This window comes from Zalophus californianus, chromosome 6 (assembly GCF_009762305.2).
Source record: "Zalophus californianus isolate mZalCal1 chromosome 6, mZalCal1.pri.v2, whole genome shotgun sequence".
Classification (NCBI taxonomy): Eukaryota; Metazoa; Chordata; class Mammalia; order Carnivora; family Otariidae; genus Zalophus; species Zalophus californianus.
Window position 1 is genome coordinate 145,438,568 of NC_045600.1, and position 70,717 is coordinate 145,509,284.

Consider the following 70,717-nt stretch of genomic DNA (forward strand, 5'->3'; position numbering starts at 1 on the left):
TGAGTTAGTCCCTTGAATTAAGGTCTTTTCTTCCCAATCCAGGTACATGCTCTGCAAGACAAAGAAAACTTGGTGTCTCCATGTCCTCATCGTTTATTCCTGAAGGAACAGTGCTTTCCTAGGAGGCCCAAGTTCCAGGCACTGCACAGTGAAAACACTGCTGGACCTTGAACCTGTCATAAACTGGGCAACTTACTCTGAGTCCTAAATTCTCCAAAAAGGCACCTGCTACATCAACGGTCTTTCCTGTCCCTCTGTAATAAACCGGCTCCCTCCCACCCACGGGAAAAGAAAAAGGAGTGTTTTTGTGAAAAAACGAAATCATTTTCCCTTTAACCAGTAGGTCTGTGTATCCTGGGTACTTCTCATCGGCCTGCCCCTGCACTCTTGTCAGGCCCCACACAGCTCCTAAGGACTGCAAGGCTCACTCACAGGAATCTAGGCCAGCGCTGGGGCCCCCAGGGCGCCCCCTCCCCGAGCCCAGGCCGGGCCACAGCCGGGTTGGCGGGTCGGGAAGTCGGGGCCAGGCGGTCACTCGACCCCCGGGGCCGCGCCGAGCCCGGACAACATACCCCTCCACCAACCCTCCCCCGGGATCACCGGGTCCCCCAACGACCTTTGACCCTCCCCCGGGCCGCCCCTCCCCCGGACCCTCCCCCCGGGAACCCACCTACCTCGGGCCCTCCCCTCCGCCCCTCCCCACCTCGGACCCTCCCCCCAGGAACCCGCCTACCCCGGACCCTCCCCCTCCCTCGGGCCCGCCCCTCCCCCGGACCCTCCCCCCGGGAACCCGCCTACCTCGGGCCCTCCCCTCCGCCCCTCCCCACCTCGGACCCTCCCCCCAGGAACCCGCCTACCCCGGACCCTCCCCCTCCCTCGGGCCCGCCCCTCCCCCGGACCCTCCCCCCGGGAACCCACCTACCTCGGGCCCTCCCCTCCGCCCCTCCCCACCTCGGACCCTCCCCCCAGGAACCCGCCTACCCCGGACCCTCCCCCTCCCTCGGGCCCGCCCCTCCCCCGGACCCTCCCCCCGGGAACCCGCCTACCTCGGGCCCTCCCCCATCCCCCGGGGCCGCCCAGAGCCCGGGCCCTCCCCTCCGCCCCTCTCCACCTCGGACCCTCCCCCGGGGCCTCACTGGGCCCGGACCCTCCCCCCAGGAACCCGCCTATCTCGGACCCTCCCCGCCTCTCTCTCGGGACCGCCCCGAGCCCAGACTCTCCCCCTCCCCAGGGGCCGCCCGGAGCCCGGAGCCTCCCCCTGGCCGCGAGGAACCCGGTCCCAGGCGGGAGGTGTGCTGGGGGCGGGGCGCCCGAGACCCGGAAGCGGGGACGAACCCAGGGGAGTCCGAGAGATGGCGGCGGTGGCCGTGAGCAGCGCCAAGCGGAGCCTGCGGGCCGAGCTCAAGCAGCGTCTGCGCGCGATGAGCGCCGAGGAGCGGCTGCGCCAGTCCCACCTCTTGGCCCAGAAGGTGCGAGACCGCGAGGCCCGCCACGGCACCGGCCCGCCACGCTCGCGTAACGGCCAGGCGGCTCTGGTTTGGCGGCCTGCGCAGGCGCAGCCCCCGGCGTGCGCACGTCGCTCCCGGGCGCGCGCACGTCTCAGCAGGAGCCGGGAGGACGCCTCCGGGCACGCTTCTCCGCGGGCGGCCTCCGGGGGCGCGCACGTCCTTCTGTCGGGGGAGCGTGCGGCGAAGGGGTCCCGGGCTAAGGAGGGCGAGGGTGGAGGTGGATGGATGACAGCTGGCCGAGGTGAGAGCAGGGTGGGGGCAGGAAGCTCTGGCGGGCTGAGCGGCGGGCACTGAGTCCGAGGGGCCCCGTGAGACCCCGGGAACGTGGACGCGCAGCGAGAATCCAGTCGCCTCGGGGACGCGAGCAGAGAAGCGCGCGCCCGTGCACCTGTCCCCTCGCGCGGGGCCCGGGAGTGTGGGACGCCCACGGGAGGCGGGGGCGGGTCGCCGGTTCCGACGGGCGTCCGAGCCCTTTCCGCAGAGCGGCGCGCAGTTCCGTGAGGTCCCTGCAGTGAGCGGTGCAGCCAGAATCCCTCCCTCACCCTTCCCTGCTCTGTCGTCCACCCATTTCCCAAGTGCAAGGTCCCTATGGGTTACGGCGGCCAAGCAAGCCCACCTCTCCCTCTCCTTCCACGCAGGTGTGCAGGGTTGGTGTGCACGTTCGCACCGAGTTATTGGAGCTGCAGTGAGAGGCATTGCCGGGTGCACGGGTCGTGCAGAGGACTGGCCTCGCTGGCGGGTGCTTAGATCTTAGCGCGTCATCTCACGCATAGGGAGCACTCACCGTGGTCCACTCTGGCTATGTGCGGGTGGCAGGGACGAAAAAGATTGGTCGTTGCTCTAAAGGAGAGTCTGCACTGAATAGAGAATCGCAGTGCTGTCAGATATGTGATGAACACCAAAGCTGTAGAAAGCGCCATAGGAAGATGTTCAAGATGCACCTTGTAGTTGAAGATGGATTTTGTCAGGTGAAGGGAAGGTGATGTGGCACGTGCAAGAATATTCTGGCAAGAGATAGAAGCACACTAGTGAACACGGCCTTTGGAGCTACACGGATCTGCATCTAATCTGGCTCCACTGCATTTTAGCCGTGTATGGCCATGGCCGAGTCTCCTAATCTTTCCGAGTGTCTGATTCCTCATCCATTAAAGGGATAATGTCATCCTTGTAGGCCTATTGTGAGGGTTTAAACAGGTGGGTAAGGGGGATGAGTTTGGTGCTTCACATTTTTTTTTTTTTTTTTTGCCGATTTTATTTTTAAGGAATCTCTACACCCAAGGTGGGGCTTGAATTCACAACCCCAAGATCAAGAGTTGGCGTGCTTCACTGAGCGGGTCAGGCATCCCTACACATGTTTTTGATCTATCCTTTAGGAAAAGCATATTGGCAGCATTTTGGAAAATGGGAGTCTGTGCAGTTGAGAATCAGCCAAACCTGGGAACTGGTTGGATAGAGCTCAGACAGTAGTGGAAAGCAGAGGAGTCTTCTGTGATTTCAAAATTCAGAGCTGGGGGTTTAAGGTCACTAGACAGGAGGCACGTAGGAGCTGGAGCAGATTTTGGAATGGTGTGGGGAAAATAAAGATGAGTTCAGTTTGTCTGTCTGTAGAAGATAGGAGTTCATAAATACCAGGTGGGAACAGTAGCTGCGCAGATGCAGAACCAGTGACAAAATAGGGTGACAACTCAGAGCTGGCAACAGAGGAGAGAGAAAAGTTGAAAAGCAGACCCATGACCCTCCGTACTCCATACATTTTACCCCCTACAAATACACACATACAAGAAATGTTTCACAGCCCAGTGTTTCGCAATTCTTACTACATACAGTGAACTTTACTATATTCTGTTTTATTTAAAAATGCTGATTGTAACCTGCTATTGATTTCATGGTCAGCCAATGGATCATGGTCAGAAACATCCACGTGCTGTGATTAGAGCAGTGTTTTGCCATAGTGCACGTTCAATAAAGGTGCTAAGTGATGCCTTTCTCTCAATAACGTTTTTTAAAAGGCACATTTATTCTTAATGACACAGTATTTTTTTTATAATTTAGAAATTTATCGGAAAAGTGATGTACGGTGAAGAAATTCAACTTTATGCCATATCTTGACTCCCCAGCTAAATACGGAAATTAGTGCCCTGTACTCTGTCTTCTGTTGCATCTGCCAATTTCTGACCCCTGTATCAACGTACTTAAATTGCCAAGTTTTATAATATTTGTATTCTGTTTTATAATTAGAATGAGTCTACTGAGCATTTTCTGTGACTGATTTCCAAATTTGGAATTTAAGTAAATAGTATTTACAATATATTGGTTATATAGGTATTATTCACTGTAAAACCAAGTTGTATGATTATAAGATAAGGATGTATGTTTCCTGTGCCGCTAGATGTATGTGTCTAGGCGGAGAATGTTTCAAGTGTCATTACTGAGAACTCTCGTTATGCTCTAAAACTGCTCAAAATCATGACGTGTTTTAGTCTGTTCCTATTTGGAATCTACATTTCTAATTCAGCTCTGTGTTTTTCAAGGAGCTTCTGATCGCCTTTATTTTTCCTTTTTGGCAAAACAAGAATATGCGTTTATCTTATCAGTAGATTCTTTTTCATTTTGTTTGTTTAAATAAATCCATTTTCTTCCCGAGAGCACTCCAGCCCCCTCCTCCCTCTGCTCAAGCCCAGTGCACAGCCTGGGCTTCCTCCCACCCTGCTTCTGAGTTAGGGCTGCTACTCGAACCCAGTATCTTCCTGGTTGGGTTTCTTTTTTTCCATCTTACTAGAGTGTATTCTCAAGTAATTTTTTTCTTTTTAGAAATATCTATGGGGTAAACTTTTTAAGACTTTATACATTAGAAAATGTCTTTACCCTCATATTTGGCTGATAGTTTGAATTTCAAATTCAAAAATATTTTTCCTTGTTCTGCTCAGCACCCATGACCTCCATCCAGTCTGAAGACTGGTCTCTTTATCTGTTACATCTTTGATTACTTCTTTGCCTTTGTGCCTCTCTGCAATTCCTGTGAACCAAATAGTGATAATCCTATACTGACTTTGTGTCTCTTAAGATTTTTTTTTTTTTTTTTTTTACTTTCCCCATTTCTTTGTCTTTTTCTCCTACTTGAAGGCTTTCTCCTGAACTTTTAAATTTTGGTATTCTTAATTTTAATCTTCAAGTATCATTTCTTGATTTTCTGATTGCTTTCTTTCCATAGCAGCCTGTTGTTATTTTATAGATGCAACTATCTTGAATTTGTCTGAGAAAACTAATTAGAATTTAAAAATTTCCCATTCTCTGAATTAGCTCAGTTTCCCACTGGATCACCGCCGCCCCCCCCCCCCCCCCCCATAGTCCTTCTCTTTTGTGTTTTGGCTTTCTAGAATGTTTGCAGAACCTTTATTGTATTTATTTATTGTATTTATGAATGAAGGTGTGACAGCTCCTGGGGATCTCTGCCTTTTGCAGTCGCTCGGGGAGGGAGGGATGTGTTCTGCCTGCCCCACAGCCATGTCCTCGGAGTATTACGTCAGCTGCTGTTTGTCTGGAAATACTGTCCCATCTCCTCTCCGTCTCACAGAAAGTAGTCACGTGTCTGTTCTCCTGTTCTCAGTGCTATAATGGTTTTCTCTTTTCATGCTTCTTTACTGTCGTATAAATGAGATTTCAGGAAGCAAGAAAGATAAATGCGTATGCACAGCCTCGTGCTGAATTTTAACTGATGTCTATTGCTGCGTATTCAGCTCTTGATGTTTCATGTTCTCTTTAAAGAGAACAAACACGACAGACACTTAACTTTCTCAGAAAGTACTTGGGTACCAGAAGCCTCAGGTCTGCGCAGGGTCTGGGTGTCGCATTTCTTTTCGTTTCGCCTTATTTCAGGCCTCGTAACAGTGCTGTAACTTCCCAAGGAGATGGAGCTCACTTCCTTCCTTGGCCCCCGTCTGGCGTGTTCCGTCTACTGAATTTCTGTGCGCTCCTTTCTATTAGGAGTCACTTGACTTTCTGTACCTGTCTCTTTCTGCCAGTCCTATTTATAAGCCAGTGTTACGGTAGCTGTGTCTTCTTAGCTCAGAAGAAAAGAAAAGGAAGGGGAGCTAAGAGCTAAATTGTGAGCCTGGGGCAGTTCTGAGGTTAACTGCTCTGTAGCCGGCAAAGCTTAGCCCCTCTCCTGCCTGATGAATGAACAAACTGAGCATGATGGCGTTCTCTCATCCCGGGGCCACGTTCTCGCAACCGGGCATTTGTTTCTAGAAGGGCTGTGCCTCTCCAGGATCCCCACCTCCCATCTCTGCAAACACTTTAACATCTGTTTGGACAGAAGAGTTGTAAGAGGTGGGGACAGAGGTGCACAGAGCTGAAGAAGGACAGGCATGTCCCCTGCGTCCAGGAACTTACAACCTGGTTAGAATACTGCAGTTAGGACTTGTGAAACAGTTAGTAATCAGCCCGAGGATACATAAGTCAGTGTTAAGTGCACTCTTAAGTGTTGTAAGTGTTCTGCCGAAATCACCAGAAGCGAGCCCGAGTTGGCTTAAATGGGTGGGATTTAGGGGGAGATAAGCCTGACAATCCAGGGAGTGAAGAAGCTCGTGGGAGCTGAGGTTCAGAGTTAAAGCAAGGCAGAGATGCTCAGGGCAGTGTGCGGGGTGACCAAAGGCGGCTGGCACGTGTGGGCTGGAGGGCAGGCCTGGGATTCTGCGCGCACACAGCGACTTTCTAACGAGTTCTCGCTCCTGCTAGATGACAAGGGGTCAGAGAGGTGGTTGCTGGGTTCAGAACCAAGGCCTGGGCTTCAGGATGCAGCCCTGTCCGGTCCCCTCTGCCACTCTGCTCTCCGTTGGTGACTTGTGTTTGGATAGTTCAAGGAGCTGGAGAAGGTGGAGAAAGAAGGGAGAAAGCATGGACACCGTGAAGGGGGGGCTACTGGTGTTTGCAAGTGTAACCTTGGGGGATCAATGTGACTGCCGTTTCCCATTTAGGTGATGGCCCACAGTCGGTATCAAGAGTCCAAAAGGATTTCCATCTTCCTGAGCATGCAAGACGAAGTCGAGACAGAGGAGATCATCAAGGACATTTTCCGACGAGGCAAAACGTGCTTCATCCCAAGGTACCAGTTCCAGAGCAATCACATGGATATGGTGAAGCTGGCATCGCCCGAGGAAGTCTCCTCGCTTCCCAAAACATCCTGGAACATTCATCAGCCCGAAGAGGACGAGGTTCGGGAGGAAGCTTTGTCGACAGGTGAGCGCTAACGTACTGAAACTGACATGCCAGGGTGCTGGCAGATGGTGACATTCGGGTCGTGGGGGCCGCTTTTCTTATAGGGACGAACGCTGTGGCGCTTCTGTTCCAAGACACCCTCATTACCCGGCTTAGGGCGAGATGCCCCCGGTAAGCTGTGACAGTAAGGTAATTCAGGTGTGGCCGCCTTTGTACAGACTCTTGCCCTTACCCATGGGTCGGATTAGACGTTTTCCCTGGAGAATTTCATCATTTCCCATGGTCCCCCTTATGCTCCATATATTAATGAGCACATTATTATTAATGCTAATAAGCTTTTCTGTCTCCGCTTCCGATCAGGCGCCTGCCTCCTGGACATCTCCTCTTGGATGTCACGTGGGCATCAGCCTGCTCCAGGCTGAATCCCGTCCCCCTCAGCCCTTCTGGCCGCATGTCCCTCTTAGCGCGTGGTGCCGTCCACCACGCGGCTGGCCGTGCCAGGAATCTCAGGATCATCCTTGACTTCCCTCCTTCTCTCTCTCTCTCTCACCCCTCGTGTGGTCCACGGCCAAGTCCTTAGGATGTTACTGCCGGACGTTTCTTGTGCATGTCCGTTGCTCTCCTCTGCGGCCCCGCAGCCCTGTCTGCAGTCCGCGCTGCCAGCGTTGCCCCCACGGCCTCCTCACTGCTGCTCCTTGCCACCTCTCGCACCTGTCCGCCCTGTCGGTCCGCTGCGCACACAGTCCGTGCGACGAGATTCCCGAGACACACATCTGACCATGTCTCTGCTCTATTTCAGGTGTCTCAGCGACCTCCTGCTGCCCTGGGGGGGGAACCAGACACTCCTTACGAGGCTCTTCCCAACTTGGCACTGTGTGTCTGTCCGTTTTCACCTCTCTCCGGTCCCCCACTGTGTAACCCAGGTTCCAGCCACTCTTGAGTAGCTCTGTCTCCCAGCCCTGCTGGCTTTCTTTACTGCTGGGCCTTTGCACACGCTCTTCCCTGGCCAACAGCCAACAGCCGCTTGGGAGATTTAATCGTTAATAAGTAGTCAAAGAGCTGAAAGCAAAACAAGACAGGGCTACTAGTTTGTCAAATGATGACTCAGACCTTCTTAAAGGTGTATGTTTGACTAAGACTTGAACGGTTGCAGGGAACCCCAAAGCAGCTTTGTGAAGTCATTTTTCTATTTCTGCTTCCTTCCAACCTAACACTGTAACCCACATAATCAGCATGATGGGGCGGGAGAGGATAGAGCAGGGCTTATCGTGGTGGGGGGGTCATCTGGCGACGTTGGTGACCTTAACTCCCCCTCTATTATCCAGTCCTGCACTCTGCTAGAAGTGAGGCACCAAAGGTATACTCAGATCTACCTCCTTCCTGTCCTGCATCGGTAGACCGGAGGAATGCCAACATTATGGGATGGTGGCGTGTCTTCAAGGGGAGAGGTTGCAGATATTTGAAGACAGTGAGACAATAAGGGGGTGCGGTGTATCTCAGGGAGTAGCCCAGGCTTGTACGATGAGGCTGGGACATTGCTCAGTATGAATGCAGCTACTTCTGCGGACTTGCAGGCTTACGGGTGGGACCCAGAACTGTCCAGCTCTGTCTGACTCTGTGTTAGCTGCCCCTTTGGTGCTCACACCACCTCGTGATGTCCCTGCTGAAATCCCCATCGCCAGTTCTTCCCGGGGTACAGTCTCTGTAACAGCTCAGCCCATTCTGGAGTGTATTCCTTAGGTTGAGCCAAAGTGTACATCCTGAACCTTTATGCCTTTGTTCTATCTCTATTTAAGTACAGCAGTGGGAAGGGTAAGGAGGAGACATGATCTTTCCTCTTAATCTAGTTGCATTTCCCGCTTACGATAAATTCAGTCCAAGTCAGTGAGCTAAATCATTTATGTGTGGTTTTTAGAGCTGTTTGATAAATAGTTAACTATGTTTTTTTTTTTTTTTTTGAGTGAGAGAGAGAGTGCACATCAGTCGGGGTGGGGAGCGGCAGAGGGAGAGAGAATCTACAGACTCCCCACTGAGCGAAGAGCCTGATACAGGGTTTGATCCTAGGACCCCGGGATCATGACCCAAGCCAAAGGCAGATGCTTCACCGACTGAACCACTTGGGCATTCCAAATAGTAACTTCTTAATTTTGAGCAAGGAAGACAGAATTACTCATTTTACTATCAACTCATTGCTAGCCAAGGGTGTAATATTTTGATAATTTCCAAGAAACGTTTCCTGAGCATCTTCATTGTGTTAGACACTGTTAGGTCTGGAAAGATGAGGTCCTCGACTTCAGGGAGTCACACTCTTAACTGGGGAGACAGCAAACATATGTAAATAGAAAACTATCCCAGCCTGCAGGGCATGTCAGATACAGGCACCAAATGAAAAGGTAGAGAATATTAAGAATATAGATGTTCAGGGCTTGGCCCTGAATAGAAAGAAGTCCACTCAAGAAACTTCATTTCCTGCCTCCAGCGCATTTATCCACGCTATAGTTGTGGGTCCAGTTGCTTTCCCCCTGTGTGTTCTTGGCAGACACTTGTGATCTGGGTTGCAAAGGGAGGAGGGGGTCATATCTGGTTTCTTGCCACTGCAGTCTGGGGGTGAGGCTCTTCAACAGGCTGCCGTTGGTAGAAATGTTTGAGCAGGCACGTCTGTTATGGGCACCATGGGTTCCCACGGCATCAACAGCCTTGGGGCTGAGGTGCAAATCGAGCTTCACGTTGTCTGGGATGAGCTGGTTAGACCTCAGATCGTCCCTCCTGGCGTGGCTTATGCAGCCTGTTTACCTTTCTAGTTTGCCCATGTTACCACGGCTTAGAAAAGAGTGAGCTTTGGTGTCTGCAGTTACAATTGTAAGTTCTTAAAAATTTCACATGGGGTTTGCTTGCACTGTGTATACAGCGAAGCAAGAGATTGCTAAGTGGAAGAGAGGGGCTGCCTCTTTCCTGAACTTGTCCTCGGAGTGAGGGCTGCCTGGGCAATGAGATGAACCAGGAGTCTTTCCACGGAAAGCACATGATCTGATTCAACATGGCTTAATCGAAAATGGGATCTTACTGGCTCACAGACTGAAAAATCCACAGAAGGGCTAGTTTTCGATACGGCTAGATCAGAGTTCTCAGGATCAACTTTGACTCCACCTTCATCTGGGTTGGCTTCAGTTCCAGGTGCCCCAGGGTGGCCCGTGTGGTGGCCCGTGGTGGCCCGTGGTGGCCCGTGGTGGCCCGTGGTGGCCCGTGTGGTGGCCCGTGGTGGCCCGTGGTGGCCCGTGGTGGCCCGTGGCAGCTCCACATTCCGCAGCAGCCTTGCCGTTCGCATTCCTGGCAGAAAGAAGCAAGTCTGCGAGTAAAATCCAGCTCTTATTCTCACTGACCCAAATTGGGTCAAGTGGCCATCCCCCAAATCAGTCACTATGGCCAGGGACATGGACAAGACCAGCTCCTGGGCCATTTACTGGGAGCAGGGAGGAGGATGTGCCCACTGCCCAGTGGGTCCTGTGTCCACCCCTGCAGCGCTGCTCCAGCCACTGAGCTGGGAGTCAGGCAGGTGACTCGCCACGGGAAAAACAGGCACTAGGTCGGAGCAAGGGGGATGGACACTGGACAGTCCCAAGGTCAGACTCACCTGTACTGTCAATCATTTCTGAAATTCCTTTTTTTTTTTTTAGATTTATTTATTTGTTTTGGGGGGGAGGGGCAGAAGGAGAGGGAGAGAATCCTCAAGCAGACTCCCCACTGCACACGGAGCCCGGATGTGGGGCTGGATCCCATGACCCTAAGCCGAAACCAAGAGTCGGCCGCTCAACCGAATGTGCCCTCAGGCGCCCCCCCCCCCCCCCCCCGGAATTCTGTAGAACATAGCAAGTTGTTTGCCGTCACTTTGTCTGTGCTGCCGTTTTATTTCTCCTCTTTCTGGAGGCTCTTTCGGAATTCATACCTATGTGTGGGCCCCTGAAACGTGACTCGAGTGAATGATCGTAATGGAGACTTTCTCGTCGTCAACCAAAACACTTCAAAGTAATTGAATGGGACGTTGTCAAGGACAGAGTCTTTGAGTGTAACACGTGCGACTTCTTCCTCGGTGTTCGTGATCAGTGCTCTTGGGAGGGGGAGGCTTGGTTCACTGAAAGTAATTCCCATTAAATTGACCTCATTTCTTTCTCTAATAGGATTGCGTGGCCTCGGAAAGAATATAATAAAGAGAGTGGGTGTGAATTTCATCAAGGTATTTGACAGAGTCATGGTATCCTTGAGGATAAGCTGAATAAATTTAGATCGGATCATAATACTTCATTCACAAAGTATCGCACGCCAGGTCTGTGTGAGCTGTGATGGGGGCAGAGCAGGGAGCAGGGTGGGCCAGTCCCCATCGCCACAGAGCTGACAAGCCTGTGGTCCTCGCCGGGACAGGTTTGTGCGAGCCTGTCGCAGGGCTCTGTGCTGTCCCGTTCAGCGCTTAGCTGCCACTTAGATGTCCCACTGTCCCCAAGGATGTCTGAGTTCATCCTTACCATTCTCTTGGTGTTTCCCCCATTCCTGTCTGGTTTTCAAACATCACCAGATTTTTCTTTGCCATGTTTTTATCACCTGTCTCGAATTCCAGCTTTAGGGGGAATCTTTTGTATACAGTTTTGATTCTTCAGATCAGTTCCATTGGAATAAACTTTAGATTGGTTTCCCGGACATACTAACTTTCCTAAAGTACCTTTTGGGGCAGGTCACCTCCCTTGTTGAAACCTTTCCCTGGGCTCTGGATAGATCTGTATACCTGAGCAGACCCTGGTTCCTGCTAGCTCATTCTTGCCGGAAGAAGGGACACTGGATAACCCTGAAACACTGAGGTCACCCTCTGGGCCTTCCCCGTCCTTCCGCCTTGACTCCTGCTTCAGCCAGAGGGGTCTGCTGGACAGCGGTTTCCCAGCAATCCAGAACATAGATGGGAATCACATAAACCTCACTTTGCCCCTTTCTCCTGTGGGACTTAGAGCATTCGGGCCTCAGACTTCTCCCCTGCGTTCGGTGTCATGCACCGCCTCCCAGCCGTTGGGAAGCTCGCGGGAGGCCGTGTCTGCAGCGTGCTCAGAACATGATCGCTGCTCTGTGCGGGCGCTCATTGTCGCCGTGCTGGCCGCGCTGCCATGGAGCTGTCCCGTGTGTGTCACCGTGGACTCTGCCCCCACCGTTTCCCCAGGCTGGGGTGTCTCATGTGTCCCTTCCAGGCAGCATCTTTTATTTAGTCCAGTGCCTGAGAGCATTGCCTTCTGAGTCAGACTGACCTGAGTTCGAATCTAGACTCTAAAATTCGGGCAAGTACCTTACCGTCTCAGAGTACACGTTTTTTCCATGTGAAAATTGCGGCTGAGCTCGGTACCCACTCCCTGTGTTGAGAGGATGGACTAGGATGTGTGTGAAGGGCCTAGTGCGCTCCCTCACGGAGTCAGGGCTTGGTAATGCCAGTTGCTATTCCTGAGCTCAGCTGCCTTTTCCAGACCTTTCTTGACTGCCCCCAAAACCTCACTCCTTCCTTTTCTAATTCCCACTCACCTGGCTTCTCACATATACCCCCTGTTTTATTTCTCCTTGGGGGTACATTTCTTTTACTGCTGATAGACTTCATGAAATTGTGATTTATAATATGAAATATATATATATATATATATATATATATATATATATATATATATATTTGGTCTTTGGTGCTGGTTTCTGGCACAGAGCTCCTAAAACCCTTGTAATTTCCTTAGCGATAAGAGTGATAAAGGTGGGGGGGCGGAGCAAGATGGCGGAGGAGTAGGAGACCTGGATTTTGTCTGGTCTCAGGAATTCAGCTGAATAGGGATCAGACCATTCTGAACACCTACGAACTCAACAAGAGACCGAAGAAGAGAGTAGCAACAACTCTCTGAACAGAGAAGCGAGCACTTACTGGAAGGTAGGACGTGCGGAGAAGTGAATCCGAGGCGATATTCGGGAGGATAGACGGCGGGGGAGGGGGCCTCCGTCGGCCGCTTCTGGCAAGTGCTAGAGCTGCGGAGCACAAAATCGGACCTTTTAGAAGTCGGCTCCGCGGAGGGACGTCGCTGCAGTGGCTAAGCGGGGGGTGGAACCCTCGCGGGACAGTGTGGTCTCAGGACCCTTGGGGTCACAGAAAGACCGGGGGTGCCTGCGTGCGGCAGAGCTCCCAGGGATCGGAGCGGGGAAGCCGGCTGCAGAGACGGAGCCGAGGCGCGGGCTCTCAGCTCGGGGTGACCATAAACTGTGATCTGCGGCCCAGTCGGACCACTGCTCCTCCAGCAGGGACCCAACAGGTGGCAGAGCCAGGGAGACTCCCCTCCCTCCCCCGGGAGGAGCGGCGCGGGAGCGCACCACAGGGATCTGCTGGGTTTGGAGACTCCACACGGGGTCGGGTGCCGGAGATAGAAATGCTCCGTCACAGGCCGGGTGAGCACGGAGTGTGCTGGAGACCGGGGACACGGGAGTGACTGCTTTTCTCTGGGGGCACACTGAGGAGCGGGGCCCCAAGTTCTCAGCACCTCCGGGTGGAGATTGGGAGGCCACCATTTTCACCCTGGTCCTCCAAAGCTGTACCAGAGCTTGCAGGGAACAAAAGCTCCCGAGAGCAAACCCGAGCAGCTTGCTTAGCCCGGACTCACAAGGGCGGGGCAATTCCGCCTCCGGCAGAGACATTTGGGAACCACGGCAACAGGCCCCTCCCCCAGAAGATCAGCCTGAACAGCCAGCAAGCCAAGACCAAGTTTACCGATCAAGGAGAACGGGAGAACTCCAGCGCTAGGGGAATACTGCACATAGAATTCATGGCTTTTTTACCATAATTCATTAGTTTTTCAAAGTTAATTTTTTTAACTGTTTTTTTTTGAGTTTTTCTTTTTCCCTTTTTCAACCAACATCTTATCAATCCCTTTTTTAAATTTTTTTTATTTTTCATTTTTAGAGTCGTATTTTTATCCCTTCATAGTAGTTACCCTTATTTTTGGCATGTATATATAAGTTGTTCTCTCTTTAAAATTTTGAGATACAATTTCTTCTAACAGATCAAAATATACCCTAAATCACTAGTGTATGGCTTTGTTCCATTCTCCTGCCTGATCACATTCTCTCCCTTTTTTTTCTTTTTTTCTTTTTTCTTTTTCTTTTTAAATCTTCTTTCTTTATAAACACAACTTCTTATCTTATCAATTCCTTTTATAAAATCTTATAATTTTCATCTTTACAGTCATCTTCCATCCCTTCATTGTATCAACCCTTATTTTGTACATATATAAGTCATTCTTCCTTTAAAATTTTAGCAGGCACTTTCTTCTACCAGACCAAAATATGCCCAAAAGCTAGTGTGTGGCACTGATCTATGCACTAGCCTGATCATATCTGATCATATTCTGTTTTTTTTTTTTGTTCTGTTTTTGTTTGTTTTTATCTTTTTCCTTTTTTTTCCTCTTCTTTCTTTCCCTTTCTTTTCCCCTGGTTTCAGGTCTTTTCTGATTTGTATAGAGTATATTTGCTATAGACATTGTTAACCTGTTAGCATTTTGTTCTCTCATTCATCTGTTCTCCTCTGGACAAAATGACAAGATGAAAAAAATCACCTCAGCAAAAAGAACAAGAGGTAGTACCATCTGCCAGGGACATACTCAATACGGACATTAGTACGATGTCAGACCTAGAGTTCAGAATCATGACTTTAAAGATACTAGCTGGGCTTGAACAAAGCGTGGAAGTGATTAGAGAAACCCTTTCTGGAGAAATAAAAGAACTAAAATCTAACCAAGTCGAAATCAAAAAGGCTATTAATGAGGTGCAATCAAAAATGGGGGCACTAACTGCTAGGATAAATGGGGCAGAAGAGAGAATCAGTGATATAGAAGACCAAATGATGGAAAATAAAGAGGCTGAGAAAAAGAGAGATAAACAACTACAGGATCACAAGGGCAGAATTCGAGAGATAAGCGATAACGATAAGATGAAACAACATTAGAATAATTGGGATCCCAGAAGAAGAAGAAAGAGAGAGAGGGGCAGAAGGTATATTGGAGCAAATTATAGCAGAGAACTTCCCTAATGTGGGGAAGGAAACAGGCATCAAAATCCAGGAGGCACAGAGAACCCCCATCAAAATCAATAAAAATAGGTCAACACCCTGACATCCAATAGTAAAACTTACGAGTCTCAGAGACAGAAAAATCCTGAAAGCAGCTCGGGAGAAGAGATATGTAACCTACAGTGGTAGAAACATTAGATTGGCAACAGACCTATCCACAGAGACCTGGCAGGCCAGAAAGGACTGGCATGATATCTTCAGAGCACTAAACGAGAAAAATATGCAGCCAAGAATACTATATCCAGCTAGGCTGTCATTGAAAATAGAAGGAGAGATAAAAAGCTTCCAGGACAAACAAAAACTAAAGGAATTTGCAAACACAAAACCAGCCCTACCAGAAATATTGAAAGGGGTCCTCTAAGCAAAGAGAGAGCCTAAAAGCAGCATAAATCAGAAAGGAACACAGACAATATACAGTCACAGTCACCTTACAGGCAATACAATGGCACTAAATTCATACCTTTCAATAGTTACCCTGAATGTAAATGGGCTAAATGCCCCAATCAAAAGACACAGGCTATCAGATTGGATTAAAAAACAAGACCCATCGATATGCTCTCTGCAAGAGACTCATTTTAGACCCAAAGACACCCCCAGATTGAAAGTGAGGGGGTGGAAAACCATTTACCATGCTAATGGACACCAAAAGAAAGCTGGGGTGGCAATCCTTATATCAGACAAATTAGATTTTAAAACAAAGACTGTAAGAAGAGATGAGGAAGGACACTATATCCTACTTAAAGGGTCTATCCAACAAGAAGATCTAACAATTGTAAATATCTATGCCCCGAACATGGGAGCAGCCAATTATATAAGGCAATTAATAACAAAAGCAAAGAAAGACATTGACAACAATACAATAATAGTGGGGGACTTTAACATGCCCCTCACTGAAATGGACAGATCATCTAAGCAAAGATCAACAAGGAAATAAAGACTTTAAATGACACACTGGACCAAATGGACTTCACAGACATATTCAGAACATTCCATCCCAAAGCAACGGAATACACATTCTTCTCTAGTGCCCATGGAACATTCTCCAGAATTGATCACATCCTAGGTCACAAACCAGGTCTCAACCAGTACCAAAAGATTGGGATCATTCCCTGCTTATTTTCAGACTACAGTGCTTTGAAACTAGAACTCAATCATAAGAGGAAAGTCGGAAAGAACTCAAATACATGGAGGCTAAAGAGCATCCTACTAAAGAATGAATGGGTCAACCAGGAAATTAAAGAAGAATTAAAAAAATTCATGGAAACCAATGAAAATGAAAACACAACTGTCCAAAATCTTTGGGATACAGCAAAGGCAGTCCTGAGAGGAAAGTATATAGCAATACAAGCCTTTCTCAAGAAACAAGAAAGGTCTCAAATACACAACCTAACCCTACACCTAAAGGAGCTAGAGAAAGAACAGCAAATAAAGCCTAAACCCAGCAGGAGAAGAGAAATCATAAAGATCAGAGCAGAAATCAATGAACTAGAAACCAAAAGAACAGTAGAACAGATCAACGAAACTAGGAGCTGGTTCTTTGAAAGAATTAACAAGATTGAGAAACTCCTGGCCAGACTTATCAAAGAGAAAAGAGAAATGACCCAAATCAACAAAATCATGAATGAAAGAGGAGAGATCACAACCAACACCAAAGAAATACAAACAATTATAAGAACATATTATGAGCAACTCTATGCCAGCAAATTAGATAACCTGGAAGAAATGGGTGCATTCCTAGAGATGTATCAACTACCAAAATTGAACCAGGAAGAAATAGAAAACCTGAATAGACCTATAACCAGTAAGGAAATTGAAGCAGTCATCAAAAAATCTCCCAACAAACAAAAGCCCAGGGCCAGATGGCTTCCCGGGGGAATTCTATCAGACATTTTAAGAAGAATTAATCCCTATTCTCCTGAAACTGTTCCAAAAAATAGAAATGGAAGGAAAACTTCCAAACTCATTTTATGAGGCCACCATTACCTTGATCCCAAAACCAAAGACCCTATCAAAAAGGAGAATTACAGACCAATATCCTTGATGAACATGGATGCAAAAATTCTCACCAAAATACTAGCCAATAGGATCCAACAGTACATTAAAAGGATTATTCACCACGACCAAGTGGGATTTATCCCTGGGCTGCAAGGCTGGTTCAACATCCGCAAATCAATCAATGTGATACAATACATTAACAAAAGAAAGAACAAGAATCATATGATCCTCTCCATAGATGCAGAAAAAGCATTTGACAAAGTACAGCATCCTTTCTTGATCAAAACTCTTCAGAGTATAGGGATAGAGGGTACGTACCTCAATATCATAAAAGCCATCTATGAAAAACCTACAGCCAATATCATTCTCAATGGGGAAAAGCTGAGAGCTTTCCCACTAAGGTCAGGAATGCGGCAGGGATGTCCACTCTCATCACTGCTATTCAACATAGTATTAGAAGTCCTAGCCACAGCAATCAGACAACAAAAAGAAATCAAAGGCATCCAAATCGGCAAAGAGGAAGTCAAACTCTCACTCTTTGCAGATGATATGATACTGTATGTGGAAAACCCAAAAGACTCCACCCCAAAACTGCTAGAACTCATACAGGAATTCAGTAAAGTAGCAGGCTATAAAATCAATGCACAGAAATCAGTGGCATTCCTATACACCAACAACAAGACAGAAGAGAGACAATTAAGGAGTTGAGCCCATTTACAATTGCACCCAAAACCATAAGATACCTAGGAATAAATTTAACCAAAGAGGCAAAGGATCTGTACTCAGAAAACTATAAAATACTCATGAAAGAAATCGAAGAATACACAAATAAATGGAAAAATGTTCCATGCTCATGGATTGGAAGAACAAACATTGTGAAGATGTCAATGCTACCTAGAGCAATCTACACATTCATTGCAATCCCCATCAAAATACCATCCACCTTTTTCAAAGAAATGGAACAAATAACCCTAAAATTTGTAGGGAAGCAGAAGAGACCCCGAATAGCCAGAGGAATATTGAAAATGAAAAGCAAAGCTGGCGGCATCACTATTCCGGAATTCCAGCTCTATTACAAAGCTGTCATCATCAAGACAGTATGGTACTGGCACAAAAACGGACACATAGATGAATGGAACAGAATCGAGAGCCCAGAAATGGACCCTCAACTCTATGGTCAACTCATCTTTGACAAAGCAGGAAAGAATGTCCAATGGCAAAAAGACAGTCTCTTCAACAAATGGTGTTGGGAAAACTGGACCATTTCCTTACACCACACACAAAAATAGACTCCAAATGGTTGAAAGACCTAAACTGAGACAGGAGTCCATCCAAATCCTAAAGGAGAACACAGTCAGCAACTTCTTCGACCTCCGCCACAGCAACTTCTTCCTAGACACATCGTCAAAGGCAAGGGAAGCAAGGGCAAAAATGAGCTATTGGGATTTCATCAAGATAAAAAGCTTTTGCACAGCAAAAGAAACAGTCCACAAAACCAAAAGACAGCCGACAGAATGGGAGAAAATATTTGCAAATGACTTATCAGATAAAGGGCTAGTATCCAAAATCTATAAAGAACTTATCAAACTCAACACCCAAAGAACAAATAATCCAATCAAGAAATGGGCAGAAGACATGAACAGACATTTTTCCAAAGAAGACATCCAAATGGCCAACAGGCACATGAAAAAGTGCTCAACATCGCTCGGCAACAGGGAAATCCAAATCAAAACCTCAATGAGATACCACCTCACACCCGTCAGAATGGCTAAAATTAACAAGTCAGGAAACGACAGATGTTGGTGGGGATGTGGAGAAAGGGGAACCCTCCTACACTGTTGGTGGGAATGCAAGCTGGTGCAACCCCTCTGGAAAACAGTATGGAGGTTCCTCAAACAGTTGAAAATAGAGCTACCATATGATCCAGCAATTGCACTACTGGGTATTTACCCCAAAGATACAAATGTAGGGATCCGAAGGGGTACGTGCACCCCAATGTTTATAGCAGCAATGTCCACAATAGCCAAACTGTGGAAAAAGCCAAGACGTCCATCGACAGATGAATGGATAAAGAAGCAGTGGTATATATACACAATGGAATATTATGCAGCCATCAAAAGGAATGAGATCTTGCCATTTGCAACGACATGGATGGAACTGGAGGGTGTTATGCTGAGTGAAATAAGTCAATCAGAGAAAGACATGTATCATATGACCTCACTGATATGAGGAATTCTTAATCTCAGGAAACAAACTGAGGGTTGCTGGAGTGGTGGGGGGTGGGAGTGATGGGGTGGCTGGGGGATAGACATTGGGGAGGGTATGTGCTACGGTGAGCGCTGTGAATTGTACAAGACTGATGAATCATGGATCTGCATTTCTGAAACAAATAATGCAATATATGTTAAGGAAAAAAAAGAAGATAGGAGGGGAAGAATAAAGGGGAGTAAGTCGGAGGGGGAGATGAACCATTAGAGACGATGGACTCTGAAAAACAAACAGGGTTCCAGAGGGGATGGGGGTGGGGGATGGGTTAGCCTGGTGATGGGTATTAAAGAGGGCACATTCTGCGTGGAGTACTGGGTGTTATGCACAAACAATGAATCATGGAACAGTACATCAAGAACTAATGATGTAATGTATGGTGATTAACATAACAATAAAAAATTATAAAAAAAAGTGATAAAGGTGGGGCGCCTGGGTGGCTCAGTTGGTTAAGTGTCTGCCTTTGGCTCAGGTCATGGTCCCAGGGTCCTGGGATCGAGACCTGCATCGGGGTCCTTGCTTGTCGGGCAGGGGGCGGGCTGCTTCTCCCTCTGCCGCTACCCCTGCTTGTGCGCTCTGTCTCTCTCTCTCTCTCTCTCTCTCTCTCTCACAAATAAAGAAATACATTCTTTAAAAAAACATAAAAGAGTGATAAGGGTGTCTCGATATTTATTAAAACGTCTTTCAACTCCACCCGAGTTTATGTCAATGAGATGATGTTTGGAAGGCACCGAAGGGTGGGGGCTAGTTACTGGGGGGACCAGTCATGTTGCTGGAGGGTCAGAACTTGCAGTTTGGGGAGGCCAGTTGCCAGTGATTTAATCAGTCGCACCTCTGTCTTGAGGCTGCCATAAAAACCCGAGAGGATGGGGTTCGGAGAGCTTCTGGGTTGGTGGACATAAGGAGATTTGGGGAGAGTAAAGCTCCGCCCCTTCCCCACCCCTGGCCCTCTGCACCTCTTCCATAGGGCAGTTCCTGAGTTACAGCCTTTTATAGTAAACCAGTGACCCAGCGAGGGCAGCGTTTCTCTGAGCTCTGTGAGCTGCTCACAGACCCCAGGAGCGGCCGTATAGCTGGAGGGTCAGAGGCCAGGTGACAGCTGGGACTTGCGATTGGCCTCTGGACGGGGGACAGTCTTGGGGACTGAATCCTTCACCTGTGGAGTCTGATGCTGTCTCCAGGCAGTGTCAGAATTGATTTAATTGTAGGACACCTGGCTGGTGTCGGGGAGGTGCTTGGTGCAAAGAACAGTCGCTGGAGACTGGGATTCTGGAAGATTCAGGAAGCGCTGACCTTCTCCTGGGTCCCCGTACTCCTGGTGCCTGGCGTGCTGCTCATCGTAGACTTTGAGTAGAAGTTCACTGAGGTAGCGGCCAACGCACTGCTTATCGTGAATTCAGATGACACGTAGATTAATGGAAGATCAGTATTTTATATCCCTTAAAGGAAAGCTGGATTTTAAAAATAATTAGAAGCATGTACCTAGGGGCACTTTAAAAAGTAGGTCAGAAAATAGTTGTTTTAGGGGCGCCCAGGTGGCTCAGTCAGTTGTGTGTCTCCTTTCGGCTCAGGTCATGGTCCCAGGGTCCTAGGATCGAGTCCGACATCAGCAGGGAGACTGCTTCTCTCTCTCCTCCTCGCTCATGCTCTCTCTCAAATAAATAAATAAAAATCTTTATATATAAAAAAGAAATTGTTGTTTTATAAGATGCTGTGACATTTTTATTTTGGTGTTTGTGAGTAAAGGTTTGACATCAGTCCTGGGCGGGAATAACCTTGGACTTGATCTTGTCCCAGCACTGGTTTGGGGACGCTGCAGGGTTCAGATTGAGGTGGAGTGTTATACCTGCCTGTCTGCTGTGGTTACCATACCTGGGCTGGTTGCTGGGAGTCCAAGTGCAGGCTTTGGGTCTGTGGGTCTCAGTTCGTGTGAAAGACTGGTGGGACCTGGCAGGTGTGGGGGGTTCTGCCTGCAGCCCGGCTCTTGATGCCCCCGTGTGCGTGAGGGGGAAAACGGAGCCACAGAGGGGGCGCTCTGTGTCCTGGAATGCCGTGTACACATGGTAATACCAGGCTGAGAGTGGCTTGCATCTCCAGGTCAGAGCACTGAACCGAATCTGCGGGTGGTACTCGGCCAGGCCCTGGGGGGACTCTCAGGCCACCGCCCCCATGGACGACTGTCACAGTGTGCTTGGAAATTCTTTGTTGAATTTTCTTAAGCCAAGAAATAAGTAGTTCTAACATCTTACCTGGTTGGATGCTTCAGGACGACTTATAGCAACAGCTCGTGCTCTTTACTGGAAGTGATGTTTCTAGACCTTTAACGTTGTCTCTTTTGCTTCACAAAAATCCCCTTCATTAATTTTAGGTGAACTTTCAAAATAAATCGTCACGCCTAAAAATAAAGCACCTGTAACTTTGGAGTGCATCTCGGGGCCGTGTGGGAGTTTCAGGGGACCTCTGCACGGTGGAGAGCTGTCCCCAGATGTAAGCGTGGGAAGCGGGGCAGGCCCCGCGGTCCTCACTGCGTCTGCCTAGTCGTCACATGGGAGGTCAAGTGACTGCTCGAGGACTCACGGGTGGTTAGTGATGCTGGTACCCCTGTTCTGCTTCCCCTCCGGTGCCCGTGGGGTGCCATCGCCCTTCCCAACACCTCCTTCAGGAAGATTGCTGTCCGCCTGGGCTGTGTTTCTCCATCCCGACTGCATTCTGCACGAGCGTGGTTCACAGAGCAGGTACCTGGGTGATCGTGCTCGCGGGAACATTGTCCTAGTTTCCCAGGGAAGAGTGTGCGCTAAGTCACCGTATCTGAAAGCACACTGGTCTTGAAGTCAGGACACTTTTTCCCCAGTCACTTTAGATTCCAGGAAACGCACAGGAAGAACAGCAGGGGCCTTCGTTTGAATAATGAGCGCCCTGGCGCAGGCTTCCTGGCGCTGTTCCAGCATGCAGGAGCAACTTTAGAGCACATGCTCATTTCACGGAGTGGTAATTTACTTTTTGTTAACTCCCAGCCCATTAAGATTAAAAGGTACCTCCTTAGAGGTGACGGCCTGTTATGCTTGCCAAGATGGGCGAATCTGCTCCGCGTTCTTGCATAACGATTCATCGAGGGTCCTGTTGCACACGGAAGCATCATTCAGGGCTGAGCTGGGTGACTTAAAACTCCCCACACATAAAACTTCAAATGTTTAAACTTTTTCTTGTTCAGTTTTTATTTTATTACCTTTAACTGAGATGTTAAAATGTCTGTTAGGCTTACGTATGTTTCTGTCTATGTTCAATTCAGAGAAGAGGCAGAATTATTAGCAGGAGTTGGAATTAGAAAAAATAAATTGTGATCCTTAAAGGTGAGACGTGTGTGGGAAGAAGCCCCGCCACGGGTTCCCGTGGCCGCAGAGGAAGCGCCTGGCCTTGCCCGCTGCTTTCTTCCTCAGCAGGTGGTCCCTCATTGTCTGTCTGTCCCTCTGTCTCCCTGGGGCCCCCCCCCCAAGGATTAATGAACAGCCCTGGGCAGACCCAGGGACCCTGGAGCCCCCGGCTGCATGTCGCCGCCCTCTTGTTCACCTTTTGTGCGGGCCAGAGCTGGGAGCGTCTGTTTGAATGCCTTCAGCAGCAAAAACACCCCTTTAAAATTCTTCATTGTAGTATTTTGCAAGGTCACAAGACTGGGATGGATGGTCCTTTATGATACATCATGACATGTTCTTCCTAGAGAAGTGGGTTAGAGAATTTCCCCGCTGACACACGAGGGCAAGAGGCGAGCTCAGCGACGCAGCGCCGGTAAATGAAATGAAAGCTCACCTTTGCCGGTAGTGACTGGCTAGTACTGGGGTGAGTTCTCCACTCCAGGGTGTGCAGGGACCTGCCGGCTGGCCGTCCGGCGGACGCTTGTCTTCCTCACCTCACACCGCTGCCTGAGGGACCTGGGAACTCATCTGGCTTGTGGCCCTGTGCCTGGACCAGAAGTCCAGCCTCTGTAGCAAGACGGAGGAGGGAGGAGGGAGGTGTGAGTGTGTGGTGTTGGTGTGTTCCCTCTTTTTGAGAAGGTCTCTGTGCCTTCAGCCTGAAATGCCCCTCGTCTTTGTCAGCCCTTTGGGATCTTAATCATCCCTTTTCAAGGCTCAGCTTAAATGCTGCCTCCTCCCAAACACAGCGACTTGGCTGCTATATACCTCTATTCTCTCTCCCCCATTTGTGCTTTTAATATCAGATAAATGGCCTCTGTATGCACTTACCATAAATACACCGTATGTATTGCTTTGAAAATCCTATGCCGTAAACCTGTCCATCACCCCGAAAGTTTCCTCCCACTGTCTTGATGATGATGATGAATGGTGAAGATGATGCTAAGAACATTGAGGATCGGCTTCACTGTCGTGGCGAGCGTCCCCCCCGAACACACCGTGTTCTCAGCTGCAGGTGCGATGCCGCACAGCCCGCCTCCGGCGCGTCAGCCCCTTGCTCACCTGATTCTGCCCCTGCTTGTTTCCTCCCGCTCCCAGTTCATTCACTTCTATTTTTTATCTTTCTTGATTATTACATACCTGTGCTCTTGTCCTTTTTCTCTGACTCTTACTCATTTACTTTCATTCTTTCCTGTTTGTTGATAAAAACATTTAAATTTTCTAATTTTTTCCTCTGAGCATAGCTTCAATGACATTCCACGGATTTTGACGTATAATGTACTTGGTCCGTTATCTTCTGTTTCATAACCGTAGAACTGGATGCTTCATTGGCTCAGGAGACAGCTAACATCGTTTCAAAAATTTCTAAAGTGTTTTGACCACTTTTGAATTTCACTGCTCTGGAGTAAGGGAATATTGACACACATGATTTGTCATTTTTGGATTGATTAGCTCTTTTTTTCTGGTTTACACATTTTGCTTACTGCACTTGAGTCAGGAACTGCAATCAAGTCTAAGAATCAGAAATCCTGCGGAATGGGCTTACACAAGGAAAGGAGTTATTTTATTTTCATGCCACGAGGACTTCAGTGGCCAGTGGTTGTTGGCATGCAGTGTCTGCGGTCTTCCTGGCCTTTCTCTTGTGGTTGCAGAACGGCTGTGCAAATCCAGCCATCACGTCTGTATCAGGCTCGAAGAAACAAGGCGAGGGGCACTGGTTGAGTGTCCCTGCTTTAAGGAGCGTCCCTGGAAACCCTTACATCTCATTGGCTTGAACTGTGATGACCTCTGTCCATAGGAGGGTTAGGAATATAGTTAAAACAAAATTTTTTAAAACTTTTTTATTGTTATGTTAATCACCATACATTACATCATTAGTTTTTGATGTAGTGTTCCAAACAATTTTTTTTTTTTTAACAAGTCAGAGTTCTGTTAATAAGAGAAGGCTGGCAAGGTGGGTGCTGGGGCAATAGCATTTGCTGCTGATGAGTGTTGTGCAGACTTGGAAAGTCTGTCGTCCGTGTGTGGGGACCGGGCGAGGTCTGCAGCGGTGTGTGCGGACACAGACCCCCATGCTTGTGACGTGGTTTAAACTGTTTCTGTGTTGAGGTTGACATCTGAGAGGGTGTTCTGTCCCGAGGCAATGAGGATTTCATTTCTCTCATTGGTTAACACGCTCTATGTGTCTCAGCACCGTGTTTCTTAGCACGGAAGACTTCTTTTCTGTTATGTTTAATTGCAGGTTTTTTAAATGGATAGAAACCAACCCGCCTCTCCCACGAAAAGTCCGATGTCTTGAATTTTTCCTTATTATCGGTTTTGTTCCTCCATGTGTTGGAGTCTGTAATCCTTGGTGCCTCGTCTGGGGACTGCGCCTCTTGTGAACAGCACGCGGCTGGGTTTCTGCTTTGCCCTCACCTGGGAGTCTTCTCTTGCCAGAGGAGCTCAGCCTGCCCTGTGTTTCGCGGTAACTGGTGTGCGTGGCCTTCCTTCTGGTTACTTCCGCCATCTTGGATTCTGTTTGGGGAAAAAAATGCCTCTTGCCATTTCTGTTCTTGCATGTCCTTCCCCATCTAGGACCTGTAATTCCCCATTCCTGTCTGCTGGTCACAGCAAAATGCCTCTGGAACCTGGAATTCTCCCTGACATTACCAACAGGACGTCTGTTGACTTCACCACCTGTAAAAGATAAAGCGAATGCGCTTATTCTTCCTAGTTTTTATCAACACAAACTGGGATTTTAAAACCATTAATTATTCAAAGATGTGTATCTATTCCTTAAGGCATTGTGGTTTTGACGTTTGATTATTTTCTTACTACCTTAATAAAGGACGGTCACTTTAAATTCAACTCTAAATTTCCCTGGGTCCATGGTTCACTGCTTCTGCATCTAAACCATGCCTTCCTCATTCTTGATTTCTGTATTTTTATTAATTTCTCGCTCAGATGGAGTATTCCTTTAAGTGATTTTTTTCAGTGCGGTATTTTCACAATGCTTTTATTTTTGAGGCTCTCTGGACATGTCGGTGGATTCTTGCACGGGGATAGAATTCGTGGGTCACCCTGGTTTTCCCACTCATAATTCTAGACCAGGGATCGGCAAGCATTCTCTGTCAGGGGCTGTGTAGTAAATACAAGAGGCTTTGTGGGAGTCTTGCGGTGTGGGGTTCGTGGGTTCCTGAGTGAGGTCCTGGTCCCACGATTAGGCAGGAAGGGCAGGGTGGGTGTGGGGGGTGGTTCCCATGGTCAAGCAGCAGCCTCTGCCACACTCAGCCCGAGGCCGACTCCGCGGGTGGTCTCGGGCTGACTCCACAGTGGAGACTTGCAGCCCTGTTTAGTGAAGGATCACACACGTCCTGCATCCGGGGTTGAACTTCATCCTGTAGGTGCTGGGGAGTCCCCGAAATACTTTAATCAGGGCAGTGACAGTGGACAGTCTGTGTTTTGGAAAGATCGTCCTGCCAGTCATAGGAGGGGGTGGGCTGGGAAGACAAAGACCAAGGAGACGGAGCGGGGCGTCAGCTGGGAATAGAAAGGATGGTGGCTGTCACTGGAAGGATGGAGAGGACACATGGGTTCTGACACACGCAGCGTGTAGTCTTGGAGACCGACCACGTCAGGCCGCGGGGGCACAGCCCAGCTTTGGGATGTGGTGCTGTTCACCGCGCCCACAGGTGCAGGAGGTGGGTGGGGAGCAGCTGCTGAACCCGGTTGACATGGCTCTGGGGCCTCCAGGGGATGCTGCAGGTAGCTAGTGGGATGCATCGATCCGGAGGTCAGGAAATAGGAGGGACTGATCCAGAGTCACTGGAGTAGAACTCCGCGCCGCTGGGGGGCGCCCCAGTTTATAGACAGGAGCCGCCGGGGAGACGATGCTGCTGTGACCGGCACGGGCCAGACCCACGGTCATTTCTCTTTCTAGATGAGGTTTTTTTTAAGTCCCCTGTTTTTGAAATTATTTCTTTTTTTTTTTTAAAGATTTTATTTATTTATTTGAGAGAGAGAATGAGAGAGAGCATGAGAGGGAAGAGGGTCAGAGGGAGAAGCAGACTCCCTGCCGAGCAGGGAGCCCGATGTGGGACTCGATCCCGGGACTCCAGGATCATGACCTGAGCCGAAGGCAGTCGCTTAACCAACTGAGCCACCCAGGCGCCCTGAAATTATTTCTTAGTATAGTTTGTAGAAGTAGAGAGAAAACACAAGTATAAATTTGGCAAGGGTTAGCTAAAAGGAGAGAACAGAATCTCCAAGTCCAGGGAAATGGGTATTAGCAATGTGCTAGACCTAAGGGACTATAGACTTGGTGCGTCTGCTTTTGCTGTGGAAAAGGCAGGAGGATCAAAGGGATGCTGTGTCTTTCGGCAAAAAGACCCTCTTTTGGGCGCCTGGGTGGCTCAGTCGTTAAGCGTCTGCCTTTGGCTCGGGTCGTGGTCTCAGGGTCCTGGGATCAAGTCCCACATCGGGCTCCCTGCTCGGCGGGAAGCCTGCTTCTCCCTCTCCCACTCCCCCTGCTTGTGTTCCTGCTCTCACTATATCTCTCTCTGTCAAATAAATAAATAAAATCTTAAAAAAAAAAAAAAAAGACCCTCTTTTATCAGGGCCGGTACAGTCGATGCAAGCAGGAAATTAGAAATACAAGAACAGCCCTGCCCACTCGCCCGGCAGCTCGGGCCGTCCCTCCCTCCAAGAGTAATCATGAACTTTGTGTTTCTGGCTACACGCTCAGCTAGCGCTCAGCCCTAAGGAAGAGCCGCCCCTCGGCAGGACTGGCCTCTCTCAGGTACCCTTTTTGGGCTTGACAGGTAAAATGAAAAATGCTGAAGACAGGGATGATTTTATGTATGTTGTTTGTTTGTTGGTGGGAAGGAGGCCTATCCACGTGCAAGCCTCCAGAGCCTGACGCTAAGGATACAGCCTGTGAGTGAAAGAACCGGAAGGCACGGGGACGGCCATGCTGCCGGCATCTGGGCCCGTCCACGCCAACCATACCGCACTTCCTTGGGTACCAAGCAGACAGAAAAGGACAACCCCAAGTGGTAGAGCAACAGTTCCTTCTTCATGGAAGTAATTACGCACTCACGGTCAGTGATTTCGGTGGTCGAATGAGGGAAACGGTGAAAAGTCAAAGTCTGCCCTCCGTCTGTTCCCCAGACATGAGTGCGGTGAACATACCTGGGTACCCTTCTCCATCTGTCTCTGTGTGTTCTTTTTAAAAATTTTATGCAGATGGGATGACACTCTACATTCTGTGTTGTGTTTCGCTTTTTCACTTGTTAATAAACCTTAAAATTACTTTCACATCTGCACGTGGCGATCGACTTTAGTGTCTTAAATGGTCGTGTAGCATCGACATGCTCTTTTTTTAACCAGCCCTCTGTTAATGGACATTTAGATTGCTTCCGTTTTTTAAATTACAAACAACGGCATAAAGAACACCCTGCTCTATTTTAGCATGCTCACACAAATCACTCCACCAGGTGGGTTCCTAGCAGGAGAATGGACGGGTTCTGTATTTTTATAGATGTTTCCATATTGCTTTCGGTAAAAGGCCGTGCGACTTTGCACACCCACCACCATCACGGAAGAGGACTGTTTCCCGGGACGGGTGGACGGATGAAGACAATAGTGAACGTCCACGCACTCGTGACCCCTTGCTGTGTGCCAGTCACAGGCGATGCCCTGTAAGGGAAGCCGCACAAGGGGCAGTGGCCCATGGCCGCCAGAGCTCAGACTGGAGGATGGAGCCAGCCGTGTGGAGGGGAGGGTGAGCAGTGGGTAAGGCGGGCGCGTTGGCCTCTGACGGAGCTGGGTCCAGTCACTGGTTCTGTCGCCCACTGGCTGAGGGGACGCGGGGAAACTTTGTCACCCCGAGTCTCGGCCCCTCACTTGAAGATGCAGATAACAATGCCTGCCTCAAAGACTGAATAAGAAAATTTGGGTAAGTCTTCTACCCTGCTTGTGACGGAGGAAGCACGTGTCAGTGGTGGTGATGCCGCACGTGAGACGGTGGCCTCAGGCCTGGCGTCACTGACCACCACGGGGTGTGCCCAGAGCGTCCAGGGGCCCAGGGTGGAGGGTGCTCCTTGTCTGACGTGTTTGGGAAGAGCCCGGTCTTCAGGGTTGAGTTGTGGTTCACCGTGAGGTGCTCTCGGGAGGAAATACAGCAGTAAATTTCCCAAGACAGGTGCTCAGCAGCGGGAAGCCCACTCGTACATTGAATTTGGTTACCAGTCTCAGAAAAAACCCATTTGGGGCATCTTACAACCCATGCTGCTTGGACTCAGCCTGGGAAGTAACTTGGTGTTGACTCATTGGTGTTTCTGGTTTTGTTTTGAAGAATTAATCAAGAGGAATTCCCCAATCTTGTTTTAATCTCTTTCTTCCTGTAAGGAGTTGCAGTGGTTAACGTGTTCATTATGGCAAATGTCAAACTATGTAGTAAGCTTTATGTTTTTTTAACCTAATTTGTTTTTCATAAAGTGCGGTTCTTTGCCCCATTTATTTTGGGGAGTAAATACATTTTTTGTGTTCATCATTTTCTTTCCAGTTGGTAGCAGTTCTTTATTAAATTTAGCCATTAGTCGGCCATGTATATGTTGTAAATATTTTTATCATTTTCTTCTGTTTCTGTTTTGAGGGGTATAAATGTGTTAAAATCTTATTAGTGAAATCAGTTTTTTCCTTTACGATTTCTGCCCTTGACTTCATTTTTAGGAAGTCTTTCTTCATTCTGGAGAATATATACATTTTTATTTTATCCTAGTACTTTATTTTTTTCATGTTAAAATATTCTTCTTGAACGTATGTTGATGTATAGGAAAGGAACCTAACTTTTTATTAAAAAAAAAAAAAATAGCCAGGTGTCCCAACAGCGTTTCATAAATAATCTGCCCTCTCCCCACTACTTTGAAATACCACCTTGTTCAGGGACTACATTCTTGCCTATTTTTGGCAATTCTTGCCTATTTCCTGGATGTGTTGGTCTTCTCCATGGGTCTCTGCATGTCCTGTGCTGGCGTGTGCCCCCTCAGTGTGCCGTGAGGCCTGCTAGAGGGAGTCTGGCCCCCACAATTCTTCGTTTAAAATATTTAGCTGACTATTCTGAACCATTCATTTTTGAGATTAACTTTAAAATTATCCTGTCAGTCTCTTCCCCACATCCTCTAGAGATCTTGGTTGGAATTGTGTTAACATCTTAGGTTGGTTTGTGGGAAATACATTTCTTTACAATATCCAGGCGTCTTCAGGAGTACGGTCTCCCCTCTTGTCCCAGGCCCTTCCCGTGTTATTGTGTAGACATGTTTGCTTTGAGTCATATTCCTAGTTAATTAGTATCTGTTGTTACTGTGAATAGAATATTTTTTTTCTGCTGTATTGTCAAGTTCTTCTTCTTGTGCAGGAAAGCAGAGGAACATGGGCTCAGATTTCCAGATGGGACCAGAAGTCTTGGAAGTAACGTTAAAGTTATTTTCTTCAATGTGTTTTAAGTCCTAGAAAATTGAATATTAGAAAACTTAATTTATTATTATTTTTTAAGATTTTATTTATTTGCCAGAGAGAGAGAAAGCACAAGCTGGGGGGGAGAGGGAGAAGCAGACTTCCTGCTGAGCAGAGAGTCCGATGCGGGGCTCGATCCCAGGACCCTGGAACCCTGACCTCAGCTGAAGGCAGACGCTTCACCCACTGAGCCACCCAGGCGCCCTGAAAACTTAATGTCATCAGAAACTTGCATTGCTGATACCATGTTTTCAAAGTGAGGTATCCAAGGCTGGGTTTTTAAGGGCTGCTGGACTTGTGGAGTGCTGAGGGTTCTCCAGTTTCCCGCAGGTGTCAGTGTGGGTCCGAGGTGGCAGTTTTATCTGCTGTACCCCACATTTCACCTCCTTATTCACTTAACTAGCACACCGGGGGCTGTTGAGCAGGAGGGGATTTTGGAGATCCTCTGAGTCAGTCCTTCCGTCCTGCAGCTGAGGGCACAGACCTAGACGGGAAACGACCTGTCCAACGTCACACAGGCACATGGGGTGATGCCGAAACCCAGATGTTCTTATCCCCAAATGATGGTAAAAGTCAGTCACCAAAGTCACAGAGAAGAAAAAAGGTGTAGGCCCAACATAGAAGTTATATTTTGGAGGAATGGAAGCATGCTGTTCAGTTTGTTTGGGTAGGTGTAGATTTAGAGATTCTTTTTTTTTTTTTAAAGATTTTATTTATTTGAGAGGGAGAGAATGAGGGATAGAGAGCACGAGAGGGAAGAGGGTCAGAGGGAGAAGCAGACTCCCCGCCGAGCAAGGAGCCCGATGCGGGACTCGATCCCGGGACTCCAGGATCATGACCTGAGCCGAAGGCAGTCGCTTAACCAACTGAGCCACCCAGGCGCCCTATTTAGAGATTCTTAATGAATATGATGTCAGGTTCTTGGGTTATAATAATTGGGTGAAAACAGCTAACTTTTGTTGCCTGGATGTAGCATTACTGGATGTGAAGGTGGTCCTCGATCTAGTGTGCCTTCTTCATCCCGACTGTGGATAAAACACCAACACTCGCCCGTGGCCAATAACTCCATGCCCCTCCCCGCACAGCCTGACTTGTGAGGTTCGGGAGAAATCCTAGAAACCATTCAGTTCCACATACCATCAAGGAGTCTGTAATGTTTTCCAGGAAAGACCCCAAGCAAGAGAAAAATGTTCTTTTTTGTTATACATTACGAGAAATCGGGGCAATGAAGTGAGAGGTGCACTTACGGGCCGCGTTAGACAAAGTGTGTGCAGCATAGAGTTTCAGAGAAATCCCCTTCTTTAATCCACTGTCTTCACCTTATCCAGGGCTGCTCGTGGGAAGCGTGGGGGGCATTTAGTCTGTAGGGCAGAGGCAAGACTCCGGCAGGGCACGCGTGATGAGCGCCTGTTTCCCGGACATTAGTGCTCCCTGGGTTTGGGGGCAGCGTGAGCCCTGTGCGTTGGTGTGAAGGTGAAGGAGGTCATCATGGGTTGAGTCTTAAAGGAAAGTTAGGAATCCCCGGGGTTCCAGACACTTGGCAAAGGCGGGACACGCATGTGGCAGGCTGGAAAGCACGTGTGTCCGGGCGAGTAGTGACTAGGTTACAGTCATCCCCCCCTTAGCTGAGGGGGTGTGTTCACATTCCCCAGCGGACACCTGAAACCACAGAGAGCACTGAACCCCAAATACACAATGTTTTTTCCTATACGTACATACTTACGGTGAAGTTTAGTTAATAAACCAGGCCCAGTAAGAGGTGAATGACAGGCACTCATAATGAAATAACACAGTTATAACAATACACCGTAATGAAAGTTGCGTGAATGTGGTCTCTCTCGCTCTCAAAACGCCTGTTGTTCTGCAGTTAGCCCGCTGGTGATGTGAGCTCACCCAAAGCTACATGAGGAGATGGAGTGAGGGACGGGCGTGGGCACCGTGAGCGCTGGGTTATGAGTGACCCACTGTCCGGCGCTGCGTCCCAGGGAGAAACACCTGCTTGAGGCCTACGGTCGACCGCGGACGGAAGGCACAGCCAAGGGGGGATGACTCTGTTACGTTTAGAGCTTGAGGTCAGTCAAAGGAAGGTGAGATTGAGAGCAGATGGGGGCTGGTCTGGTTTGAGATTCTCACTTGGAGGTCGCAGCATGAGATGTTTTCTCTGAACGTTTTTGAAACTTTTTATTTTGAAATAATCAATGACAAAAATAGTAGAGAGGGGTTCTGGGTTCTCTTCCCCCAGCCACCCTCCATGGTGGTGTCTCTCAGGACTGCCGTAGAGTAGCGATTGCAGGACGCGGAGCCCGCTGCCACCTGACTCCGTGTCACTGTGTGCACGCACACGCCGTGATGGGCAGGATGCACACGCGCCTCTCTGTGTGTGGTGTCACACGTGCAGATTTGTGCAGCCGCTACCCAAATGTAGGAGCGTCCCCCCTTCGTGCCGCCCCTTCTAACGATTTTAGGAAGCTCTAGAGGAAATCCAGTTTTCTCGTTGGCTAGGTGGGGCTATGTCGCCGGCGTCCAGAGTCCAGGGACAGGTTCATAGCCCGAAGACCTGGCCACCGAGGGCGCCCCCAGGAGCCCCCTGAAGTGCTGTTGGCAACATGCGGGAGGAGCTGGTGGTTTGTAACAAATCTTACAAGGAGTGAAGTTGCTTAACTAGGAACACTTTTTGTTTATTTTTTATTTTATTTTATTTATGTATTTATTTATTTTAAAGATTTTATTTATTTGACAGAGACAGCAAGAGAAGGAACACAAGCAGGGGTTGCTCAGGCAGAGGGAGAAATAGGCTTCCCGCCGAGCACGGAGCCCGATGCGGGGCTCGATCCCAGGACCCTGGTACCATGACCTGAGCCAAAGGCCCAATGACTGAGCCACCCAGGTGCCTCAATTTTTTAATATTTTTTTAAACAGACTCCACGCCTAGCGCAGAGCCCGACATGGGGCTCCATCTTATGACCCTGAGGTCAGGAGTTGGATGCTCAGCCAATGAGCCACCCTGGAGCCCCTTAACTAGGAATATTCTATGTAGAGTTTTTTTAAGATGGCAGAAAAGATCTGTTTATGTTTTTTCCTGAAATCTCAAGGATGCCATCCGCTCCTTCTGTGGTTTCCCCACATGCCCCGAGAGTTCTGATTCTCCCGCAGATTCCTTTTGGCTCTGGAGTCGCTGATCACGGGCTTCCTTGGCTCAGCCTGCAGAATTAAGTGGGTTTCTTACCCTGGCACGGGAAGTGCTTCTCACCATGGTCTAGGTGTGTCTTTCCAGACATCTTGCTTCTGTTTCATTCGTGGGTCCTTCCAGAGAGAACCAGTTACTGGCCCTGAACACGCTCCGTGCTTTTCCAAATCCGTGCCTCTGCTTGTTGTGTTCGTGGCTGATACTCCATCCCTTCCTCCATCCCGTGCGCCGAGCTCCTCCAAAGCCTGTCACTGCTGGTTGGTCCTGAGTTCCCTCCGTGGGCAGGTTTTCCTGGGCAAACCCCCTTCTCCATGGATGCCGGCCTTCCTCCTGCCCACTGCGCTTCTTACCTTGTCGCTTACATCACCCTCAGCTCAGTCATTCGTCTGCGTGCACACCGTGTGTTAGGTGTGTCAGATCCTGGAGTTCAGAGAGTTACGTGTGTCCATGTCCTCCGAGCTCCTCCCTCAGGGCCTTCTGTATGGTGAGCCACTAGGAACCCTTTCTCCTCGTCTGTGCTGTCCAGCCACTCTGGCAGGCATTAGGGAACATGAAGGGCTCCGAGGGCAGGTTTCTCCCCAGCCAGAAGAAGGCTTCCAGAAGCAGATCACAAGGGTGGCTGGAGTGAGAACAGCACTTGGAACCCACCGGAAAAAGACATTTTAGAAACACCAGGTACTATTATTTCGGAGTCATAGGTTACTTTATGTCAGGCCTGCAGGAACAGAATTTGTCCCACATGATACAAGGCTCGTGTTAGGCTGCGAGTCCTCCCGGGGTCGTGAAGAGACACCATATACCGTGTAGTCTTACTTTAACAAAATGTACGGGACCAGAAAGTTTGCAGGACGTCGAAGTGCTCATTTAACATCTTGGTAAAAGGAATGGCGGAAGCCAGGAGAGGCTTTCATTTTGCTAGTAAGCTCGTATGGCGTAGGGATGATGCGGTGCTGTCGCTCTTCAGGATGATGACTTTGAAGGCTCGTCTCCTAAAACGTGAGAACAATCCAGGCAGCCCCAGAAATACCCGTGTTTGCCTATCGAAGAGACTGTTATTCACTGCTCTCCAGTAAAACAGGCTCCTCCTCTGCCTGGAGCCTGGCCCCGCAGACCCCGTGCCTGGGACGGGCTGCCTGCCCGACCCGCCTGAACTTACCTGAGCACCCAAGCTCTTACGGGTCTGTTTCTGACTGTGGTAAAAACGTATACAGCCCGCCTCTGCGTGTGTAGCTCAGGAACATTACGCGCGTACTTGGACCTCAGCACTTTCCCTCTTGCGGATCGGAGCTTGTACCCCAGCTCCGCAGCCCCGGGCCCTGGCAGACGCCCTTCTGCTCCCCGTCTCTGTGAATTCAACTACTTCAGAGACTTCGTATGTGTGGGATCTTACAGTGTTTGCTTTTTTGTCACTGGCTTTATTTCTTGTTTGTATCACACGGATGTACGAGGTTTGGATCCTCCGAACCGCTAAGCTTTGCTTGTAAACCGAGCAGGGAAATCGAAGCGTTGCGTCCACATGTGTTACGCCGGGTGAGGACCCACGGACAAGCAGAGGCTGCTAACGTTAGCAGAAAATCGCAGGATGTTCTGTAACGTCTTCCCAGGTTTAGAGGCCTCCTGAAGGCCCAGGTGGTTACCAGCCGCAGGGACAGTCCCAGGCTCGGAGCCAGAATGAATGGGACCTTAGAGCCGTTTGGGTGAGGCCGCAGGTCTGGTGTTGCTGTTTCTCCTTCATACCCTATGGACGATGTTCTAAAGGTGGGCATGGCAAACGGATTCCGTAGGGGTCCAGGTAGTTAATATTCGGGGCTCCGTGCGCCGTCCGGTATCTACTGTAATGACTCGGCTCTGCTGTTTCAGTGTGGACACAGAGCATGGCTGTGCTTCATTGAAACTTGATTTCCAGGGGCGCCCGGGTGGCTCAGTCATTGAACGTCTGCCTTTGGCTCAGGTCAGGATCCCAGGGTCCTGGGAGGGAGCCCTGAATCAGGCTCCCTGCTCCGCGGGGAGTCTGCTTCTCCCTCTCAATCTTCCGCTCCCTCTGTCTCTCTCAAATAAATAAATAAAATTAAAAAAAAAAAAAGGAAACCTGGTTTATAAAAGCAGGCGAGGGGCCAGATTGGACCCCTGCTGTAGTTGGCCAAACCCTGTCCTCAGGCAGGCGGACCCTCACTGCTGCTACTTCTTTGGTCCTTAGCACCTTGCTTGCTGTCGTTCACACGGGAGACAGTTCTGGTTGTTGTTTGGGCCGATGGTCATGATGATGATTTAAGAAATGCAAATCAAGTGATCATTTCCTACTGACTTTTAATCATTTATTAAGTTTTGGGCTTATTTCCTGTACGCCATGCTAGCTAGCTTTACGATACAGTAAAAGATACACCTAAGAAAAGAGCAAACATGTTTAAAGCACATCTTCGAAGGGAGATGCAAAATTTTTCTGACGGTTCATAAAAGTATTTCTTTTTCTAAAGGAAAATAGCTTTGTTCTGATGATAAATATAAGATTTACTCAAGCAGTGCAGAGGAATGTAAAGAAGTAATAAATACGCCCAGTTCCCTAAACAGGAGGTAAGCACGGGTCACAGCCAGGTGTAAATTGTTTGCTGGATCCCTTTGTGTGCCCCTCCCCCCCCAATCTGTCTCTGTCACCTGCTTCGTGCCGGGGAAGGTCCCCCTGCATGTACCACATCACAGGCGCCCTGGCCCTGGCTTCGAGGTCTCCAGCCAGTGAGTGGAGGCACCGGCAGAGATCAGAGCGTGCGGGAGAGTGAGGTGGGGCGTTTACTGCCTCCTGCCCCTGCCCTTGGGGCATCCTCTGTCCAGAGCCCCACTTCGGGCCAGCAGCCCCTCCCGCGGCAGCTCTCAGCGCCTACAGCCTTGCCCTCCCCACTCCCACCCCTCGACCTTCAGGCCCGGAGGTGGCCAAGGCTCCCTGTGGGGGGACGTGCTCAGCGTCTGCCTCTTCTCTTGTCCCGCCTGCCCTCTGACCACTCCCCGACTCACCGCTCCCCCAGTTTGAATGTGCCGCCTGTCCCTCCCTGTGGCCCCGACCTGACCAAGACAGGGTCGTGTCCACTTGACTGACCCCCCCACCCCGACCAGGGCTGGTAAGGAGCACGGCCCTCATCTGCTTTATCTTTCCAGGCAAGAAACAAAGAGCTTCCGCACGTCGCGAGCACTGGGAAATCAGAGTCCACATTCCACCTCTCCCGCATTTGCTGGCCGGTGGCTTTGGGCAGATACGTGCTCTCTTTGAGCCTTGGTTTTCCTGTTTGAAGAACAGGGACAGTAATACCTGCCCTCATGGGGCTATTGGGGAGACCCCGCAAGGCCGTGCCTGTCAGGTGCCCTGGCACAACGTCTGGCATGTAGGTGGTTTTTAATTTAATTTAATTTTATTATGTTATGTTAGTCACCATACAGTACATCATTAGTTTTTGATGTAGTTTTTAAAAGGGGTTTAGGTCAAAGAGCAACTCCCATTTTCCTTGATGGGGAAGCAGATTCTCCTCCAGGGGCCTTGGCGAAGGGAGAGGCCCCGTGGAACGGGGAAAATGCTTTCCGTGATGCCCGTTTCAAGGACGGCTTGCTTGAGAGTAGCGCCCCTCCCCCCCCCACCAGGCTGGCCCGCGGGCATCTGGCCCGCACATTTCTTGCGGTGACAGCAGGTGCCAGTAGAGAGTCAGACCTACCCTTGCAGGTGGTGTGGGCTGAGATCCACGCCCGGCCTTAGCAGGCGGTCTGGGCTGAGATCCACGCGTGGTGTTAGTGTTACAAGTGTTTGCGTTACTTGAAAAGAAATGACTTTCAGAGACTGTAAGGAGAACAGGTGTTACTCACGCCCAGACTTTACTAATGGCAGTGTTCACTGAGCACATCATTAGAGTCTTCACATGCCACCATCTGTTTATTTATTTGGTCACGCCGAAACTGGGTGCTAGTATTGTTTCCGTCTTAGTAAGAAGACACCGAGTTTTAGGAGGAGGTAGGTAATTTGATGACTCTTTTTCTTAGCTAGTAACTGGTAGTTGGGGGGTTCACACACAGGCATTCTCTCTGGAAGCACGCCCTTGTCCTGGAAATGCTAGAAGGTCGATACTTAAAGTGTTTTAAAAAATTTGGGGGGCGCCTGGGTGGCTCAGTCGGTTAAGCGTCCGACTCTTGATTTCGGCTCTGGTTGTGATATCGGGGTCCTGGGATCGAGCCTGACGTCGGGCTCTGCGCTCAGCGGGGGGACTGCTTACGGACTCTCTCCTCTCCCTCTGCGCCTCCCACTTATGCTCTCTGTCTCTCTCTCAAATAAATAAATAAATCTTTTTAAAAGTTTGGGTTATCCGTGAACGTGGTAAAAAATCCAAACAGTGTAAAAGGCTGGAGTGAAGGTGTGGAGCGCCCTCCTTCTGCTGTTCCCGTTTGTTTCTCCAGAGCCGGTCACTGTTGCCAGTTTTCTGTGGATCCTTCCTGAGCTGTCCTGACAGGGGGTTGCCCATATTCTAGGAAAAAAGGCTGATCGGTCTCCACAGTTCATCTTAGCTCCACTTGCGCCCTGTTGTCCTCAGGGTTTTCTAGGCTCTCTGGGTTGGGTAGGAGGAGGGTGCAGTTGCTGAGACTCTCAACACCCAAATCACCAAATACCACCCACGCTTCTTATGTTTTTGCTTTCAGCCCTTCTAGAAGAGTCTAAACTCCCGTCATCCCCGACTTTCTTCATTTCAACACGTAGTCCAGCGTTCTCGGGGTTGAATGAAAGCCTTGAACTCATAAAACACTTAGGTTTACCTCGAAGGCCTGCAGAGACTGTCTTACGTCCTGGACACCTTGTTAGCTGGTGAGCTGCCTGGGGACACCGAGGGGACGGCTCCCGTGGCTGGTGTGGGTGCCTCTCCCAGTGTTCCTGTGGCAAGTGCAGTCCCTGTATTTTGACACAAACGTTAGGCCCTGTGTTCAAAGAAAGGATTTTAGAGTAACAACACAAAAATGATCAATCACATGACGATTGTCTTTCAAAGATGGTTTTCGGGGTGCTTGGCAGGGGCTCAGTCGGTTGAGCGTCCAACTCTTGGTTTCGGCTCAGGTCATGATCTCAGGATTGTGGGATTGAGCCCCGTGTCGCACTCCGTGCTCAGCAGGGAGTCTGTTTGGGGATTCTCTTTCTCTGCCCCTCCCCCCGCTTGCACACTCTCTCTAAATATCATTTTTTAAAAGATTTTATTTATTCGACAGAGAGAAAGAGAGCACAAGCAGGAGGGCCGGCAGAGAGGGAGAGGGAGAAGCTGACGCCTCGCTGAGCAGGGAGCCCGATGCGGGGCTCGATCCCAGGACCCTGGGATCATGACCTGAGCTGAAGGCAGAACACATAACTAACTGAATCACCCAGGGGCCCTAATAAATAAATATCTTTTAAAAAAAAAAAAGATGATTTTTACTACATTGTGTCTGATTCTACATGGAGATTCCCAAATGGCCAAAATACATTGTGACCCAACACAGCAGAATGAATGACGGTACATTTACAGCGTAATTAAAAAAAAAACAAAGAGCTTTGTGCCTTAGGTGGTTTATTTAGTGGCACACTCCTTCAGAGTAGTATGCAACTGCAGGGAAATAAATGTTTAAGAACCCTCGTGGTTATATACAGTCAGAAGTCGAGCATGTCTGTACTGCGATCACGTGACTGGGGACCCCCTTGCAAGCTCTGTATGCCTGTACCAGGAAGGGGGACCCGGGGGGGTCCTGCTTCCATCTCTTCTTTCAGAGCAACTCTGATGAGCTCAAAGCGTCTGGTATTGATTTCTGAGAATTCTGCCGCAAGAGCCATCATGAATTACTGGTTCTGTATTTTATTTCAGGATTTCAGCTCCTTCGTGTTCCAGAGGCATGTTTATAATCAGCTGTGGGGCCTGAGGGGTATGCACCCATGCAGCCATTGATTAAGTTGACATTTGGTATTAATAGCTTGGAGACTCTTTACGTCCTAATACGCTTATCCATCTTAGATTTCAGGTCAAGGCAGTTTTGACTGATGTCTCCTAGCTACTAAGTGCTGGCGCTGGGATGCAGACTCCACAGCCTATCTAGAAGCCCACACACTCAGCCCTCCTGATGCTTCCTCTGTCCCTTTGCCTGGTCCCACGTGCACCTTTAGCAATAGGAGCTGTGTGTGTCGAATCATCATCCACCTGGGCGGCAAGCCCTCCGCTTTAGCTCTTCGGAGCTGACTGCCCTTATGGAGGAATTTGATCTCTCTGAGCACAGACTTCGGTTCTCCATCCGTGAACTGGGGCGAGTGAGCCCTGCCCTCCTGCCGACCGGGCAGATGTACTGACCAGCTGACTCTCCCGGGCTTATAGCACAGCACCTGCCACGTTGTGTTAGCCCCTGTACCCTCTCTTCCCTTCTAGAAGCTGGGCTTTGGATACGCGTTAGGTGTTGCCTGGGATGCTCCAAACAGGTAGCGGCTTGGATATAGTCAGACATCTCATTCTGTCTCTCACTGTTGTTCTTTCTTTCGTAGTAAATAGAACTGGACTCAGCCTCTCTCTGGGAAAAGGAGAAAACTGTCCCCAGAAGGCGAGGAAGGGGCTCCTCCTCCTCAATGGGCCATGGGCCTTCTTGCTGTGTAGGATAAGAGCAGGCCACACCACGTTTCCCATGCAGGGGTGCTGCGTGGACGTTTCACTGAGGTTTGTTCACGTCAGGACTGCCATGACCAGACAGGTAAATACAGAGATTAGATGACCTTGCCGGCGTGGAGAACAGCATGGCAGGAGCCGAGACTCGCACATAGGACATCACGGGGTGGGGCTGTGGGACGGTGGTCTCCTCTGTGTAAGGGGATTGCCCGAGATTCATGGCAGACAGTGCTGGAGCGGTGATGGGGATGAGGCTGCGGTGGGTCCTGCCCCCCACCCACTTAGAGAATTTGGATGTTGTCTTTAAGAGACTGTGATTGACTCAAGGTTTTTGAACAAGGGGAGTCAGGACGAAGGCTGAATTTGAGGGCTTGGACAGACAGGTCGAGGTGAGCGCCCAGGTGGAGGTGAGCTCAGACAGATAGGTGGAGGTGAGCACCCAGGTGAATGCACGCTCAGATGGACAGGTGGAGGTGAGCGCCCAGGTGGAGGTGAGTGCCCAGGTGAACGCGCTCGAATGGACAGGTGGACAGGTGGAGGTGAGCGCCCAGGTGGAGGTGAGTGCCCAGGTGAACGTGTGCTTGGACAGACAGGTGGAGGTGAGCGCCCAGGTGGAGGTGAGCTCAGACAGACAGGTAGAGGTGAGCGCCCAGGTGGAGGTGAGTGCCCAGGTGAATGTGTGCTCAGACAGGCAGGTGGAGGTGAGCACCTGGGTGAATGCATGATCGGACAGACAGGTGGAGGTGAGCACCCAGGTGGAGGTGAGCACCCAGGTGAACGTGTGCTCCGACAGACAGGTGGAGGTGAGTGCCCAGGTGGAGGTGAGCTCAGATAGGTGGAGGTGAGTGCCCAGGTGGAGGTGAGCTCAAACAGACAGGTGGAGGTGAGTGCCCAGGTGGAGGTGAGCGCCCAGGTGAATGTGGGCTTGGACAGACAGGTGGAGGTGAGCACCCAGGTGGAGGTGAGCGCCCAGGTGGAGGTGAGCTCAGACAGGTGGAGATAAGCGCCCAGGTGGAGGTGAGCACCCAGGTGAACCCGTGCTTGGACGGACAGGTGGACGTGAGCACCCAGGTGGAGGTGAGCGCCCAGGTGAACCCGTGCTTGGACAGACAGGTGGAGGTGAGCGCCCAGGTGAACCTGTGCTTGGACGGACATGTGGAGGTGAGCACCCAGGTGGATGTGAGCTCAGACAGGTGGAGGTGAGTGCCCAGGTGAACACGTGCTGGGATGGACAGGTGGAGGTGAGCGCCTAGGTGAGCATGTGCTCGGACAGACAGGTGGAGGTGAGCGCCCAGGGGGAAGTGAGCTTAGGTGGAGGTGAGCTCAGACAGGTGGAGGTGAGCGCCCAGGTGACCGCGCGCTTGGACGGACAGGTGGAGGTGAGTGCCCTGCTGGTTGTGCGGTGGTACTTGGAGGGGGTGGCCGGGAGACGCGGCCCCAGCTCTGAGCTAGGAAGAAGAGGGGGAGGAAACAGCTCTTTGTGGCTGCCAGGCTCTGACACGCCTCATTTCCAGCCTTCCCTGCAGGATTAGGGCAAGGACAGGCCGCTGGCTGAGCAGCCCAGGACAGGAGCCCGAGGTCAGGGTGCCCGAAGAGGGTCTGCGGCCCAGCTGCTGATCCCACAGCCAGGGAGAAAGAGGGTGTTGTGTGAAGAACTGAATCCTCAGCACCTGGCACAGTGCTTTTGGTCCCGTGAATAGATAAGGGCACTTAGGAAACCGTCTGCCTTCATTTTCTTTCAGGGCCTAGTTCCTATTTGTGTTTAGTGGATGAAGGTTCTGCGGCTCAGTGTCTGTCCTCACGTCCCCACGGAGGGCGTCCTCGCCCCAGTGGTGGCCTTGTGGCTAGATTTCCTGTCCTTACCATACTCGTCCGTTCTGCCAGTGTTCCACTCCCTTCTTCCGGAAACTCTTTCCTTATCTTCTAGATGGGGTCAGTGCCCTGCGGCCCACGGGCCACAGCTGGCCCGCCACCTGCCGCTGTGAATAAAACTTTATTGGTGCACGGCCACACTGTTCACGGATGTATTGTCCGTGGCCCCTTTCGGACCACGCGGCAGAGTTAAGTCATCGTGACTCAGACCCTGTGGCCTGTAAAGCCTGGATTATTTATTCTCTGGCCCCGTACGGGAAGCTTGCTCCCCGCTGTTCTGTCACAGTGCCCTCCCCTGGTCTCCTTCCACACGCGGAGCGGAGAGCACGAGCGAGAGCCCGTTCTAAGGGGAGGCTGGGAAAGCTCTGGCCGAAGAACCACTCAGAGGACTGAAGAAGCCCCACCCCTCCCCCAGCTACCTGGTTCGAGAAATAGAGTCTGACATTTCTTAATTAAAAAAGGAAAGCTCTTAGCGTCAGTGTGTCATCCTACGCAGCATGGTCTTGCCCTGGGCTGAGGTGTTTACAGGCAACACCTGGTCTCAGGGCCATGGCCAGCCCTTCTGCGGCAGGCACTGTTCCCAGCTGCCTCTCAAAGCTCAGGAGACTGAAGCAGGGGAGCCTCTCGGAGCGGCCAAGCACCACGCCGCCGCGGTGGGCTGCCTCCAGGGGGCACTGGTGGCTCAGAGCCAGCACTGAAGGGAAAGCAGATGCACTGTGTACAGCTGGATGAGGTTCCCAAAGCTTAGCCTTGCCGCCCTGGAGTGCAGAACCACATTCGAAATCCAGCAAAGCCAGGGGAAAACATCCTACAAAGCACAACTCTGCAGAGCAGTGTTGGGCCTAACGGAGTGTGCGCTCTGGGTGGCGGGGTGCAGTCTGCTGCGGTGGGGGCTCTCGGTGCCAGGAGTGCTCTGTGAGGCACACACGCTTGAACACAATCAGGTGGGGTCTTCCTGCGTGTTGTGCTCTATGTCACTGTCCTCTTACGGAGCCCGTGGTGAAAACAGGGCTACGCCAGAGGCTCATGGAGAATTTGTGCACAGACCAAGTGGTTTTCTCCTGCTCTCCCTGCCGAGTTTTGACCTTGCAGGGCGTTAGGGTGGCTCTGGGACCCTTAGTGGGGACGGCCCAAGGTGGGACCAGTGTGTGCAAGGGGAGCTTGTTTTTTTTTTTTCTTAAGTATTTTATTTTTTATTTTTATTGTTATGTTAATCACCATACATTACATCATTAGTTCTTGATGTAGTGTTCCATGATTCATTGTTTGTGCATAACACCCAGTGCTCCACGCAGAACGTGCCCTCTTTAATACCGATCACCAGGCTAACCCATCCCCCCACCCCCCTCCCCTCTAGAACCCTCAGTTTGTTTCTCAGAGTCCATCGTCTCTCATGGTTCGTCTCCCCCTCTGACTTACTCCCCTTCATTCTTCCCCTCCTGCTATCTTCTTCTTTTTTCTTAACATATATTGCATTATTTGTTTCAGAAGTACAGATCTGTGATTCAACAGTCTTGTACAATTCACAGCGCTCACCATAACACATACCCTCCCCAATGTCTATCACCCAGCCTCCCCCTCTCTCCCACCCCCCACCACTCCAGCAACACTCAGTTTGTTTCCTGAGATTAAGAATTCCTCCTATCAGTGAGGTCATATGATACATGTCTTTCTCTGATTGACTTATTTCACTCAGCATAACACCCTCCAGTTCCATCCACGTCGTTGCAAATGGCAAGATCTCATTCCTTTTGATGGCTGCATAATATGCCATTGTGTATATAGACCACCTCTTCTTTATCCATTCATCTGTCGATGGACATCTTGGCTCTTTCCACAGTTTGGCTATTGTGGACATTGCTGCTATAAACATTGGGGTGCACGTACCGCAAGGGGAGCTTGTTAAGCCTGCGTGTGATCTTCAAGCCCTGTTGGTGCCTTGCCTCTGGGGAGGGAAAGCATCCAGGACCAAAGACACTTGGATTCATCAAGTAGACGCAGGCCAGGGGGGCTTTTAAGGACCTGAAGCTGGGACCGCAGGTTACCCGATGGCTGAAGGGAGCAGCGGTACCCATCCTGTTGGCTGGGGGTCCAGCAGCAACACCCCACACAGGATGTCGGGACCCCTGCCTGTGAAGGGCTTGTCACCCGAGAACCCCAGAGCCGTTCTCCTTCTTGCTTACTCACTGTAGAGCTCGCTTCAAGCGGCTGGGCAAGGTCACACTTCCGCCGTCTTCCCGTCCCAGGATGTTGCCTCCCCGATGCAGACCCGGGGGGGGGGCCTCCCTGAGGGCTGTAGTGCAGGCGGGCGCAGTGACCCAGGGGGAGCGAGACCACCTCTGTCGCGAGGGACTTGAGAAAGGTATTTTCTTGTCTTGCTGTCTCCTTCCTTCTCCTCTGGTGGCCTGGAGGTGCGTGATCTGAAACTCTAGCTTCCCTTTCTCGTGTATTGACTGGCGGAAATCCCGATTTCCTCCTGGCTTTCCTTTTGGCATCTTTGCATTTTAAAAAAATGTGGTAAATAACATATAACATGAGATCTACTCTCTTAACAAAATTTTAAGAGTACAGACCATGTTGGCCATGGGCACCGTGTTGGACAGCAGATGTCTGCCATGTGTTCTCATCCTGCCTGGCTGAAGCCGGTACCCATGGCAGCCCCCGTTTCTTCTCCTCCCTGCCTCCCACAACCACCGCAGTACATTCTGCTCCTGTGAGTTTGGCTGCTTCAGATGCCTCCTACGAGCGGACTCATGCAGTATTTGTCCTTCTGCACCTGGTTTATTTCGCTTAACCTGATGTCTTCCTCCACTCTGTAGCAGGTGCAAGAGTTTCTCCTTTCTCACGGCTGAGCAGTATCCCAGTGCATGCGCCTCATGGTGTTTATACGTTCATCCATCAACAGACAGGTGTTTCTACCTCTGAACTCTTGTGAGTAAGACTGCTCTGAACATGGGTGTGCAAATACCTTTCCAAGACCTGGGTTTCAGGGGTTTTTTTGGCTAAATACGCCTAGTTGTTCTACTTCTAGTTTTTTAAGGAACGTTAATACCGTCTTCCATAGAAGCTGTACCTTTTCATATTCCCAGCAACAATGTACAAGAGTTCCAATCTCTCCATAGCCTCGCCAACATTTATTATATTCTGTTTTTTTGTTTTTTTTTTTTTTTAAATGGACATCTTAGGTGTGAGGTGGTATCTCGTTGAGGTGTTGATTTGCATTTCCCTGATGATGAGTGATGTTGAGCATCTTTTTATATGCCTCTTGGCTCTAAAACTGAATCAGGGAGACATAAGAAATCTGAACAGACCAATTACTAGTAACAAAATTGAATTAGTAAACAAGAAACTCCCCACAGGGGCGCCTGGGTGGCTCAGTTGGTTGAGCGTCTGACTCATGATCTCGGTTCAGGTCATGATCTCAGGGTCGTGAGTTCCGGCCCAGTGTGGGCTCCACTCTAGGCGTGGAACCTACTTCAAAAACAAAAAAGGAAACAAAAAAAGAAAAAAACAAAAAACTCCCAATAAACAAAAGTCCAGGGCCAGATGGATTACAAGGGAACTCTACCAAACATTTAAAGATGAGTTAATACTTATTCTTGATCTATTCCAAAAAAAAGAGGAAGGAGTGCTTCCAAATTCATTCTGTGAGGCCAACATTACCCTCATACCAAAATCAGATAAAGACACTGTAAATATAGAAAATTACAGGCCAGTATCCCTGATGAACATGGAAGCAAAAGTCCTCAACAAAATACTAGCAAACCACAGTCAACAAAACAGTAAAAGGATTACTTACCATGATCAAGTGGGATTTATTCCAGAGATGCAAGGATGGCTCAGTATTCACAAATCAGTCAACATGGTCCACACATGAACAAAATGAAGAATAAAATCAGTATCATCATAATAGCTGCAGAAAAAGCATTTGACAAAATTCAACATCTATTCCTGATGAAAACTCTCAACAAAGTGGGTCTAGAGGGAACATACCTCACATAATAAAGGCCTTATAGGAGAAACCCAGCCAACCTCACAGTCCATGGGGAAGAACTGAGAGCTTTTCCCTGAGATCAGGAACAAGACAAGAGTGTCCATTCTTACCACTTTTATTCAACGCAGTACTGGGCGTTTTAGCTGCAGCAGTTAGATAAGAAAAAGAAAGAAAAGGCATCCAAATTGGTATGGAAGAAGTAAAACTTGCACTATTTGCAGACGACATGAAGCTATATATACAAAATCCTAAAGACTCCACCTGAAAACTACTAGGATTGATAAAGGAATTCAGTAAGGTCACAGGATACAAAATTAATATACAGAAATCATGTGCCTGTTGGCCATTTCTGGTCTTCTCTGGAGAATTGTCTGTTCAGGTCCTTTGTCCATGGTTGGGTCGGGTTGCTTGTGGTTTTGCTGCTGAGCTGCGGGGATCGCTTTGCCCCTACCTCCCGAACCTTCATGCCCCGACCCGGCAGACTCCTCTCTCGTGCTCTCTGCTCCTCAGCGGGGTCCTTCTGCCCTTTTCTATTCCCCCGTGCTTGTCACTCTACTCCTGCGACCTTTCCCTTACTTTCCGAAACATACTCAAACCCAATTCTGCCACGTCCTTAAAAACCCAGGTCCCGCCAAGGTTCCCACGTTCCTTCCCCAACAAGCCAGCCAGATGGGTGAAGTCTTGGGTGCATCCTGTCCCTGTTGCTTCTGGGCAGTTGGCAGAGCTTGCTGTCTTGCACACACAAGGGGGATGGTGTTACACACGTGCTTGTTCTGTGTTGGCTGAGCTCCATCTCCGGCAGGAGCCTGGGAAGCCGTGTGTGCGTTTGTGTGTGTCTAACAGAGCTGAGCTTCCAGCTCCAGCGAGGTCTGGCGACAGGAAAGGACCTGGAGCGAGCGTGGTCTCCGTGCACGAGTCACCATTCGTCCCCCAAGAGAAGGAAGAGCAGGCCAGGGTCAGGGAGGGAAGGGAAAGGTCAGCGACCAGGGCGCGCGAGCACGTTTGGTTGGAAGAGACAAGCAGGTTTACGCAGAAGGTTATGACTGTGATGGGAGGCGGGCTCTGCAGGCACGGGTTGGCAGGTGTGCGCTGGGCTTCACCCCACCCTTCTGCACGTCACCAGAGCAGCTGTTGACTGCGGGGGGCCAGCCTGGCTGGCAGTCGGAACACCTGTACCCCGAGTGCCCTGTTCCAGAGAATCCATGGCTTCCAACCCGGGGTGTCCTTGGCAGCCTGCTGCATGGCTGGTCCGTCCATGCCAAGCTCTAGGTCACCCAGAGGCCCCCCCCCACAATCCTCAGGAGCCCAGCAAGGGAAGGCCCCTGGGCCCAGCCCGGAGCTGGGCGTGTGATGTGGCTCTTGAGCCGTGCTGGTCCGTCATGCTCCCTGCCGGGTGCTAGAAGGACCCTTCGGTGGGCCTCACAAAACCCAAGGAGATGCTCCACCTCATGGTCTTTTTATTGCCTCCTTCATGAGACTCCTGCACCCCTCTCACTCTTGTCAGCTTTTAGTCGCCTCCAAGACGCTGCCTTGCACCGTGAGCCCTGGCAACCTGTTCTGTCTCACTGATGCATGGCCACTTCTGGGTCCCTGTGTTCCCCGTGTTCCAGCCAGAGGACAGTTAGGGGCCCCCTTTTGTACCTTTGAGCATTCCTGGCTGGGGCGAAGCCTGCTCTCTCCTGAATCCGGGGAAGCTGACAGCCAGGCAGGCCTCGGCCCTCCAGTAGGAGGGGAAGTGCAGCGGGTGGCCTGGTCCTCTCACGCGCTGACCTCACCCTTCCTGCTCGCTGACTTGGAGGACAGCTCCGTCTGTTTCGGCTTCTCTCTGACCCTCTCTCACTCCCCTCCGATTGTCACGGTGCTGGGGCGCTGGCTCCCCAACCTGGCCGGTGTGTAGGATCGCCTGGATGCTTAAGAAAAGAAAGAAAAAATATTCTTAGTTCCTATCCGTGGAAATTTCCTGTAGGTGCGGATTGGGTCTCGGAATCTGGTGTTTTTGTACATACAGTTGACCCTTGAACTACTCAGGTGTTAGGGGCACCAACCCGCACATGCAGTTGAAAATCCACGTGTGGCTTTTGCCTCCTCCAGGGCTTACCTGCTAGTAGCCTCCTGTTCACCAGAAGCCTGACCGTGGACACACAGTTGACTATCACGTCTTTTGCATGCTATATGTATCAGGTACTGTGTTCTTACAATGAAATAAGCCAGAGAAAAGAAAACGTTGTCAAGAAAATCGTAAGGATGAGGAAATGCATTTACAGCGCTGTCCCCTATTGAAAAAAAAACCCACGTAACCGTGGGCTTCCACAGTACAAACCCACACCGTCCAAGGCGTACACAGGAGAAAGCCTGGGGAGATGGGTGACAGGCTCCCTGAGCTGCTGAGTGTTTGTGTCCCTGATTGCCTGACTGTGCTTGTTGGAGTTTCTAGGTGGTCACGCGTGTTTCGGCGATCAGGGAGAGGACGGATGTCATTCCAAAGCAGAACGCAGACCCCTGAGGGTGCGTCTCTTTCAGAAACCATTCACACTCTCACGTGTGCTCCTCTCTCCCCCAGGGGGACTCGATCTCATCTTCATGCCGGGTCTCGGGTTCGACAAGCAGGGAAACCGCCTGGGGAGAGGCAGGGGCTACTATGACACGTACCTGAAACGCTGTCTGCAGCAGCAGGACGTGCGGCCCTACACCGTGGCCTTGGCCTTCCGAGAACAGATCTGCCTGCAGGTCCCCGTGGACGAGAACGACATGAAGGTGGATGAAGTCCTTTATGAAGAGCCGTCCATGTGAACCCTGACGCCTGTGGCCAAAGGCTTCGTCCCAGAGAAAAGCAGAATGTGTCCATTCCCCCCTCAGGACACCCATGTGCGTGCGGCCTGCCTGCTTTCTAGTGTAATTGCAGAACACCTGACATCCAACCACCTTCCCAAATCAGGAGTAGAACGTGAATAAAAATGGAGGCAATGGCCATATGATTTTCAGCCTGTCTTGCTGGTTATCGACGTGACGGGTGGATCTTTCTGCAGCATTCGCTCCGTGTTGGTGAGGTGCTGTGGTCCCACCCGAGTGGGAGAGCCAGGGGATCTCGCCCCGCGTGGACACGGTTCCAGCGCGTCCTGTCATGGGCCTGCTCAGGCTTCGGCAGGCTCGGGAGGCTCAGCCACTGTTCACTGACCTGTCGGTGTGTGTGTGTGCAGAGCTCCCCCGGAATATTCTAGCACTTTGTCATGACTTCATTTGCTCACCCTGAGATTCCATGTCTGATGCTTTGTAGCTTTTGACGGTCCGTGGACTGAAACCTTTTACGATTTAAGTGCTTTAGCTCCATCTCTGTGTGTCTCTGTGTGTCGGCCACTTAGGAGTTTAAGATCTGATGTCCCGTCGGTTAGAAATTATTTGTTTGCTCGTGGTGTTTGCTTTGGAAATGAAATGCGCCGTGGGCTGCGCGCCGGCAGATGGCATCCCGGCGTGGGAGCGGGGATTTTGTGGGGGAGCCTTGCTCGTGACCGGAAACCCGGGAGTCTTCCTAGACGCTGCTCTCATCCCCACCCTGCGCCCCGCCTGTGCCGGGTCCTGTGCTGTTTGCCTCCGGGGTGCCGCTGATGCCGGGTCTCTCCCCTCCCCGTCCCCTTGTCCAGGCTCGCGGCGTTTCTGAGCCGAATGGGCAGGAGACTCCCATCTGGCTTCTCTTGCCTGCAGTCTGGCGCTGTCTTCCCTGTTGCCCAAACTCCAGTCCGAGTGACTTCACAAAGCATGAATCTGGGAGTCTGGCCATTCAGGGCCTGTGGGTAACGGGGGGTGACCGGCTGCCTTCTCCTGCAGGAGGCCCCCTCTGCAGATGCTCACGTCTGTGCCCTTCCTGGAGCAGCAGGGGTGTCTCCTTGCCTTTTGCACCTTGTCAGCGAGCTTTCTCCACCGGCTGTGAAGCCCTTTCTCCTTTTGTTCACCCGGAAGCTCCCGTCTGTCCTTCAAGACTCAGCTCGGGCGTCTCCTCTTGTGTGGAGTCTTCCTCTACGTCCCCAGAGTTAGTGTTGCTCTGCCTGTTTAAAGAGCCCTGGCCATGTCCCCCTGTGTCGTGCGCATCGACTGTTGGTTGTCACGTCTGCCCTTTCCCTGGGCCGCGAGCTCCAAAGAGGAGGGATGATGCTCACCATTTCCTGTACGTCGTAGACACCTGCACATACGGTTGGTGTTTGAGAGTTTGTGAGAATGAGGTAAGGGAATGTGCAGAAGGGTTGCATTTAAAGCATGGATCTATGTTCTTTGGATAATAGCATGTGTGACTTGGTGATTTATACATAAAAGTAAAAAATATTTTAAAATGTGAGATTTCATGAGATTCCAGAAGGCCAGAGGGCTACAGGTCTCCCACCCAGAAACAGTAACCCTGGTGGCCTGGATTTTGTGGTAGTCATTGTGCAGAGCGTATTGGGAACGGGAAAACCCCGACAACACAGGTAACGCCCATCAGGGCATAAGCAGAGGCTGAGGACAAGGCCTCGAACCCAGGAAGCGAGCCAGTGTGCTCGGGGCGTGGGGGAGGGGACGGTCCAGTGGAAGACGAACAGCCACCGGATCTGAACGTCCGTCCACGATGCTGCCCTGCTGTAGAACTGAGTGTAATTTACCGAGAAGGTAAACTGTAGAGTCTAGTCCACCAGCAGATGTAACTAAGAACGTGCAGTCACCCGGTCCTGCTAACCTGGGAGTGATGCGTGTGTCTAGGTGTGGACGGCCCCATGCAGAAGCCTGGGTCCTGGCCCCCGTTCTCCACTTCTCTCTTTCAGAGATCATTTAATGGTCACACTGCATTTTAATCGTGTGTTTGCACACTTATCCCCTGCATGAGCCCACGAGCTCCTCACGGGCATGGTCATGGGAGTGTGTGGTTCACCGCGGTCCCCGGCACAAAATAATAGCCAGTAAATTCTCGAGGAAGGGACGGGCGGCGTGCAGGCTGCCCAGTCTGTGTTGTGCCCTTGCTGCTTTGTGTGTTGGCCACCATCTGCTGCCAAGATTCTGCCCCTTCAGCATTGTCTCCGGGCTGGATTATTCTAGAACACAGTTTCTGTTACTGCGGCTGTGTGGCCCTCCAGGACTGGTCCGTGTGTGTCCCGTGGTCTGTGCTGCTCGGCCCCCTTCATGCATCTCATGGTCATCATCCCTCCTGGCCTCCTGCCCTTCCTAGTGGGGCTGATCTCTCATGACTGGGTACCCCCTCCCCAAATATAGGCTTATATGCTTAAAAATAAACAACAAATTGCTTTCCAGATAACATCTTATGCACAATAGGAAACACGCACAAATAAAAGGGAAGAAACAATTGAAACCGTCTATTATCAGTAATCTGTGATGTACTTAATTTCTAAAAGGGAAAGCAGGGATGGAGATTTTTTGGAAATTTACTGTTTTTGAAAACCTTATTTTAATCCCCTTGGAATGGTTGAAACGTCTGGTTCTAATTTCAGTTTATTTCAATGTTGGGTTTGAAGGGCTTTTATAGCTGAAAACAATACCTTCTAGAGATAAGCAGATCCATACAGAAGCACTGCTACACTTGTTAAAATTTTCAATGCTGTTTACCCATTTTGCAGAGGTCTTTTTCTCTTTTTTAATTGATATCCATTTCCAGTGCACGCCCCATGTGTTGCAAGATGACCCTTCTGTCTCATCGGTGGAACGTGACTTCTCCCTGCGAGATTCAGATCAGGTGTATTTATTCTGTGGCGGTATGCTTAGGGAGCGGGCCATTGGTGGCCATTGGTACCACAGGAAAGTCAGAAAATGTGGAGCACTCACCTTTGTGTGAAAAGTACATGCAAACTCATCTTGAAGCTTCACGGCTCTTTTTAAAAGCATTTCACCCTGAGATTGTCAGAGAAATGTAGGTGAACCAAAATATTTTTCATGGGTCACTCATAGCCTAAAATATTGTGAATATTCTGTTTTGTGGAATAGAATCCTCTGTGGGATAGAATCACGTCGATCACGTAGTGCATTTCTTGTCTGTGAACGATGAGGGGATGCTGTGGCTGAGCCTTGATGGGGGTCCACCCTGCTCCAGACAAATGCCAACCAGAGGAATCCTGTCACAGCTAGACTTAGGTCATTTGTCCCAAAACATGGTCTTTGTTAACATGTCAGCTAATTTTGAGACCCCTACCCTCCTCATGACTTTGATGTATTTAATATCTGAACCTTTCATTCATTCTTCTCATGATGAGACCATAAGCTGGGATCTGCCGGAAGCTTCTGTCCTTTTACCCAAACTCCCACCCTGAAAAATTTATTTCCAGAACTTACGTCATTGGATTGTCTGCAGTGTTTTTTCCCCCTGTTATCCAGTAAAACATGTTTTTTTTTTTCCAGGGTTTTTTCCCCAACTGTTGCATGAGTTTCACCCATACTCTGTGGCCATGAGAACAAGTGTTTACAGATGGTATGCTCCTGTTTGTGTTTTGTTCCTTAACGACTTATAAACATTTATGATTGCATTTAGTGAACATTATTGAAAATGTATTAGAATTAGTATTTTGAGATAGTAGCTATTACTGAAACTTCATAGAGGTTCATCTTCATCTTCTGGGTCTGTAGCATCTGTTGACCGTGGTGGCTTCTCACTTTTCCTTATGTAGGAAGAGGCTCATCATTAACTGTGATGAGCACAGATTCCTGCTAGAGCATCTTTGTGAAAATTTCAGATTTGGGGGCTTCCTTCTAGACAGATGTTACTGCTTTCCCTTGTCGTAGAGCTGATGAGTAGCTTTAATCAGGAGCAGAAACATCAACTACTGTTGCTGATTCCTGCTTGCCTCCGAAGAATAATCCTTGGTTTGCTGTATCTCTGTAAGAGTCGTTTAAAGCTACTTATGCATTTTAAGAGGGTTGGCTCAGTGAGAGCCATGTACTGCATGGGTAAATCCTCGTTTCCGGGACTAGAGGAAAAGCATCGGATGCCAAACTAGGCTGACGGCGAACTACCTCCACCCACCAATATCCCATGTCCCCATCCTGTTCCCCCAGCACAGCTACTGTAACCCTAACCCTAACCCAAACCCTAGCCCTGAACCCAAACCCGAACCCTAACCCTAACCCTGAACCCTAAGCCAAACCCGAACCCGAACCCTAACCCAAACCCGAACCCGAACCCTAACCTTAATCCTAACCTGAACCCTAACCTGAACCCGAACCTGAACCCGAACCTGAACCCTAACCTGAACCCAAACCCGTACCAATCTGACGTGGGACTTCTGACGGCAGGCACAGTGAGGGGCTGATATCAGTCTCTATTTGAACTTTTAGCAAAACTTCTTGTCTTGTAAAGACAAAAAAGCAAATACAAAGAGAGATTCTAGTTTCTTCCCGAATGCCAGTGGACCACTGGCCCACTCCTGGGGTTTGTCCCCCACGTGGAGGCACTGGTACTGTAAGGCCCGTGCGCTTGGCCCGGGGGTTAGAGGGCTGGCCTTGCCTGTCACTCCGCAGAGGGGCCCCGCCTGAGCTGCCGGCTCGTGATTGCACGGCCCCCGCTCTCCCTTGGCCCCCCTGACCTCGGGCATGCATCTCATCTCCTGCTGGTGCTGCCCCTCTGTGACCCCGTCATGTCTGGCCCCCGTGGCCCAGCAGCCGTCTCCCCATCTTCATCTGGATGCTCTGCTTGGGGCTGTTCTTTTGCTGACGATGTTTGCATAGAAGGAGTAACTTCAGTTAGGTCTTTAACAACAGGGCACGTCACAGAATGCTGTCAGCGGGAAACAGCAGACCCGTCTCTCGTTCTTCCCCATCAGACTCCCCCGCTGACCAGGATCTGCCCTCTGCGGGGCAGCGAGGGATTTCTGGGACTAGACAAAAGACTAGAAACACCATCTCAATCTCCCACTTCTTTTCATTTCATCGACCTCTTCCCACTGTCCGTAGTAACTGTTTTCCATCATAATATTTGTTATTTGTGGTTAATGTTAATATTTTTGGTTTATTCTGACCCAACAGAACATGTGAATACCAACTGACAAGGTATCTGCAGGAAAATCTATCGTGTTTCATGGTTTTGGTTATTATGTGTCCTGTGAATATCTTCTTTATACTTTTAATCTTAAACATGGTACGTTTAAAAAGTGTGCTTTTGCAGCAAACAGTTGTTTCAATGGTGAATCAAATCCCAAAGAGTTCGCTTTACTATAAAGGGCAAACATTTATTTGGTTTATCACTGAGAAGTAATCTCTTCAGGACTGAAATGCAGAAAGTCTTTATTTGCTCCCAAGCTTAGAGATAAAGAATACAGGATTATTCTGGAGATCTGGGCATCCCAATACTCGCCCGCTTACTCGGATGTTGATACTGTGGAAGAGATACATTGTTGTAAGTCCTAAATTTCTACTGTGCCTCAGATCTAGGGATTCGATAAGGTAGCAAGTGTTACTCCCTGAAATGATGCCGAATACAAAAACCAGTGGACAGTGGAGATTAGCATGATCACCTCCTCCGCCAACACACCCGTCTGCCATGTTGCCTCACGTTATTGTCATAAAACATTACTTGCATCACTTGCCCACACTGGATGGTTCTGTTGCCCAGCGAGTGAAGTGCAAACCCTTGGCACGCACGCAGGACCCTTTCCAGCTCAGCCTCGACTTCTCTTCATGTCTCCCGTCACAGACACACGCCTCTTTTCCTCTCAGACCAACAGTGCTCATTACGTCAGGACCGGCATTGCGGGTAGGGACTAGATTACACGGTTGGCTACTAGAATCAGTCTGCCACAAGAGAGGCGTGTTAGCGGTGGATGGTTCAGCAGTGGGCCATCTCAGGCACGGTATTTTCCGGAGGGTATCAGTCTCTATCGACAGATTGCCTGGGGATCTGGTTAAAATGCGGGTGCTGATTCAGTAGGTCTCAAATGCCCTTGAAATTCTGCATTTCTGACAACCTTTCCCGGCAATGCCGCCTGTGCTGGGTGTTCTGAGTAGCAAGGGCCGGAGCTGTGCCGTTCACCGTGGTAACCCCAGTCACAGATGGCTTCTAAAATTTAAATAGATTAAAATTAAATGAAATTTGAAATTCACTTCCTTGGTCGTACTAACCACATTTCTTGTGTCTACCGTTCTGAATAGGGCAGGGGTTAAACATTTCCACTGTCACAGAACGTTCTATTGGAGAGTGAGGTCCACCTACTTAAGGTCTATCTGCTAAATTAGGCCACCTACTAAGTCAGAATCTCTGGGGGCAGGGAACTGGGATTTGCATTTAAGACAAGCACTGCAGGGGGTTCTTAGGCATGCTAAAGTTGTAGGAACGGAGATGCTACAGGGGTCTAAAATCTGAGGTCCAGAGATAAAGAGAACATGGGAATAGGCAGATATCACAGACAGACACGCGGCTCAGCTTAAATTGGAATGTTCTGGCCAGCCACGGAAATCCTACACCATTGTCTGCAGTTAGGGAGGATGATGCCCGGTGGAGATGACCTCTGACGTCAGAGCTACATCCGGTACCTCGACCCAGCAACGTCAGGTGTGCAGCTGGGCCCGGATTCCGATGCTCTCTGGTCCCCTCTACCTTGTGGTTGGCCAGGGGCTGCAGTCAGCTTCACGGATGATGCTTAGGCTGGCAAGTACGATCAGGCCTTCCTCACTGCTGTCTCCTCCTCCCGCTCCCCCTCCCCCTTCCCCCATCTTCCTCCCCCTCCCCCTTCCTTGCAGAACCCTGTCATCCGGGCACATGTGCAAACCTGAATTACAGAGGCGTTCACACCCCAGTGGCAGCTCGCGACCAGTACAGGGTGGGAGGCAGGCAGTAACTTCTCTCCTCTCCCAGCCTCGGCTCTGAGGTGCATTCTTTTTTTTTTTTATTAATTTTTATTTTTTAAAAATTTTTTATTGTTATGTTAATCACGATACATCATTAGTTCTTGATGTAGTGTTCCGTGATTCATTGTTTGTGCATAACATGCAGTGCTCCACGCAGAATGTGCCCTCTTTAATACCCGTCACCAGGCTAACCCATCTCCCCACCCCCCTCCCCTCTAGAACCCTCAGTTTGTTTTTCAGAGTCCATCGTCTCTCATGGTTCGTCTCCCCCTCTGACGTACTCCCCTTCATTATTCCCCTCCTGCTATCTTCTTCTTTTTCTTTTTTTTTTTAAACATATGTTGCATTATTTGTTTCAGAAGTACAGATCTGTGATTCAACAGTCTTGCACAATTCACAGCGCTCACCATAGCACATACCCTACCCAATGTCTATCACCCAGCCACCCCATCCTTCCCACCCCATCACTCCAAAAACATTCAGTTTGTTTCCTCAGATTAAGAATTCCTCATATCAGTGAGGTCATATGATACATGTCTTTCTCTGATTGACTTATTCCACTCAGCATAACACCCTCCAGTTCCATCCAAGTTGTTGCAAATGGCAAGATCTCATTCCTTTTGATGGCTGCATAATATTCCATTGTGTATATATATACCACTGCTTCTTTATCCAGTCATCTGTCGATGGACATCTTGGCTCGTTCCACAGTATGGCTATTGTGGACATTGCTGCTATAAACATCGGGGTGCACGTACCCCTTCGGATCCCTACATTTGTATCTTTGGGGTAAATACCCAGTAGTGCAATTGCTGGATCGTATGGTAGCTCTATTTTCAACTGTTTGAGGAACCTCCATACTGTTTTCCAGAGTGGTTACATCAACTTGCATTCCCACCAACAGTGTAGGAGGGTTCCCCTTTCTCTGCATCCCCGCCAACATCTGTCGTTTCCTGACTTGTTAATTTTAGCCATTCTGACTGGTGTGAGGTGATACCTCATTGAGGTTTTGATTTGGATTTCCCTGTTGCCGAGTGATGTGGAGCACTTTTTCATGTGTCTGTTGGCCATTTGGATGTCTTCTTTGGAAAAATGTCTGTTCAAGTCTTCTACCCATTTCTTGATTGGATCATTTGTTCTTTGGGTGTTGAGTTTGATAAGTTCTTTATAGATTTTGGATACTAGCCCTTTATCTGATATGTCATTTGCAAATATTTTCTCCCATTCTGTCGGTTGTCTTTTGGTTTTGTGGACTGTTTCTTTTGCTGTGCAAAAGTTTTTATCTTGATGAAATCCCAATAGTTCATTTTTGCCCTTGCTTCCCTTGCCTTTGGCGATGTTTCTAGGAAGAAGTTGCTGCGGCTGAGGTCGAAGAGGTTGCTACCTGTGTTCTCCTTTAGGATTTTGATGGACTCCTGTCTCAAGTTTAGGTCTTTCAACCATTTGGAGTCTATTTTTGTGTGTGGTGTAAGGAAATGGTCCAGTTTCATTCTTCCGCATGTGGCTGTCCAATTTTCCCAACACCATTTGTTGAAGAGACTGTCTTTTTGCCATTGGACATTCTTTCCTGCTTTGTCAAAGATGAGTTGACCATAGAGTTGAGGGTCCATTTCTGGGCTCTCGATTCTGTTCCATTGATCTGTGTGTCTGTTTTTGTGCCAGTACCGTACTGTCTTGATGATGACAGCTTTGTAATAGAGCTGGAAGTCCGGAATTGTGATGCCGCCAGCTTTGCTTTTCTTTTTCAATATTCCTCTGGCTATTCGGGGTCTCTTCTGGTTCCATACAAATTTTAGGATTATTTGTTCCATTTCTTTGAAAAAAGTGGATGGTATTTTGATGGGGATTGCATTGAATGTGTAGATTGCTCTAGGTAGCATTGACATCTTCACAATGTTTGTTCTTCCAGTCCGTGAGCATGGAACGTTTTTCCATTTCTTTGTGTCTTCTTCAATTTCTTCCATGAGTATTTTATAGTTTTCTGAGTACAGATCCCTTGCCTCTTTGGTTAAATTTATTCCTAGGTATCTTATGGATTTGGGTGCAATTGTAAATGGGATCGAATCCTTGATTTGTCTCTCTTCTGTCTTGTTGTTGGTGTATAGGAATGCCACTGATTTCTGTGCATTGATTTTATATCCTGCTACTTTACTGAATTCCTGTATACGTTCTAGCAGTTTTGGGGTGGAGTGTTTTGGGTTCTCCACATAAAGTATCATATCATCTGCAAAGAGTGAGAGTTTGATTTCCTCTTTGCTGATTTGGATGCCTTTGATTTCTTTTTGTTGTCTGATTGCTGTGGCTAGGACTTCTAATACTATGTTGAATAGCAGTGGTGAGAGTGGACATCCCTGCCGCGTTCCTGACCTTAAGGGGAATAGCTCTCAGCTTTTCCCCATTGAGAATGATATTCACTGTAGGTTTTTCATAGATGGCTTTTATGATATTGAAGTATGTACCCTCTATTCCTCTACTCTGAAGAGTTTTGATCAAGAAAGGATGCTGTGCTTTGTCAAATGCTTTTTCTGCATCTATGGAGAGGATCATATGATTCTTGTTCTTTCTTTTGTTAATGTATTGTATCACGTTGATTGATTTGCAGATGTTGAACCAGCCTTGCAGCCCAGGGATAAATCCCACTTGGTCGTGGTGAATAATCCTTTTAATGTACTGTTGGATCCTATTGGCTAGTATTTTGGTGAGAATTTTTGCATCCATGTTCATCAAGGATATAGGTCTGTAATTCTCCTTTTTGATGGGGTCTTTGTCTGGTTTTGGGATCAAGGTAATGGTGGCCTCATAAAATGAGTTTGGAAGTTTTCCTTCCGTTTCTATTTTTTGGAATAGTTTCAGGAGAGTAGGTATTAATTCTTCTTTAAATGTTTGGTAGAATTCCCCTGGGAAGCCATCTGGCCCTGGGCTTTTGTTTGTTGGGAGATTTTTAATGCCTGCTTCAATTTCCTTAGTGGTTATAGGTCTGTTCAGGTTTTCTATTTCTTCCTGGTTCAGTTTTGGTAGTTGATACATCTCTAGGAATGCATCCATTTCTTCCAGGTTATCTAATTTGCTGGCATAGAGTTGCTCATAATATGTTCTTATAATTGTTTGTATTTCTTTGGTGTTGGTTGTGATCTCTCCTCTTTCATTCATGATTTTGTTGATTTGGGTCATTTCTCTTTTCTCTTTGATAAGTCTGGCCAGGAGTTTCTCAATCTTGTTAATTCTTTCAAAGAACGAGTTCCTAGTTTCGTTGATCTTTTCTACTGTTCTTTTGGTTTCTATTTCATTGATTTCTGCTCTGATCTTTATGATTTCTCTTCTGCTGGGTTTAGGCTTTATTTGCTGTTCTTTCTCCAGCTCCTTTAGGTGTAGGGTTAGGTTGTGTATTTGAGACCTTTCTTGTTTCTTGAGAAAGGCTTGTATTGCTATATACTTTCCTCTCAGGACTGCCTTTGCTGTATCCCAATGATTTTGAACAGTTGTGTTTTCATTTTCATTGGTTTCCATGAATTTTTTTAATTCTTCTTTAATTTCCTGGTTGACCCATTCATTCTTTAGTAGGATGCTCTTTAGCCTCCATGTATTTGAGTTCTTTCCGACTTTCCTCTTGTGATTGAGTTCTAGTTTCAAAGCACTGTGGTCTGGAAATATGCAGGGAATGATCCCAATCTTTTGGTGCCAGTTGAGACCTGATTCGTGACCTAGGATGTGATCAATTCTGGAGAATGTTCCATGGGCACTAGAGAAGAATGTGTATTCTGTTGCTTTGGGATGGAATGTTCTGAATATGTCTGTGAAGTCCATTTGGTCCAGTGTGTCATTTAAAGTCTTTATTTCCTTGTTGATCTTTTGCTGAGATGATCTGTCCATTTCAGTCAGGGGGGTGTTAAAGTCCCCCACTATTATTGTACTGTTGTCAATGTGTTTCTTTGCTTTTGTTATTAATTGCCTTATATAATTGGCTGCTCCCACGTTAGGGGCATAGATATTTACAATTGTTAGATCTTCTTGTTGGATAGACCCTTTAAGTAGGATATAGTGTCCTTCCTCATCTCTTATTACAGTCTTTGTTTTAAAATCTAATTTGTCTGATATAAGGATTGCCACCCCAGCTTTCTTTTGGTGTCCATTAGCATGGTAAATGGTTTTCCACCCCCTCACTTTCAATCTGGGGGTGTCTTTGGGTCTAAAATGAGTCTCTTGCAGACAGCATATCGATGGGTCTTGTTTTTTAATCCAATCTGATAGCTTGTGTCTTTTGATTGGGGCATTGAGCCCATTTATATTCACGGTAACTATTGAAAGGTATGAATTTAGTGCCATTGTATTGCCTGAAAGGTGACCGTTTCTGTATATTGTCTGTGTTCCTTTCTGATCTATGCTGCTTTTAGGGTCTCTCTTTGCTTAGAGGACCCCTTTCAATATTTCTTGTAGGGCTGGTTTTGTGTTTGCAAATTCCTTTAGTTTTTGTTTGTCCTGGAAGCTTTTTATCTCTCCTTCAATTTTCAATGAGAGCCTAGCTGGATATAGTATTCTTGGCTGCCTATTTTTCTCGTTTAGTGCTCTGAAGATATCATTCCAGTCCTTTCTGGCCTGCCAGGTCTCTGTGGATAGGTCTGTTGCCAATCTAATGTTTCTACCATTGTAGGTTACATATCTCTTCTCCCCAGCTGCTTTCAGGATTTTCTCTTTGTCTCTGAGACTTGTAAGTTTTACTATTAGATGTCGGGGTGTTGACCTATTTTTATTGATTTTGATGGGGGTTCTCTGTGCCTCCTGGATTTTGATGCCTGTTTCCTTCCTCACATTAGGGAAGTTCTCTGCTATAATTTGCTCCAATATACCTTCTGCCCCTCTCTTTCTTTCTTCGTCTTCTGGGATCCCAATTATTCTAATGTTTCATCTTATCGTATCGCTTATCTCTCGAATTCTGCCCTCGTGATCCTGTAGTTGTTTCTCTCTCTTTTTCTCAGCCTCTTTATTTTCCATCATTTGGTCTTCTATATCGCTGATTCTCTCTTCTGCCTCATTTATCCTAGCAGTTAGTGCCCCCATTTTTGATTGCACCTCATTAATAGCCTTTTTGATTTCCACTTGGTTAGATTTTAGTTCTTTTATTTCTCCAGAAAGGGTTTCTCTAATCCCTTCCACGCTTTTTTCAAGCCCAGCTAGTATCTTTAAAGTCATGATTCTGAACTCTAGGTCCGACATCGTACTAATGTCCGTATTGAGTAGGTCCCTGGCTGACGGTACTACCTCTTGTTCTTTTTGTTGAGGTGATTTTTTTCGTCTTGTCATTTTGTCCAGAGGAGAACGGATGAATGAGAGAACAGAACGCTAACAGGTTAACAATGTCTCCAGCAAATATACTCTATACAAATTAGAAAAGGCCTGAAACCAGGGGGAAAAAAGGGAAAGAAAGAAAAAAGAAAGAGAAAAGATTGAAAAAAAAAACAAAAAGAAAAAGATAAAAACAAAAACAGAACAATACAAAAAAAACAGAATATGATCAAATATGATCAGGGTAGGGCATAGATCAGTGCCACACACTAGATTTTGGGAGTATTTTGGTCTGTTAGAAAAAAGTGCCTCCTAAAATTTTAAAGGAAGAAAGACTTATATATGTACAAAATAAGGGTTGATACAATGAAGGGATGGAAGATGAGTGTAAAGATGAAAAGTATAAAAGATTTTATAAAAGGGATTGATAAGATAAGAAGTTGTTTGAAAAAAGAAAGAAGAAGATTTTAAAAAAGAAAAAGAAAAACAAAAGAAAAAAAACAGGTAGAGACTGTGATCAGGCAGGAGACTAGAACAAAGCCATACACTAGTGATTTAGGGTATATTTTGATCTGTTAGAAGAAACTGTATCTCAAAATTTTAAGAGAGAACAATTTATATATATATGCCAAAAATAACGGTAACTACTATGAAGGGGTAAAATATGACTCTAAAAATGAAAAATAAAAAATGTTTTTTTAAAAAAAGGGATTGATAAGATGTTGGTTGAAAAAGGGAAAAAGAAAAATTAAAAAAACCGGTAAAAAAATTAACTTTGAAAAACTAATGAATCATGGTAAAAAAAAAAAAAGCCGTGAATTCTATGTGCAGTATTCCCCTAGCGCTGGAGTTCTCCCATTCTCCTTGATTGGTAAACTTGGTCTTGGCTTGCGGGCTGTTCGGGCTGATCTTCTGGGGGAGGGGTCTGTTGCCGTGGTTCCCAAATGTCTTTGCCGGAGGCGGAATTGCCCCGCCCTTGTCGGTCCGGGCTAAGCAAGCTGCTCGGGTTTGCTTTCAGGAGGTTTTGTTCCCTGCAAGCTCTTGGTACAGCTTTGGAGGACCAGGGTGAAAATGGTGGCCTCCCAATCTCCACCCGGAGGAGCTGAGAACTCGGGGCCCCGCTCCTCAGTGCGCCCCCAGAGAAAAGCAGTCACTCCCGTGTCCCCGGTCTCCGGCCGCACTCCGTGCTCACCCGGCCTGTGACCGAGCGTTTCTGTCTCTGGCACCCAACCCCGTGTGGAGTCTCCAAACCCAGCAGATCCCTGTGGTGCGCTTCTGCACCGCTCCTCCTGGGGGAGGAAGGGGAGTGTCCCCGGCTCTGCCGCTTGTTGGGTCCCTGCTGGAGGAGCAGTGGTCCGACTGGGCCGCGGATCACAGTTTATGGCCACCCCGAGCTGAGAGCCCGCGCCTTGGCTCCGTCTCTGCAGCCGGCTTCCCCGCTCCGATACCTGGGAGCTCTGCCGCACTCAGGCTCCCCCGGTCTTTCTGTGACCCCGAGGGTCCTGAGACCACACTGTCCCGCGAGGATTCCACCCCCCGCTTAGCCACTGCAGCGACGTCCCTCCGCGGAGCCCACTTCTAAAAGTTCCGATTTTGTGCTCCGCGGCTCTAGCACTTGCCAGAAGCGGCGCCGGAGGCCCCCTCCCCCGCCGTCTATCCTCCCGAATATTGCCTCGGATTCACTTCTCCGCACGTCCTACCTTCCAGTAAGTGGTCGCTTCTCTGTTCAGAGTTGTTGCTACTCTCCTCTTCGGTCTCCTGTTTGTAGGTGTTCAGAATGGTTTGATCCCTATTCAGCTGAATTCCTGAGACCAGACGAAATCCAGGTCTCCTACTCCTCTGCCATCTTGCTCCGCCCATCTGAGGTGCATTCTCAGTTGCTCCTTGGGGGATGGCCAGGCTGGCGGCGCCAAACCTCTGCCCGCGCATGTGATCAGCTTGACACCTCACCCTGGGATGAGCCGCCCCTCCTGCCTCCCTGTTCTCAGTCCTCCCTCCGGTTTCCCGGGTCACTCCACAGAACGCACGTTCCATGTGCACTCCTTGTCCCAGGCCCTGTGTTTTGGGGACCCCGGGCTAAAACAGCCGGACTGTCCCTTCTCTTAGAGACGTGGAGCCTGCAGGAACTCCAGACAAGGGAGTAGCCCTGCTTGCCACCCTTTACCCGTGGTCATGGCAGACAGAAAGCAGGCAGGCCGGACGGGCTGCTGAAGCCGAGCTCCACAGCGGAGCCGCTGCGCCAAGTGCCCGTGGACGGGGGTTCGCGTTCTCTGGGTTCCCGAATGGCCGTGATGCGTGACGGACGGGTAAACCTTGCTTTAGACGCTGTTGAAGAGGTTCTCCGAAAGCAGGAAGTAAATGATACGCTATTGTCTGAGACTCCTTTGTGTCTGAATACCACAGCTGTGGTTTTTTGCTTCAAGCAAACACTGATGTTGAGAAACGAGCTATGTTGGAAGCAGCGGGGGTTGCTGGACCCGCTGCCCAGGCCCCCTCGCGGGCTGAGGTGGCTGCCGGCTGGGAGCTGAGACGCACCCCTGGAATTGACCTTGCCTGAAGAGTCCTCTCTCCCAAGTTACAGCCCCTGCTTGGTGGTGGCTTGTGCCCCGTGCCTGGTCATCGTGGGGGCATAAACGCTGACCCCCTTCCATTGGGTCTGACTCCCCTCGCCGCGCCCCAGGAAACGGTGTTCCCCTGCCCCACGCCGGGCTCCTGCCCCAGCCGAGGAGGCCTGCAGGTGTTTTTGGGTCACGGTATCTGACGTTTTCTTGAAGGAAGAACTGGAATGTGCTGGCTGAGGCTAAGCACAGGACGCCATGACTCAGGACTCTGGGGGAGACAGGTGGACATGAAACCTAGATGCCTTCCCCGAGGCCGACCAGGGTGCATCACTCACCAGGAGCTCGGCCGGATTGGATGGAAGGAGGCTGCCCCTGGGAGCTGCGTAGGCAGCAGGCTTTTCAGGAGTGCCGTCTATGTCCCAGAGCCACCAGACGGGACTCTCTTTCTCCTCTGAGTTTAGGACGTCCTGCGGGACGGGCAGGGGCTCAGAGGGAGGGCAGGGGAAGTGGCGGCCGTGGGAGTCATGGGTGGGAGGGTGTGGCCGAGAGGTGGGCCCCGCAGTGCTGCCTCCCGCGTTAGACACATGCATCCTCCCGCCGGTGGCGAGCACCCCTGGCCAGACGCCTGCAGTTCTCCTCGGCTGCGGCAGGAACCCGGCGGGGGGCAGGCCCACTGTTTCCTGTGGGGAAGCCAGATCCAGAAGGCGGGAGCCGGGAAGGGCTGAACCCAGCGCTCTCAGTCCCTCACGTAAAACTCAGCAGGCCGGAGGGAGCGGGGGGAGGGCGGTGGTCCTTCCCCCAGAGCCTGCCAAGCCCAGCAGCTGCTTCCCACCTAGTTACGTGTGGTGTTTTCACAGCTCTGTGAGGTGCACACGCCTGTTCCACAGTCGGGGAAACTGAGGCCAGGATTGGATTCCAAGGGCGTGGGGGCTGTGGACTGGAAGCAAGCCCACGTTCCTCTTACTGCCCGCACCCCATCTCCCGACCTCCCCCCCTCCCCCCAGCGAGTTCCTCTGGGGCCGGAGCCGGGCTCCGTGTGGGCGTGGCTGCTTACCTCGGCACCGTGCCCGGGCCTGCGGGTGTGCAGAAGAGGCGGTCAGTCAGTGCGCTGAGGTGCAAATGCTGGGGAGAGGGCCCCCACCCTCAGGACCTGGCCAGCGAGGCTAGGAAGGGTCCCGGGGCCTCCGCGGTGAGTTCTGGGCCAGGTGAAGACAGCTGCAGAAACCAGCTCCTTCCATGTAGGGCTGGGCGGGCCGGCCAGGGTTTCTGCGCCATCTCAGGAGTGCACTTTAGGGTGACTTCCCGCTGGCCCCCCCACAGTCAACTGGCTGGCTACTATGTTCTGTTGCACTCTGACCTCTTCCCCCACATCTGGGTTTTCTCTCAGTTTCCCAGTGAGCTTTTCTTTCTTCCAGGGATGGTTATGTTCCTTGCTCAGGCTCTGAGTGGGTGGTCCAGCCACTATGCTTCCCCAGCCCTCTCCTCTCCCCCTTCCCTTTCAGTCCTTTCTTTCTGTTGGTCCAGCTCCATCTCCCACCTGTTGTCCTCTCCCTTCCCCACATCTCCACCTTGAAGTCAGGAGGACAGGCCCCTTTGCAGGGGAAGGGTCTCTGTCCCATGGTTAGGAGGTCCCCGTGCTCCCGGGTAGAAAGCAGTGCAGTGGGGAGGTCCTGCTAGCAGCTGAGGGCCATGCGAGAGTCCTGGACCGTGTGGGGACTCACCTGAGGCTGCTGGGCAGCCGCTGTAGGGGTACGTGCGGGCAGCCTACCCCGAGTGAGGAGGGGCTGGGGAAGGAGAGCCAGGGGCTCCATCCCTCATTTTGTTCTCTTGAAAGCTTGCCCAGAATGGGAACTGCCTGTACTAGTATCACCTGTAAAGGCATTCATTTCTACGTCTAATTTATCAGCCTTTTATTAAAGTTCACATAAGTTTTAAAAAATTCCATTAGCATCAGCCACCAGAAAGGAGATTTCAGAGAATGAGATGATCAGGTTTCCAAGTTTATTGAAAACCCTGTAGACGACCGCATGGCTGCTTGGGCTATTTCGGAAAGCCAGTGCAGACTGGCGAGCCTTCAATAACGTGGGGGCGGCTGGGGGGGAGCGCGCACCTCGGCGGGTGCCATCCTGCGGACGAGGCATCGGGGCCGTCTGTGCCGGGAGAGCCCGATGTCCAGCTCATCAGAACCCCATGTCAGCTACAGCCTGGAGCTCAGCATTTGGAGGGGTGACCAGCCTTCAAGGGCACATCATCCTGGCCACGGTCCCGAGCTAGTACTTCATCCCTGCTTTTTCCAGACAAAGAAACTAGGAGCACAGGGAGGAGGGAGCCTTCCTAAAACCACAGGATGGGGGGCACAGGACCCCCTGAGCTCTGTCAGGCCAGCCCACCACCAAAAACACTCTGCGGGGGACATACACAAAGAGCCCTGTGTCAGCCTGTGGGGTGAGTGCGTGCGAACGGTGGACGGGGATGGGAGTTAGGGGAGCCCCAGAACGTGGGAGTCCTAAGTTCGGGCTCTGAAGCCAAGCTCTGTGGGTTCCGATCCTGCCCCCCACACACGGGCTGCTGCGACTTTGTGTATGTGACTAACTTCCCCGTGTCTCTGTAGGATGGGGCATGACAGCGTCCACCTCGTAGGAGACCCCCATGCGTACACGCTCACCAGAGCACCCGGCACGCAGACAGCTGGGCAGATGGTGTAGCCGTGGGCCCGCTTGGAATCCGAGGAGGTCTGTGAAAGTCTCAGATGCGTGACTGGGAATCTCGGTCCCTTCCTGCCATCATTCCTGGTCATGAGTCCCTGCAGGCTCTGGGGTGCCCGTCCTCCCCATGGTGCACGGGGGCTCCCTTGGGGGCCGAGTCCGAAGAGCTGCATCCCAGACCTCCTTCTGGCTGCAGAATGTACTGGCTTCCCTGGAGCTGTGGCCTGAGGGGTGAGGACACGCGGGGTTTGCGGAGGGCTGGTTTGTGAGCCTCTGCAGCACAGTCACCTCTGTGGCTTGTGGAAGATTTCATGCTCGTTCACAGGCCTTGCCCCAAGTTGACCAAATCAGAGTCTCCTCCAGTGGAGGGGCCTAGAACCTGCATTTGTAAAAAGCAGCCTCCCCCCACCCACCCGTGTCCTGGCCCAATTCTCAGAGATTCTGGTGTCATTGGTCATTAATAAATAATGTAAGTAAATAAAATAAATTAATAAAATTTAATTTTTAACTTTTTTTTTTTTAAAGACCTTTATGTTGGGCGCCTGGGTGGCTCAGTCGTTAAGCGTCTGCCTTCAGCTCAGGTCATGATCCCGGGGTCCTGGGATCGAGTCCTGCATCGGGCTCCCTGCTCCGCGGGAAGCCTGCTTCTCCCTCTGCCTCTCCCCCTGCTTGTGTTCCCTCTCTCACTGTGTCTCTCTCTGTCAAATAAATAAATAAAATCTTTTTTTTTTTAAAGACCTTTATGTTTGTTTTTGGTTCTTAGCTCTTTTGCTCGATGTGCCTAGATGTGGTATTCTTTGTATTTATCCTGTTTGGGATTCATAGCACTTCCTGCATGCATGGTTTGATATCTTCTGTTTTGGAAAATTCTGACATTATCTCTATACAGATTCCTTGTGTCCCATTTGCTCTTTCCTCTCCAGGGCCCTATTACACCCTGTGTACCCCCCTCCCTCCAGGATTTCCCATCTCTTGTTTCCTCTTCTCTCTGTTCTTCCAACCCAGGTACTCCCTTTTGACCTGTCTTCAGAGTCACTGATCCTTTCTTTAGCTATGACTAATTTGTAACCAAACCTGTCCTCAGAGTTCTTACTTCTAGTTATTACATCCTGCAGTTCTAGACTTTGTATTTGATCTTTTATTTTTTTAAAGATTTTATTTATTTATTTGTCAAAGGGAAAGAGAGAGAGAGAGAACACAAGCAGGGGAGAGGCAGAGGGAGAAGCAGGCTTCCCACCGAGGAGGGAGCCCGACGTGGGACTCGATCCCAGGACCCCAGGACCATGACCTGAGCCGAAGGCAGACGCTTCACCGACTGAGCCACCCAGGCGTCCCTGTAATTGATCTTTTAAAATAGATTTTCTTTGCTTAAATTCTCCATCTGGTTTTTCATTTTCTTGGACATCTTTGTCACATTTATTTTGAAAGTGTCTGTTTGATAATTCCCAAATTGGATTCTCCTTAGGTCTATTTCTATGTCCGTTTTTTTCTCTTGGTTCTGAGCCTTCTGCATTTCCCATTGTGTGATTTGCTCACTGACTGTCAGACATGATGTGTGAAAACTGTGAAGTGACTCGAGGGTCTGGATGATGCACTTGTGCTTTTGGAAGTGAGGGAGGGGCAGAGCTTCGTAACCCAGTGTGGACTTGAGCAGATTGGAAGCCAGGCTTTGGTCCTCGTGCAAACCGGTCTGTTTCTGCTGGGCTTTGGATTCCATCTGAAAGTTTGGGGTGAACACCAGGCTCCCCCTGCTTGCCCTGAGCCCCGCTCTTGCTCTCCCAGGGGTAGGACTGTAAGGGCTGTGCTTGGACTTGCAGCCTCTTGGCTGCTGGTTCTGTTTTGTCCCTCCTTCCCTTGGCTTCTTCACTGGCCAGCTCCTACAAAGCACAGCTTCTCAGCTTTTAGATTTTTCCTAAGAATCAGCAGATGCTTCAAGGCAAATATCTGTGCTGAATATCAGGTTCACCTTTGTGATTTCCTTCTGAGATCTCTGAGCTGCCTTAAGACCTCCCACATGTTATTGCTCTAGGATATTTTTAAACAGATTTTTTTTAAGTTTCTATATGTTCTTGGGAGAAGAGCTGATCTGTGTAAGTTAGTTGGCCATAGGCAGAAATGGAACTCCTTGGTATTGTTTTTTAAATCTCCTTTTAGGGGCACCTGGATGGCTCAGTGGGTTAAGTGTCTGCCTTCGGCTCAGGTCATGATCCTGTGGTCCTGGGATTGAGCCCAGCATCGGGCTCCCTGCTCAGTGGGGAGCCTGCTTCTCCCTCTCCCTCTGCTGCTTCCCCTGCTTGTGCGCGCGCTCTCTCTAAAATAAATAAATAAATAAAATCTTAAGAGAGATAAAAATAAATCTTTTAATTTTAAATTAACAAAATTTTAATATGAGAAGTGCTGGACAAAAATCAGCTCTTTGCCTGATCATAAGAAACACCTGAGACCCTTGTTTAAAAATGCTGATTTCCTGGTCCTACTCCAGGCATACTGAGTCAGGATCTAGGGAGAAACACCTGGTAATTTGTAGTTCTAACAAGTACCTCCAACAAAGGCATTCTTGGGAAAAGCTGAACAGGTGGCTCTTGAGAGTCCTAAGCAGGAATGTTGTACTCTGGTTGCCCGAGCATGTTCCCGTTACCCCCGGGAGCCCACCTACCCAGTGAACCCTCACATATGCTGATAGGCAGAGAGGGTGCCTGCAGCTTCTTGCCACCCACGCCGAAGTCAGTGTGCATCCTGCACCTCCAAGAGTGGGAGCTTCCTTTGCTGAATTATTTCCAATTTCATCCTGAGACATTTTATTTTTTTTTTTATTTTTTATTTTTTTTAAAGATTTTATTTATTTATTTGACAGAGAGAGACACAGCGAGAGAGGGAACACAAGCAGGGGGAGTGGGAGAGGGAGAAGCAGGCTTCCCGCCGAGCAGGGAGCCCGATGCGGGGCTCGATCCCAGGACCCTGGGATCATGACCTGAGCCGAAGGCAGACGCTTAACGACTGAGCCACCCAGGCGCCCCATCATCCTGAGACATTTTAATCAGAGATGAAAAATGATTGGCCTTTTGCTAGCATTTCAGTCGGAGAGGAGGTGATGTGATTCCAGTGGCTTTGGTGCAGAAGGCAGGGAGTTATGAGCCGCAGGGAACCCAGATCCCGGCAGGGCTGTGACCGGGGTACGTGGTGGTCCAGGAGTTGTAGGGGTCCCTCGCCACCTCCTGTCCTCCCTCCACTAGTGTGCTCGACATCCTATGGACAGCCAGTCCTAGGACTGGAGTGTGGCTCTGAGCCTCTCCGCACACCCCGTGCTGGCCCTCGCCGGCTCCGTCGCTGGCCCGTGGACTCCCCACCATCCTGCGGGGTCTTCTGAGTCTTTCCTGCACGAACCTCACCTTCTTTCCTCTCCCTGCCCTTCCCCCGTCCCCCGCCCCTTCTTTCTTCTCCCTGTTCTGGAGTTGGAACGGGGGCTGTGCTCCCCTCTCCCCTTCCCTCCCTCTGTCACACTGGCCACATGTTCTCTGCAGCTACCTCACGGCCACATTGTCACCCAGCCACGAGGGTGGAGGTGTCACACGCCCTCGCTCCGGCCCACCTCGCCGTGCCCCGGATCGCTTCCCCGGTGGGGAAGAAGACAGTGAGCTATGCCCAGTGGAAACAGACACACAAAGGTAATTCATAAAAGGAGAGACAGATAGCCTCAAACATACGAGAAATGTTCAATTGCACATATCATCAGAGAAATGCAGATCAGACCGTGGGAGAGGTACACACTAATCGGAACAATAATGTTTTGGGTTTGGCCGCGGTGCGGGGAGGTGGACACTCTCTCGCATACTGCTGTGTGGGTATGAGCTTTTCAGTCTTCCTGGGAAGTATTTTGGCAAAATGTAGCAAAAGTCATAATATGCCATGCCTCTTGACCCTGCATTTTCACTTTCCATGAAATCACATAAGCTATTTGCAAAGCGTCCTGCACAAGGGCGTTCAGCCTGGGGCTGCTTTCACAGTGTTGAGTGCTGTGAGCCCTTGGAATATGGCCATGGGGCCGTGGAGGGCTGGTCATTTATACCAGTGGATGCTAAGAGGCTATTAAAGGTATTGTTGACAAATACTTAAAGACAAGGAATGTCCAAGTTCTAAAATTAAAAAAAAAAAGTTACAAAGTGGTCTGTCACAATATAATTGCATTTTGTGGGAAAAAATCCTAGCAGTTGCATTTTGTAGAAAAAAAAGTCAATGGAAAAATATGCACGATACCGTTAACATGGCTATATCTCCGTTTGCTTTATTGCACACAAAGATCTGAGAAACATGATTTATTAAAATGGGACAGAACGCGGCAGCCTGATCGCGGGCATGCAGGAGTGGCCCGTGTCCCAAGCCAGAGTGAGGAGCCGGGTACTTGCCTATAGAGCAGGTGGATCTGCCCCCAGGCAGGTGCAGTCATGTGTGCTTAGGGCCTTGCTGATTACAGACCCTCTTTAATCCATTTTTGTCTTTTGTCCTCACAACCGCATTGCAGCCCTTTTCAAAGGAGATCAGCCCTAAGGAGGCCGTTGGCGATTCTGCCCTCAGCTCATCATCGGGAGACCCATCATAGTTTTCCATGCTGAGCTGCACAGAGAAGCCTCGGCAGGTCACGGAGGGCAGGGGTTTGAAGGAACCAGC

The 70,717-nt window shown here is 49.5% G+C and overlaps 1 protein-coding gene across 4 annotated transcripts; it reads left to right on the plus strand.

The window, feature by feature from the left end:
* The first annotated feature begins 1,177 nt into the window (after positions 1-1,177).
* On the plus strand, positions 1,178-48,997 carry MTHFS (methenyltetrahydrofolate synthetase). 4 transcript variants are annotated; one of them, XM_027571363.2, is made up of 4 exons: positions 1,229-1,469; positions 6,485-6,746; positions 37,867-38,029; positions 38,425-38,440. In XM_027571363.2, coding segments are annotated over exons 1-4 (543 nt in total). In that variant the 5' UTR covers positions 1,229-1,352; the 3' UTR covers positions 38,426-38,440. The 4 variants fall into 4 exon arrangements, with proteins under 4 accessions (XP_027427166.1, XP_027427164.1, XP_027427163.1 ...); XM_027571365.2 differs by lacking the exons at positions 37,867-38,029; positions 38,425-38,440 and adding an exon at positions 48,260-48,992 and having other exon boundaries at positions 1,178-1,469; XM_027571362.2 differs by lacking the exon at positions 38,425-38,440 and having other exon boundaries at positions 37,867-38,165.
* Positions 48,998-70,717: the final 21,720 nt, after the last annotated feature.

Coding starts and splice junctions, on each gene's coding strand:
- MTHFS (XM_027571365.2), top strand. CDS start 1,353: ATGGCGGCGGTGGCCGTGAGCAGCGCCAAGCGGAGCCTGCGGGCCGAG. Junction 1,470..6,484: donor CCCACCTCTTGGCCCAGAAG/GTGCGAGACCGC, acceptor TTTCCCATTTAG/GTGATGGCCCACAGTCGGTA. Junction 6,747..48,259: donor GGAGGAAGCTTTGTCGACAG/GTGAGCGCTAAC, acceptor TCTCTCCCCCAG/GGGGACTCGATCTCATCTTC.